Source organism: Muscardinus avellanarius (genome assembly GCF_963383645.1).
Source record: "Muscardinus avellanarius genome assembly, chromosome: 6".
Lineage (NCBI taxonomy): Eukaryota > Metazoa > Chordata > Mammalia > Rodentia > Gliridae > Muscardinus > Muscardinus avellanarius.
The window spans coordinates 66273275-66345363 of NC_137791.1; the positions used below are offsets into that span (position 1 = coordinate 66273275).

The 72089-nt window shown below is 38.5% G+C and overlaps 1 protein-coding gene across 1 annotated transcript; it reads right to left on the reverse strand.

Moving 5' to 3' along the window:
* Positions 1-17217: 17217 nt before the first annotated feature.
* Positions 17218-49771, reverse strand: NUDT9 (nudix hydrolase 9; the record flags this gene model as incomplete). The annotated part of the gene is made up of 8 exons (XM_080697841.1): positions 17218-17396; positions 21389-21473; positions 22940-23086; positions 24897-25008; positions 28754-28840; positions 31910-32005; positions 36785-37024; positions 49665-49771. 8 exons carry the CDS (start codon positions 49769-49771, stop codon positions 17218-17220), a joined length of 1053 nt encoding a protein of 350 aa, XP_080553967.1.
* Between the last annotated feature and the right edge of the window lie 22318 nt (positions 49772-72089).

The window sequence follows — 72089 nt, forward strand, 5'->3', positions numbered from 1 at the left end:
GTATTCTGCAGTGACCCAGGTCTAAATTAAGAAATTTAGTGGGCTTCATTTATAGCATTCTTGCCTGAACCATCTGGGTTCTTTGGGGAATTTCTTTGAGGGAGGTTGTTTGTTTTTTTTGCAGGTCGGGAACTCAGAGGCATTTGATCTCCGAGCTACACCCCCTGCCCAATTTTTTTATTCTTTATTTTGAAACGGGGTCTCACTGAGTTGCAGAGGGCTTCACTAAGTAGCTGAGGCTGTCGGCGAACCGCGATCCTCCAGTCTCAGCCTCCCGAATGCTGGGATTACAAGCGTGTGCCACCACCCCTGGCCCCATCTATTTTTTTTTTTTTTAATGTGCTTTTATTAGTATGTTGTAATCTGAAATCATAGTTAAGTTCAGAGTGACAGGGACACACCTGCACACAGCACTTGGTGACACTTCAGGTTTTCTTTTCTTTCTTTCTTCCTTTTCTTTTATTCTTTTCTTTTCTTTTCTTTTCTTTTCTTTTTGTGGTACTGGGGATAGAACCCAGGAGCATTCTACTTCCAAGCTACACCCCAGTCCTATTTTTTATTCTTTATTTTTGAAACAGTCTCACAGAGTTGCAAAGGGCCTTACTACATAGCTGAGGCTGTCTGCGAACTGCAATCCTCCTGTATCAGCCTCCTGAATGCTGAGATTATAAGCATGCACCACCATGCCCAGCTATCAGGTTTTTTCTTTCTTTTCTTTTTTTCTTTCTTTTTTTTTTTTTTTTTTTTTTTGCGGTACTGGTAATAGAACCCAGGGCATTCTACCTCTGAGCTACATTCCCCACCCTATTTTTTATTATTTATTTTGAAACAAGGTCTCACTGAGTTGCAAAGGGCCTCACTAAGTAGCTGAGGCTGTCCATGATCCTCCTGTTTCAACCTTCCAAATGCTGGGATTACAAGTGTGCCACCACACCCGGCTTCAGGTTTTCTTCAGGTAGAAATGCTCTGATAACAAGCATATCTACTTCCTTTAGATTTGACTTCACAGAAAATAATATTTATTTATTTATTTGTTTGTTTGTTTATTTATTTATTTATTTTGGTGGTGCTGGGATTCCTAGAAACCTTTCTACCTCCGGGCTACAATCCCAGACCTATTTTATATTTTTTAAATTTGGAAACAGGGTCTCTTAAACCAGTGGGGCTGGCTTCAAACCTGCGTGATCCTCCTGTCTCGGCCTGCCAAGAACAAGGATTACAAGTGTGTGCCACCACGCCCAGCAGAAAGTAACACTTAAAACTACCTTCTCTGGTTACTAAGTTATGAATATAAAAATTTATGCCTGGATTATAGTTGAGTCCAGTGCACAGATAAGTCCTCAAATATCCAATTTTTGGAAACCAATTTGGATAAAATATTACATTCATTCACAGTACCCCTGGATGACAAAATTAATTTGTTTCACTAGACCACAATCCTTTTTGCCAAGGTTATCAAATATTGTTGGTTGTTTTGGCTTGTTTGGGAGGAGTTTGTTGTTGTTATTGTTTTGTTTTTGCAGTGCTGGGAACCAAAGCCCTGGCCTCTCACTTGCCAAGCAAGCAATCTTCCACTGAGCTCCGCCCCCAGTCCTGACAAGGATTAATTGTCTAAAGCTCCCAAGAATTTACATTGCCTGTTTCTTTAAGGGTATTATGCTCCTGAAAATGTTGCAGTATACCTCTCTCATTAATTCTAATATGTACTTTTTTCATATTTTAGCATCTCTGAGATTGATGTATGTCTTACAAGCATGATGTGATAAAGTGTTATGTTAGTTTAACAGCATTCTCTTTTTGAGATATGAAGTCATGATGCATTTTGTAATGATGTATCTTAGAATAAATGATATATGGTAATCCCAGAACACATCAACTTCACCTTTGCAGACCATTTGCCACCAATTGACAACAGGCATCCCTTCCACCTCTATATAAATGAGATCTCTAAGTCCATCCTGTATTTACTGTGCTCTCACTATATAGCACACCTGCACATTTTATAACAAATAAGCTTTCAAAGGAGTGAAGGGTCTTTCAAAATTTGTGTTTAGGGGCATAAAATTTAAATCTACATTCCCATCCTCCCTTTACTTTGAATGCATAAATACTGGAAACTATTAGGCTATTGATTTCATAGCTTATAAAGGCATGCGATACGTAATTAATTTTTAAGAAAAGCATATAAAAGTATTCTTTGGATATAAGTTTAAAGGCAAAAAGTACTCAGTGTCCTAAATTGTTGGACAAAATTAATTCAGCCTATTATATATCCAACTGTTTTTTTTTCAGAGGTGAAGGTTCATCACTGATAGATACAATGCTCACTAGATAGATGCTCAATTGCTGCCATTTAAAACAAAATATCTTGCCAGGCGTGGTGGAGCACGCTTGTAATCCCCGCGCTTGGGAGGCGGAGACAGGAGAATCGCGCAGGTTCGTAGTCAGCCTTGCTGGCTTAAGAGACCCCGTTTCCAAATAAAAAATATAAAATAGGTCTGGGAGTGTAGCCCGGAGGTAGAAGGGCTTCCAGGAACCCCAGTACCACCAATAAAAAATAAAAATAAAAATAAATAAAATATCTTGCTGGGCGTGGTGGCTCACGCTTGTAATATCCTCGCTTGGAAGGCAGAGACAGGAGAATCACGTGGGTTCGAAGCCAGCCGCGCTGACTTAAGAGGCCCGGTTTCCAAATAAAAAAAGCATAAAATAGGTCTGGGAGTGTAGCCCGGAGGTAGGAGGGCTTCCAGGAACCCCAGCAACACCAAAAATAAATAAATAAAATAAAACAAAATATCTTTTTAATGAATAATGTATTGCACTATGTTGTTTTACCTTGTTGCTGTTATTTTTACAAGCTTGAACAGTCTGGAGGAAGTTCCAGTGCACAGGTAAGCTTCTAGTTGTATTTTCAAATGACACGTTCATCAGTTAAGTTTACACTGGTCTGAATCACTGACATCATGTTTCTTTCTGTAGAGATTTAACTTCTACCCACCGCAAGTACCACCGTTCCCACCATTTTTCCCTCAGATTCCATTTCCTCAGATCCCATTTCCCCAGGTGCCTCCACAACTGCCTCCGGTAAGCATGGGTCTGGGGGATTACAGATGGATTCATTGGATAATGGTTATGCAATTTCCCAAATTTTGAATAAAAAATATGAGGCTTTAGGAGGTTCCCAGGCCTTGACTAGTCACATTCGTCTCTTGGCACAGCACAGGTCGGGTGTGAGAAGGGACTAGCAACTTTCTCCCGAATATCAGTGACCCCTTCCAACCATCAAAAATGTGTCTGTGCTGAACTGATTACTTTGCCTCTAAGCCTAGTTACTCTTCATGAAGAGGACTCAGTACCAGTTCTCATGAAGAGAACACTAACCTCCTTCAATCACATCTGTTCTTTTGTTTTTATTAAATCACCCTGCTGCTTTCTTCTCTCCCTCTCTCTCTCTCTCTCTCTCTCTCTCTCTCTCTCTCTCTCTCTCTCTCTCTCTCTCAAAAAAAAAGTTTTTATAGTATTCTGTAACTCTTTCTCAAAGCTCAAACCATAAGATTATTTTTCTCCTCTCTAATTCCTTCTAATATCTAGCCTTTTATAACATTTCTTCGATAAAGGTTAGAACAACTCTAAATACATTATAGAGTTCCCTTTAGACTATAGTTCAAGTACTTGCATTTACAATTAATTGTTATTTTGGTGTGAGTCAAGGCTAGGTGAATTAATTCCTTCTTTCATTTCTTTTTTTCTTAAATGCATTAAGATTTGTTTTAAATTAGTGTAAAACCCTAAAGCGTGCGCGTGTGTGTGTGTGTGTGTGTGTGTGTGTGTGTGTGTGTCTATCTAGGAACTGAACTCAAGGGCCTGCTACCTCCAAGCTACATCCCCAGCCCATTTTTATTTATTTGGAAACAGGGTCTCACTAAGTTGTTGAGAGGCTCTGAACCCTCCTGCCTCAGCCTCCCAAGTACTGAGATAACAGGTATGTACCACCATGCCTGGTTAAGTCTTGATTTATAATTTTAATTTACGTATCTTTATTATCATCCTGTTTTTTAATGTGTATCATCAAATAGGATTTATTCCCAGAACTGTTCAATGTTAAAGAACAGTATATCTAGGACATAAACAAATCAAAATAGACTTGCTACCAAATGGGCGTGGTGATGCACACTTGTAACCCCAGTACTTGGGAGACTGAGACAAAAGGATCTCAGGTTTGGGACCAGCTTCACTACTTAGTGAAGCCCTTTGCAACTCAGTGAGATTCTGTTTCAAAAATAAAGAATAAAAAATAGGGCTGGGGTTGTAGCTCAGTGGTAGAATGCTCTTGGGTCCAATCCCCAGTACCAAAAAAAAAAAAAAAAAAAAAAAAGATTTACTATTAATACTGAAAATGGAATGATAAATTCACTATTATTTACCATTCTTGTCCATTAATATCTTTTTTGTGGTGCTGGGGATTGAACCCGGGGGCATTTTAGCTCTGAGCTACACGCCCAGCCTGATTTTTTTATTCTTTATTTTGAAACTGGGTCTCACTAAGTTGCAGAGGGCCTCACTAAGTAGTTGATCCTGGCTGCGAACCGAGATCCTCCTGTCTCAGCCTCCCAAGTACTGGGATTACAAGTGTGTGCCACCACGCCTGGCAGACATCCTGTATTTTAAAGTATATAAATTTATGTGGCAATAAAAAAAAACAATAGGTTCTTCAAAGTTTCTGTTTGAAATAGAAACTCTTCCTACCACCAGATGGCAGAATAGTATTTAAAAGCAAGCAAAGAAAGCAATCCTATTGTAGAGAAACTAGTGGATTTGCACGATTTGTCAGCATTGATATATAAGACTCCTAATCTTTATTTTTGGCTAAATAAGCAACATAGCCAGATTTTTTTTTATTGCAGTACTGATGATTGAACCCAGGTATATTCGATCTCTGAGAAAAACACTCCCAGCCCTATTTTTTATTCTTTATTTTGGAACAGGGTCTCACTAAGTTGCAGAAGGCCTTACTAAGTAGCTGAGGCTGGCTGTGAACCCCAATCCTCCTGTCTCAACCTCCCAAGTACTAGGATTACAAGCCACACCTGGCTAGCCAGACCTCTTGGAGAGAAAAAAAAACAAGGAGCCCCCGGATGTGGTGGCATACACTTGTAATACCAGCATTCGGGAGGCTGAGACGAGGATCGCAGTTCGTGGACAGCCTCAGCTACTTAGTGAGGCCCTCGGCAACTTTGTGAATAAAAAATAGGGCAGAGGGTGTAGTCGGAGGTCAAATGCCCCTGTGTTCCATTCCCAAACCTGCAAAACAAACAAGCAAACAAACAAACTCTATACTCCTGAGCTTCTTAAGGGCAGTGTCCCAGGTATATAGTAACTGCACAATTCATAATGCATGGATGGAGGATAGATGGCTGCCAGGTGAGAGAATGAATACAAGAGAAAAGAGCCAAAAGGAAATGTTCATGGTTTGTTCTGTTCACAATTCACTTTTTTTCTTTTTTGTAGATTCCAATTCCTTTTCCTTTTCCTTATGACCCAACTCAGGTAATTATACTTAAAACTTCTTTTTAAAGCCAGGCGTGATGTCACACGCTTTGTAATCCCAGCATTTGGGAGAGTGAGACAAGAGGATCACAGTTCGCAGTCAGCCTCAGCTACTTTGCAACTGTAAAGTAGGGGGTTGTTGTAGGGAGGCCCTTTGCAACTCAGTGAGACCTTGTTTCATAATAAAAAGAATAAGAAAATAGGGCTGGGGGTGTAGCTTGGAGGTAGAATGCCCCTGGGTTCCATCCCCAGTACTGAAAAAAAAAAAAAAAAACTTCCTTTAAAAAATATTTAAGTGAATACAAACCAAAAACTTAAAAATTCTTTAGATCTTAATTGGAAGAATTTAGAATTTGATACCAAAAAGCAAATGGTCTGAAGTTCAAGCTCCAGGTCTGCTCTTTCGTACTTTGAAGTAATCAGACTCCACTGAGCCTTATCTTCTTCTAGACGACAAAAGAGTGTAAGTGGATAATTTATAGAGTTCATTCCACCTCTAAAATGCTATGCTTACAATATGTGATTAATGGGGAACATGTATTTTTACTGAAATGTAATCTATCCTAAGAACCTCTGAATTGGTTCTAAATTTATGATCATAGATAAAAGATATATTTAAGCCGGGCATGGTGGTGCACGCTTGTAATTCCAGCATTCCGGAGGCTGAAACCAGAGGATCGCTGTTCATGGACAGCCTCAGCTACTTAGTGAGACCCTGTTTCAAAATAAAGAATAAAAATAGGGCAGGGGATGTGGCTCGGAGGTCAAATGCCCCCTGGGTTCCATCCCCAGACCCGCAAAAAAAAAAAGATATATTTAAATATTACTTTTGATAGGATTTTACTGAATTAGTAATGATTACAGATGATATTGATGCAGTCACAAACCAAAAAGTTATGTAACATATTTTCAAATTTTAAAATTTGCTTATTAAAATTATAAGAAATTACATTAAAAAGTCTCCATTCATAGTTATCTTAAAATATAGTATTTTTTCAATCTAGTAAGCATAGGTTTAATGATCTTCACAAGAAGTCCCTGCTATGTTTGGAACCAACAAAATATGGGACTACACATTTCTAGAAATAGGTTTGAAAGAGGAATTCCCAGGGAGGTACTTAAAATATTAGTGAATATAAATCTTAATGATAGGATTTTAGAAATGTTAAGAATTCTGAAAAGCATGTTTTCATTTATCAAGCTAATATAAATTATAACAGAAAATAGTTAAAATGCTGAATTATAGTTTATTTTGTATCTTTTTATTCTAGGGCCTGACACTTAATGATTTTATAACGGTAAGTATATTTTAACCTGTTAAACTATAGCCTAGAGAAATATTACATTCCATACCTCACATAAAATGAGCCAGTTGGTTCTGAAAATTACTATCCCATAGTTTATTCATTTGGACTCAAAATAATGCATGACTATTCAGTTCAAAGCCAAAAGGAAAAAGAAAAATAATTCCAGTGCATGAGAATAGTTCCATATTGATTTAACCAATTCATTTCAACTCTAGATTAATAGAATAATTTCCTCTCTTTTTGGTGAGAGTAAGAGTAAAGAGTCAGACAATATAAGGAATTAGAAAAAAACTGCTTCAGGAAAGACACATCTGTTTGATTATTTTTAACTAATGAATTAGCATTAACACACAGTACATTAAATATTACCAAATCTAAATCCCAACAGATGTTTTTAATGAACCGTACGTAATTCAGCTTTTTAATGAGGCCTTTTATTGGTACAACAAATTACTCGGCATCTTAGTTTATAAAAATATAAGAGATATACCTGAATGGAGTTCCAAGGGATAACATGAAAAAATTTCCAGTTCTCTAAGATACACTTCTCACATGTAAACATCCAGGACAATATCTCACAATGGACTAAATACATTTAATCTAGGGTTTTGTTTTTCTTTAAAATGCTATTATTGACGAGAACAACATTTTATAGTTGCTATATCTTATCAGGGACACACAGCACTTACTCTTTTGTTAAAGGTCAGAATGTTAGGCTTTAATCATTTATGTGCCAGAGATAAAACTTTTCAGAATTTTTGAATACATATTGGTTAAAGATATCTTGAAGAATATTTCCAAGTACCAGAAGGCTTCAGATCAAACAGGGAGCTTCTGAACTTAAAACCTAATATGTTTGAGTACAAATAGCTAGTGCTCTTTCTCCAACCCACCCTTCTTTGTAAACATTAGAGTCCATTTCCAAATGGCAAATCATAACGCTTCTAGTATATATCTACCTAAGCATATTTTAGGACTTAAATTATCAACTATTGGCAATTTAAAAGTCAGCAAGTCCATATTTATGTCCAAATGTGGTTAAAGAAGCAGTGATTGGCTGGTCGTGGTGGTGCACGCTTGTAATCCCAGCATTCGGGAGGCTGAGACCTGAGGATCACAGTTCGTGAACAGCCTAAGCTACTTAGCGAGGCGCTCTGCAACTTAGTGAGACCCTATTTGAAAATAAAGAATAAAAAACAGGGCAGGGGCGTAGCTCGGAGGTTGAATGCCCCTGGGTTCTATCCCCAGACCCACAAAGAAAGAAAAGAAGAAAAACAAAAAAAAAGCAGTGACTAGCCTGTAGTTGGAAAGTCTAGATCTTAATCAATATAATCTGTCCAATTTAATTACTTGTGTGGCCACAGTGAATTTACCTGAAAGGTCCAGTCCCTTCAGGTGAAAATATTGACTCTTCAGAGATAGTTGCCGCATTTGTATTACCAAAGCTTTTGAAAAGCACTGTTGACCACAACCCATCCTGGGAAAGCATCCTGACAGAATAACCTGGCCCTGTCTACCTGGTGATAGGAATTGTTTTCTTTCAGTGGTCTTAGCTAAGGCAGAGAGCAGGAAAAGACACCTTGGAAAACAAACTCTACTCCAGAGCATTGTTCCTACCTAAACACTGCCAAAGTTGGGACAGTGTTTACCTTAAATATTCTTACATGTGTTTTGGGGTGGCTCTGCAAGTAGAGGGATTCACCATTTAGACACAGAGTGGTCAATTTCTTAAGCAAACTGCTGGATTCTTAAAACAGAAGAACCATGTGAAAACTACAGAGCAATGATTTTCCGGTGAAATGGCTTGAATAGGCAAATTGTGGAAACAAAGCAGGCATTCAAAGTTGTATTAGAATTTTGGTTCAAGTATTATTCAACAGGAATTTTGCATCCTCGATGAAAGATAGTATTTGCGTGAAGTGTACACAGTGTGTTTCTTAAACTTTCAAATCACTTTTCAATTATAGTGAGAGTTATCAGAGAAAAGTATGTTTCTGTGAATTAAGGGATCTAAATCTAGATATTGCATCTTCATTTTAAAATCTTACATCATGTACATAAAATCCTAGGCAATAAAAGGAATTAATTTTTTTACAAAAATAATTTTCATACATAAAACATTTTAACTTACACATGTACTAAGTTAAATATAAGTTAAAAATAAACCCATTGATAGAACTGAACTTTGATTTTTCTTTTTTTCATAGTTAATCACTTCTATTTTGAACCAACTGGGGGTAAGATTCTATTTATTTTGCTATTCCAAACAACGAACTTACTGAATGGACTGATGATAATAGCTTTTTGTTTTTTGCTTTTTTTTTTTAGGGATTCATTGGGGTAAGATTTTATTCCTGTGATTATATTTATAAAAGTAAGTGACACTCAATATCAGGAAAGGTAAGAATATCACCTCTGAACTATAAAAACATAGGATAGAATCAACCCAGCTCATCTAGTCAATTAAAACTCATGAGTTATAAACTCAATTCCCTCCAAGACTTTTAGATCAAATTTTCTGCACATCTAAAAAGGTATTCTTTTCATTATGCCCATGGGATTTTCCCAAACTTAAGTTTATAGAAATATATACAATATCAGTTTAAGAAATTTCAAATAATAAAGTTTAACTTATCCTTTGAAGTTTAACTTATTGTTATTATCAAGTAAGCCTTATTACTTGATAATAACAATAAGTTAAACTTCAATAAGTTAACTTTATTAAGGCTTACTTAATAAGAAAAGTCTCTTGTAAAATTACCAAACCTAGTTACAGCCAGTGCTCCAGGCAAAGTAAACAAGTGCATTGCTTGCCTGTGGAAAAACTACAAACGTTGGAAGTTTTGCTTTGACTCTCACTCAAGTCTGCCTTTATTTAAAATATATACCAGACAGGCGTGGTGGCACATACTATAATCCCAGTTCTTGGGAGGCTGAGACAGGGGGATCACAGGTTCAAGGCCAGTCTCAGGCAACTTAGTGAGGCTCTCAGTAACCTAGCAAGACCTTGTTTCAAAACAAAAACTTAAAATGGGTTGGGGGTATAGCTCAGAGACAGAATATCTCTAGGTTCAATCCCAGTACCACAAAATAAACAAAAAACAAACAATGTAGAGACTAAAAACATATATTTCTTTTTAAAAAATAACTGACTAAATAACTAATTGTATACTGTATGTATTTGTTTTAATCTACCTTGAGAGAAGCCAGTGCATCAAAATATTTTCAACTCCAATTCTGAGAAAGACATTGGATTTTTCACCCAACAGCTTCCCTTCCAACAAGTTTCATTGTATTGTAACACTTGTTTAGTACTTTTTACTACATTAAATGCTTGTATCAAGCTACCAAGGAACAAGTGGTTTCCCACTAAGACAGTTGAGGATTCTATTTATCAGCATTCAAGTATAAACAAAGCCATATATATTATGTTTACCCTCAGCCATACAATCTTAACATTAGTAATAAAATGACCATGAAATGGAAGAGATGGTGGAGGTAAAGAAGGAATTATGGTAAAAATATCTTCACATAATAATTATAACCTGTATTGTCTATTTCAACAGAAATAATTCTCTCACTATTACGCCAAAAGTTACATACGGTTAGTAAAGCCTCCAAATGTCTTTTAAGCATTATTATATTTTAAATGTTTTTATCTTAAGAATTTTATTGCCTCAGATTGTATTCATGCTGGTAAATTAGCATTATAATGAAAGTAAGTGTAAACAAGATCAACCTAATTAAAAAGGGTTTCTTTAAGGGATATATTATAAAATCATTTTATTTATTACTCCAGAAATATCTGAGTAAACAAGTATTAAAAAAACTTACATTTCTAAACAAGAGTAGCCTCTAAAAGTGCTAGAATTTTCAAATTTTTTCTTTAGCTACTGAATATTTAGCTTTTAAGATAATTATGAAGCCGGACGTGGTGGTGCATGCTTGTAATCCCAGAAATCAGGAGGCTGAGACCAGAGGATTGCAGTTCATGGACAGCGTCAGCTACTTAGTGAGGCCCTTCGCAACTCAGTGAGACCCTGTTTCAAAAATAAAAAGACTTAAAAATAGGGCTGGGGGTGTAGCTTGGAAGTACAATGCCCCTAAGTTCCACCCCCAGTACCGCAAAAAAAAAAAAAAGATAATTATTACCCTAGGGTCATAATTTCTATTTGACTTTGAAATTCTTTCAAATGCTCAAGAATGTTGCCAAGACAAATTGTGTTCATTTATCCTAGATTAAGGTATTATCAAATAAATTGTCTTTGGGCCAAAATTATGCAAACAATTTCAACAATGCTAGCCAACTCATGAGTGGCCCTTAAATTTTAAGTTACATATCCTAACTGCATTATTTTGGCTAACACACAACTTCTGTTTATGTAATACATAATCTTCCAAACTGCATCCTTAAAGTAATGAATCATAAGATGCATATCCCGAGTAGGGTTATTGAATAATAGAGAATAGAAAATCAAATCTAGAACTAGGTACCTCAAAATTCAAATCTAAGCTCTGTTCCTTACTGAATAAAACCTTGGGCAATCTTTTGAAATATCAATTTCTTCATCTATAAAATGGAAGTAATATCACAAGACTTCATAGGATTATTGTAGGAATTAAGTAATAAAAATGTATTCAATAAGTAGGATGATTATTGCTACTGTTTTCTTTTTGCAGTGCTAGGTACTGAACCCAGGGGTGTGTGTGTGTGTGTGTGTGTGTGTGTGTGTGTGTGGTACTGGGGTGGAACCCAGAGGCTCTTCTACCTCTGGGCTATACTCCCAGACCTATTTTATATTTTATTTGGAAACAGGGTCTCACTAAGTTGCTGAGAGCCTCACTAAGTAGCTGAGACTGGCTTCTACCTGTGCGATCCTCCTGTCTCAGCCTCCCAAGCGCAGGGATTACAAATTGCGCCACCACATCCGGCTGAACCCAGGGGCATTCTACCTCTGAGCTACACCCTCAGCCCTATTTTTTTATTCTTTTTTTTTTTTAATTTTTTTTTTTATAATTTTATTTTATTGGTGCACTGTATTCATACATCATAGTGGGATACAAACTTTTGTAGACATACATGCACACATCGCCCAGTCAACCCCCACCCGATCCCCACCCCATTCTCTCCCCATCCCTCCCTCCCATGCTTGGCTTAGTGGTTGACATCTAGTATTATAGCAATTTATCCAAAATTAACAATGATAATCTCACATCACAGTTTCATTTGTCTGATACCAAGCTTTTGATGACTTAAAGATAACATTTCAATATTTCTTTTTGCTTTCTTTCTTACCAGAGAATATTTTTTTCTTTTTTTTAGGTGAAACTATCATATATTTATTTTTCAGAAAAAAATCTATCCTGATATGGAATATGGACTCTAGATACCCAAAACAATCTCGAAGCAAAAACAAAGCTAGAAGATGTATATTTTCTGATTTCAAACCATATAAAGCTACAATAATTGAAACAGTGTAGTACTGTTCTAAAGGCAGATATATAGACCATTGGAGTTAAATACAAGCCTAGAGCTAACTTCTTCCCTATATTGTCAAGTTATTTTTGACAAGGTTTCCACGAAGATTTGGTGATGGAAATAATAATCTTTTAACTAAATATTGTTGAAACATAATAATTACATGGAAAAGAATAAAATTGGACCCTTACCTAATCCCACATACAAGTATTAACTCAAACTAGATAAAAGACCTAAATATAAATCTTAAGACTATAAACTTTTAGGAGAAAATCTGGGTGATAAAACCTCACAACATTGAAATTGGCAGTGATTTCTTGGATATGATTTCAGTGGCACAGGCAACAGAAGAATATACAAACTCCCTAAAAAATAAAAAAAAATATTGTATATCCAAAGACAATGTAAACAGAGTTAAAAGTTACTAATAGAATTGGATAAAATATTTCCAAATGCTATATCTGAAGGTATATTAATATTCCAACTAGAAATCCTAAAAATTAACAACAATAAAGTACAATTTAGAGATAGGTAAAAGACTAACATAAATAATGAATCTCCACAGATAACCAATCTTAGTTGTCTGTTGGATGGAAACTCTTGTTTCTCTGGTTCTGGTGAGTGTTACCTATTTTTTCTTTGTAGTTAATCTCTTTGAGTATTTTCTCTAGCGCTGGTTTTGAAGACATAAATTCCTTCAGTTTCTGTTTGTCATGGAAGCTTCTTATTTCTCCATCTAATTTGATAGAAAGTTTTGCTGGATAGGAAATTTTTGGCTGGAAGTTGTTTTCTTTCAGAGTTTGGAATATGTTACTCCAAGCCCTTCTGGCTCTCATGACTTGGTTTGGGAAGTCTGGAGTGATTCTAATTGGTTTGCCTCTGAATGTCACTTGGCCCTTTGCTTTTGTTGCCTTTAAGATTCTCTGCTTGGCTTCCACATTGGTCATTTTGACAATTATATGGCGTGGGGATCCTCTTCTCGGATCCTGTCTAAAGGGAGTTCTATACGTTTCCTGGATCTGTGTATCAACCTCTTGCTCTATATTTGGAAAATTTTCTGCTATTACTTCCTTGAAGAGATTGTTGATCCCTTTGGTATCACTTTCTTTTCCCTCCTCTATTCCAATTATTCTTAGGTTAGGTCTCTTAAGATGGGCCCATATTTCTTCAATGTCAGATTCCTGCTGTTGGATATCTTTTTCTAGATTAGAAACTATGCATTCATTTTTGGATTGCTCATCTTCTAAGAGCAAGATTCTGTTCTCCATGTGGTCTAATCGGTTGTTTGTGCTTTGAATTGAGGCCTTTACTTCATTAATTGCATCCTTTATCTCTTTTTGGCTCTCTCTGAGTTCTTTTCGAAGCACCTCTATTATTTCTACAGTTATTTTCCTGATTTGATCTTCTAGAAATCTCTGATTTTCTGTTTTATCAGGTTCTGATGTTGTGGGGTTGTGCACATTCATTACTTCAGTGTTATTCCTCTTTCCCATGATTTCGGAGGTTTGTGCCTTCTCTGGGTTCTTCCCTTGGGTCACTATGGCTTCACTTAAGGTGCTCTGGATCTCGAGTCTGTATTATCTCAGACCCTACTACTCCTTTACTGGGTTGTATCACAGAGTCTCCGACCCAGGGAGTCGATAGAGGCTGCTTTAAACTATGGGGGGTGCCAGGTTGCACGCTCTCCTATGGTGTGATATCTCTGCCACCACCACTCCCTCACTGGGTCAAGTCCCAGGAGGCACAATACTGGGATTTCTCCTCTGTGGCCCGCAATTTGACTCACTGTTCTTGAGTACGTAGATGTAGCTGTACTGGACTCGGTGAATTCACTGCTGCTGCCGCCGCCGGTGGCAATATGGCGCCTCTGCCACGCCCTCGGCCATGAGGCTGGCGTATTTTTTCTTCTCTGGTTTTGGTTTCCACTCTGAATCCCTGCAGCGTGTGCTGAGCTCCGCCACTGGGAGCTTTAAATGCTGTCTGCGCCGAAAGATCCCGCCTGGCTGTTCCGCATCGGCTCACCTCGGCTTGCTGTAGCCGTCCGCTGAGTTCGCCGCTGCCGCCGGCAGTATGGCGCTGCTGCCGCGTCCTCGGGCGCGTGTGTCTCCTCTGTGGCCCTGAGCTCTGTTCTCAATCCGCTTTCTCTCTGGAGCCTGGTGGTTTTTTTGTTTTTCTGGTGATGGTGTTTTCTGGCTATGAAAGGCGCTCTTTTTGTGGTAATGGAGATTGGTTGTTAGGGGGACTCTTAAGCCCCGCTCTTCTCGGTCGCCATCTTCCCGGAAGTCTATTCTTTATTTTTTTTAAACAGGGTCTCACTAAGTTGCAGAGGGCCTAAGTAGCTGAAGCTGGCCATGAACCTGGGATTCCCCTGTCTCAGCTTCCCAAGTACTAGGATTACAATCATGCACCAACGTGCCTGACGTGAAATTTTTTTTTTCTTTTAGAGATATTTATTAAAATAAGTTAACAGAAGCTGGGTGCGGTGAGACCCTGTTTCAAGATAAAGAATAAAAAAGAGGGCTGGGGGTGTAGCTCAAAGGTAGAATGCCCCTGGGTTCAAGCCCTAGTACCACCACACACAAAAAATTATCTCTAAGATATAAGAAAAACAAATGCAAAAGGAATATTACCTAGTGATAAAGGACCTTATGTTCCTTCAGGAAGGTCTTATACTAAACATCTTAATCTGGTTTTTTCCTATTACAGATGGTGCTGGATATTTACAGTTATCAGAATATTATTTGCTTCGATGTTATCTATGGCTGGTGGAGGCTTCATCACTTTGCAAACTCTCTAGAAGTTACAGTGGAAATTCTAAAATGCCACAAAGAATCTATGATCAACAATGTGCTTTACTCATATTTTAAATAAAAATTTAATAGAATCTAATGTCTTTATTAATTTCAGTTCAAGCATATCAAAACTATTAAAGATAAAGAAATGTCACTTTTCATAAAATTGCTCCAACTTTGAGAGCTTTTATAAATAGTTTCAGTTTTGAAGGTTTCTAGTCAATGCCAGAAAGAAGCAATTTCTTCCTGCCAAACAGAAAAAGTGTAAGTCAGCTCCTTCATGCTGGAAGGTTACCCAGCATGAGAGAATCAATGAGCAGTTCCTCATGACATATCATTGCCACCAAGGATTTTTCAATTTTAAAAATTATCAAGATAGGCACAGTGGTGCATTCCTGTAATCCCAGTATTTGGGAGGATGAGATAGGAGGATCACGGGTTCAAGGTCAGCCTCCATAAGTAAGTGAAACCCTCAGTAAGACTCTGTTTCAAAATAAAAAATGAAATAGGGCTGGGGGAACAGCTCAGAGGTAGAATACCCCTGGGTTTAATCCCCAGTAACACACACACACACACACACACACACACACACACACACACACAAAAAGATTAACATCATACATAAGCCTCATAATGTAACTCTTCCAAAAGGATCCAAGTTATCCTTAAATCAAATATTCCACTATTTTCAGCAAAACTTGGTTACACTAAGGGCAAAAGAGCCACCTCTCAGTTCAGTTCAGGCTTACTACCAAAAAAAGTTTTGACATCAAATCAACAAAGATCAAAACAAACAAAAAGAACACTTTTATAGTCCCTTAATCCTAGTTCTGCTCTCCAGCTGCAGAGGTTGTTTAGGGAAACTAAACCTTTTCTTTAGAGGTTCTATTTTTAGTCCAACTGGAATGGAGGGTTGAGCCCATTCGTCACTCTGACAGGAGTTAATACAATGGGACTTTGCAATGGTTGCCCTCAGCCAGAACGTGATATACATGTAGTGCTGTCAAAATAGTGTTACTTCTCTTTCCTCATCCTTGCTTCCAAGAAACCCTAAGACCAACCTCTATTTTCCTCTATGACATATATTTGTCATGCATCTCTCAAAAATCTACTTCAATCCTTAACATTCGCTTCCTAAAAGGGGGTTCCTCACAGTGACCCCCCTCTGTTCCTGCCTGATTTCAATTCCTTTCTACATCTATTTTTAATTGACTTATGACATATAATAGTTACTGCAGAGTGAAACTCCATTAATTACTGATTTCCTGGACACTTTTTTTTTTTTTTTGGCACTGGGGATTAAGCCCAGGGGCATTCTACCTCTGAGCCCAGTCGTTTTTTTAAATTTTGAAACAAGGCCTAAGTTGCTGAGGGTCTGGAAGCTGGCCGTGAACCTGTGATTACAGTTGTGCATCACCACACCCATCTTCCTGTATGTATTTTTTTAAATCCAGAATTCTGAAAATGAAAATATGATCTTATTTGTTTATACTGACTTTTATTGACTAAAATAACTGAAATTTCCCCATGAGACAGATGACTCAAAGTCAAAAATACAAAGTTTTCACTTTTGAAATCAGTTTCAACAAGATCATTTAAAGCAAAAATGTCAAGCGAACAGTTTAAAGAAAACCCAGATTAGACATTATATATATCCAGTGGTGGCACTCCTCAAAAAGGAGTCTGCTATAGGAACATCCTTCAGGCCCAAGATGATCAGTGGGAGGGAAAGAACAACAGACAAGAACTAGATAGAAAGCAGAAGTTACAGCCAGTCAGCGATTTATTTTTATTCTAATTACAATTCTTCAAAGAGTGTCACTTATTTAAATTTGGTTTAAGTCATGCTTTAATAGAATACATACAAAATATAACTATTTCTAATCCCTCTGACCAGAAAGCTAAAAGTTCTGTGTTCTATTCAATGATATTTACTCATTTTATTCTGGAATTCCAAACATTTGGAGTGAAAAAACCCACTTCCACCCGACCCACCCTGCCGCCCTGTTAGAGTGGGAGTTCTGTGCCACTGCCTTCTTCTCAGCACATGTTCCTTGCCTGGCTGGCCTCTGGCTGGCGTGGAGACCACAAGCTATGACCCATGGCAGCCAGCTTCAGAGTCCTCACTCCAGTGCGCGTCTCGCTTCTCTGTCACAAGCTTGATGAATTGAGAATGGCTGGCATAAAGCTTGAGTTTATCACTGATGTCCACCCATTTCACTTTTCCAGCATCATCTCCAGCTTCCAGGGTAAGACTGTCCATTATTTCACCTGGTCACCAAAAATGTAAAACACCATCAAAAAAAGAAATTCACTTTTTTATCTTTTTCAGCATAACTACATCTTCAAGTACTCTTACTAAAAGTAATCTTAAATCATTAATGTATTAGGTAACAAGCTGAATTAAAAACCAAAATATTCTAAAATACCCAATTTTTAATAAATTCCTAAATTTTAGGTGGTAGCACCAATAAGAAAGCTTTTCTCGAATATTGTCTTTAAAAGAGAAATTATGTTAAATGAGTGTAATCTCTTACATCAAAATAAATTTCAGCGGGATTACACACACACACACACACACACACACACACACACACACACACACATATATATTTTTGGTGGTACTGGAGGTAGAACCCAGGGGCTTTTCTAGGCTATACTCCCAGACCTATTTTATACTTTATTTGGAAACAGGGTCTCACTAAGTTGCTGAGAGCCTCACTCAGCAGCTGAGGTTAGCTTGGAACCTGTGTGATCCTCCTGTGTCAAACTCCCAAGTGCTGGGATTACAAGTGTGTGCCACTACACACAGAATTTTCAGCAGAATTAAAGACTAAAATTTTTTTTTAAATACAAATAGCCGGGCATGGTGGTGTACGCTTATAATCCCCACACTTGGGAGGCGGAGATAGGAGGATCGTGCAGGTTCGAAGCCAGCCGCACTGGCTTAAGAGACCCTGTTTCCAAATAAAAAGTATAAAATAGGTCTGGGAGTGTAGCCCAGAGGTAGAAGGGCTTCCAGGAACTCCAGTACCACCAAAAGAATAAAAATTTAAAAAAAAATACAAATAAAGCTGGGCGTGGTGGTGCATGCTTATAATACCTGCGCTTGGGAGGCTGAGGCAGGAGGATCATACAGGTTCAAAGCCAGCTTCAGCTACTTAGTGAGGCTTTCAGCAACTTAGTGAGACCCTGCTTCCAAATAAAATATAATATAGATCTGGGAGTATAGCCCAGAGGTAAAACACCTCTGGGTTCCACCACCAGTACCACCAAAAAAATAAATAAATATAAATAATTGGTGACAAAAGGTAAGTGGACTTTTCTAAGTATAATACCAAACCTGAAACCATAACTTTGTATATTTTAGTTATAATTATTAAAAATAAAAAACAAGTACTTTCCATCACTGTTAGAAATGTAAAGGGCATATTTCTATAGGACAATGTGACAGTATTCATCAGGTGCTTTTAGGAAGTAATCCTTGCTAAACATGGTGGTGCACACTTGTAATCCCAGTACAAGTATCTGGGATTCTCTCTTGGGAAGCTAAAACAGAAGGATCACAGGTTCGTGGCCAGCCTCAGCTATTTAGTGAGGTCCTCCACAACTTAGTGAGGCCCTGTTTCAAAATAAAGAATAAAAAGATAGGGCTGGGGGTTTAGCTCAGAGATAAAATGCCCCTAAATTCCATCCCCAGTATTGAAAAATATAAAAGTAAATGCGCCTCAATAAGCATTCATTCAATATATATCAGAGTGCCTCTTGTACATCAGACTCCATCCTAGGCACTAAAAAAATAATAACAATCCAGCAATTTGAAGAATTTCTCCAAAGGAAATAGAGGCAAACCTGCTTTCTTCTTTAAATCATCTATTTTCTAAGTAATTTCTAGTTACAGTTACCTGTGTAATAATTATCTTTATAATGAGATAATAAAACTACTGCATAAGAGAAAAGAACAAATCCAGTATTTTAGCATTAGGTTTCTAAATTCCAATGCTAAATCGATCCTCAATACAACATCCAACTCTCTTCAGAAAAACAATTAAAAAGTGATCCTAAAACCAAAAGTTAAACTCAAGTACCAGATTATCTATCTATGTAAGTTCCTATAAAATCAAGGTTTTTTTTTTTTTTTTCCAGAACTAATAATGTCTAGAAAGTTTTTTATTCACCCCTCTGGTCACTTAATAAACTAGACAAAATAAAACTTTAAAAAATTTAAAGAGGAATTGGTATGTTGGCGCATACTACTCTCATTAACCTACTTGAGACCCTGTTTGAAAATAAAAATAAAATAGGGCTGGCAGTGAAGCTTGGAGGTTGAATCCTCCTTGGTTTAATCCCCAGGACCACAGATACACATACAATAAAAAACTTAAAAGAAAAATGTTCTGATTTTGAGAGTTCAGGAGTCATCACTCCATCCACAAGAAAAAAGCTGACTGAAAATTAACAATTCTTCTATTCAACAGAGAAATGAGGCCACAGAGCTTTCAGTAGGGAAAAGGGGAAAGTAAGCACTCTGAAGACTGCCCAGAGCACACTGCCTTCATAGAAATTTATTTTACCAAGGCCAAACCAACCTGGGGGGGGGGGGGGATGGAAATACCAATTCCAGGCCCCTCTGGCCTTCCTATCTTCTAAGGATGGGAGGAAGAGGAAGAGAAGCTGAGATGTATCTGTGGAGGTTGCATCCCCGAGGGCACAGGCTATGAAAGACTAAGACCCAATCACAGGATTCTCCTAAAACTCCCCTATCCCTAATGCTTACCATAACAGAGGATATGTCCAAAGGATATATCTCAGAGTTTATGAAGTCTCTGGAGAAGCCCAAAGGTAATGGGAGATAAAAACAAGGACACTAGAGAAAATTATAGTCTGATTCCTATAGCTAGCCCAACTCCTAGGAAATCAAACATAAAACCTCACGCTAAAAGCCCATTTGCTGTAATTCCTTTTACCAAATAAACCATGTCCAGCTTTCATAATGCACCGCAAGGTAAGCTAGAAGGTCAAAAATAGGAAAAGGAGCTGAGCATGGTGGTGCACGCTTGTAATCCCAGCATTTGGGAGGCTGAGACAGGAGGATCTCAGTTTGCGTACAGCCTGAGCTACTTAGTGAGGTCCTTGGAAACTCAGTGAGACCCTGTTTCAAAATAAAGAATAAAAAGTAGGGCTGGGGGTTAGGGGTGTAGCTCAGAGGGAGAATGCCCCTGGGTTCCATCCCCAGTACTACAAAAATAAAAAAAGAGAGAAAGGTCTGAAGGTAGGCTAAAAAACCTAAAGCACAAAGCAAGCATTAGAACCAGACTCAGAACTGAATCAGAATGGAAACTTAGCCAGACTGGGTGTAGCTCAGTAGTAAAAGTAGTAAAGTAACCCTGGGTTCAATCCATAGTACCACACAGACAGACAGACAGACAGACAGACACACACACACACACACACACACACACACACACACACACACGATAGCTGATTTCCCCTTTCTTTTTATAATAATAGATTTGACTCCAATAAAGTAAATTCCACAAACCAGAAAAAAACAATAATTTAAAATTTTTTTATTACTTGGAATGTTTTTGTTATTGTTTTGTGCTTTCATATCATATGTTTATTATAAAAATTTCAGATTGTAAGATAAATCTAAATCATATTTCCTTTATTACTGCCATACTTTCCAATCCAAATTCCTAGTTGTTTTTGTTTTTGTTTTACATAAATAGAATTATACTATATAATATGAAAATTATCACACTATTTTAGACTATAAACCAAACCTTCATTTCATATGCTACCAATGGATTAGAGAAATTTTAGTCACTAGTAATAACACTTTTGAGATTTCATTCTATGTATTCTTTTAATATCAACAACTTTGCATTTATAAAACTGGAATGCAGCCAGGCATGGTGGTGCACGTTTGTAATCCCAGCATTTGGGAGGCTGAGACAGTAGGATCGTGGTTCGCGGCCAGCCTCAGCTACTCAGTGAGGCCCTTTGCAACCCAGTGAGACCCTGTTTCAAAATAAAGAACAAAAAGTAGGGCTGAAGGTATAGCTCAGAGGTAGAATGTCCCCGGGGTTCCAACCCCAGTACCCCCAAAATAAATAAATAAATAAAGAAAGAATGCTAAAAATCCATACCTAATGGATTAAAATGCTACAATAGTCCAGATAAAATTGTGCCCTAGAAGGCTGTTAGGCTTAAACTGATCCTTCAATTTCAGCCAGTAATAAATAGAAGTATAAAATTACCTGTCTCGTCATGGTAGTTCACAGCTTCTGTCTCCATCCATGCATTATCTGTGTTTCGAGGATCATCAACATACCCCTTATATATCTATTTTTAAAAGGAGGCAGATAAAAAAAGATCAGTGTGAAATGGAAATAGGTAAAACAGTTTAAAGCATATTATTTTCACTAGATTCAGAAATGTAAAACCTGTAAAACAGTTTCTGAACATACTTAATACTGCTAAACCTTATGCTTAAAAATTAACAGTAAATGTGTTTTCTTACAATTTTTTTTTCAGTAATGAAGGTTGAACCTAGGGGCATTCTACCTCCAAGCTACACCCCCAGCCCTATTTTTAATTTTTTATTTTGAAAAAGGGTCTCATTATGTTGCAGAGGGCCTCATTAAGTAGCTGAGGCTGGCTGAGAACCTGTGATGCTCCTGTCTCAGCCTCCCAAGTACTGGGATTACAAGTGTGTACCACCACATCCAGCTAAGAAATTCTAATTCTGGAAAGAAAAAACAATTGAAATGAAAGGTAACCAAAAAAAAAAAGAAGAAGAAGGAGAAGGAGAAGGAGAAGAGAAGGAGGAGAGGGAGAAGAGACGAAAAAGAAAGAAAGAAAAGAAAACATTCCTTTCCTTATTAGTAGTGCACATATGCCTTCTAAGTAAGGTATTTTGTTAAAATACACAGAGTATATGGACAAAATAATCATGCCACTTAAGTGATCATCAACCAGAAAAACTCTGTAAAACAATTTAAAATGTAAATGGCCTTTTAGAGAGAGCTGCCTTTTCACATTCATGCCAAAAAAAAGGCTTTCTGTTGGAGCTTATTCATCACACAAGCTCATAGTAAGTCTAAAGAAAAACTAAGAAGAAAAGAAATAAATGACAAAATAGAAATCTATTAACAGTGAATATCTACAACTTGTTTTCATGAATAATATAGTCCATATATGTAAGAAAAATACTTTATGTAGAGAAGATTCTACCAGATTTCCAGATAACCTTTCAGTCATTTTTCATTAACCCACAGGACTAAATTTCTAATTAGGACCACCATTTCTTTCTTTTCTTTTCTCTCTCTCTCTCTTTTTTTTTTTTTTTTGTTGTTGTTGTTTGTTTTTTTGTTTTTTGGTGGTAGTGGGAATTGAACCCAGGAGCTTTCTTTTTAAAATTTAATTTTTATTTTTTTATTTTTTTATTTATTTATTTATTTATTTTTTTTGTGTGTGTGTGTGTGTGTGGTACTGGGGTTCCTGGAAGCCCTTCTACCTCCGGGCTACACTCCCAGACCTATTTTATATTTTTGAAACAGGGTCTCTTACGCCAGCGTGGCTGGCTTCGAACCTGCGCGATCCTCCTGTCTCTGCCTCCCAAGCGCGGGGATTACAAGCGTGCGCCCCCATGCCCGGCTTAAAATTTAATTTTGAAACAGGATCTCACTAGGTTGCTAAGAGTCTCACTACTTGCAAAGACTGTTCTTGAACCTGTGATCCTCCTGTCTCAGCCTCCCAGGTACTAGGATTACAGGCGTGCGCCACACTCAGCTAGGACCATTTCTTACCACTAGATGTTCTTGACTGAAGAGCTTGTGCAACTGTTGCTCTATTTCTCTCTTTTCAGCACTAGATTTCTGTAAGGAGTTAAGAGCTTCCTCACCAAATTCTCTTTTCAGTGTGGCACTGATTTTCTCTCCTGGATCTACCATCCCCTAAATGTCAAATTAAAAAAAGAGAGAGAGAGACAGTAATAAGCTTTTCTTCAACAAATATTTATTGTGAGATACAGTGGACATTTATTATTCTATCTGCCCACAATCGTGGTCCCCATTCCTCTGTGATAACCATTTCTCTAAGCCTCTGTTTCTTGTAGAAGCAGCCAATAAATATTCTCCTATATTGGGCCAAAATGATCAGTCCAAAGTTAACTTACGGCAAACTGAACCAATCAAATTCATTTCCTGATACTTTCCAAACTCAACTAAAGAAAGAATACTTGGGGCAAGAAAGAACACATCAAATTGATTCTTTCCCTATTCTTCCTTCCATTCCAGCCACACAGACATCCTCAATGTTCCCAGAAAAAACCAGGCCTTTCCCCCTGGACAACTACTTGTGTCCAGTTGGGTTTCCTTCAGATGTCCACATGGTTCACTCATTCACTTCCTTTGAATCTTTACTCAAACGTCTCCTGCTCTAAATCTATAATTGTGAACTTTCAAATACTTCCTGGTCCCCTACCTTGCTTCAGTTTTTTCTTAATACTTATGCCCTTCTAACAAAAAATATATTTAACTTATTTATCTTATCTGTATATCCCATTGGAAATGTGAGCACCAAAAGACAGGGATGTTTCTTTGTTGCTCTGTTGAATCCTCAATGCTTAAAATATTAGCCAATAAAAGGAAGACACTAGGTGAATAGCTTTCAAAATTATACCAAAGACAACAGGTGCCTTGTTGATCAGAATATCAGATGACAGCAATGATACAAAATCCTATGATAAAACTAGACATTTTAGTGTTATACTTAGCATGAAGTCTCATCATTTAAATTACAGTAACTGACCTAACCTTTCACCTGTCAGCTAAGATCTGTAAGTCCATTCTGTTTTTATTCTAAAAATTATTTTTGCAGATAGTATACGTCCGAAGAATTATCCTCACATCAAACAATCTTCATTTTATAATAAGGCATAAAATATAAAACTTTCTACCATATACACTATACATATTTTTAAAAGTCACTCCAAATATCTCATTGGCATTATGTTCAAACTACTATTAAGGTTTTTTTAAACTATAAGGAAAGGTAAATAGTAAATGTATTCTTTTTGTTATGTCTAAAGTAATCAGAATTCAACAAATAATGCTAAAAATGTTACCTGGGGCTCAGAATAGTGGTTGAGATGGGACCCCACATTAATAAGTGCCTACTATCTATCAGCTATTGATATGCTAGCAAAAGCATCTGAGGAGGTAGAGATGATTCCATTTATTTTAAAGATGAGGGCTTGACATACATATCATCCAGCTGCAAGGAGAAAGGCCAGAACACATCTATATCCAAAATCCATTTTTCCCCCAAAGATGTTAGAATTAGACTCAGACTCTTTTTTTTTTTTTTTCCCTTTTTCCTTTTGCTTTTCTGGGGATGGAACCCAGGAGCATTCTACCTCCAAGCTACACCCCCAGCCCTAATTTTCCAGTCTTTTTTTATTTTTGAAACAGGGTCTCACTGAATTGGGAAGAGTCTTGCTAAGTAGCTGATTCTCCGGTCTCCGCCTCCTGAACACTGGGATTACAAGCATGAGCCACCATGCCTGGCCTGCTCAGACAGACTCTTAGTAACCTTGTTTCCTATACTTGTTAGTGACAATGATACTTCATTTCAGTGATGAAAGATAATTAGAATGGGAAGAAACTGAAGCAAAATAGAGTAGCAAAGATCCACACACAATAACCTGTAATAAAGCAACTAAAAAGAACATAGTTATTAACTTGATTTCATTGTAATGCTCACCCCTGGAATTGCCCACTCTCCGCAGTCTTTCCTTTTTATTGCAACAAACTGTAAGATATGTTTCCCAGAAACAGGGTGGGTGATTTTGTTTCCACTGCCATCCCTTTTCCACCTGTGAACAATAATGTAAGATCATAAATGATTTAGAACAAAGACCAAGGTTCTATTTCAAGCCTAAGACAAATTTTAAAAATTATTCTTTATAACAGGATATATATATATATATATGAAGAGGATTGCAGTTCGCAGACAGCCTCGGCTACTTAGTGAGGCCCTCTGCAATTCAGTGAGACTGTTTCAAGATAAAGAATAAAAATCAGGGCTGGGGCTGTAGCTCCTAGGTAGAAGGCCCCTGGGTTTGACATCTAGTACCGCAAAAATAAATAAATAAATAAATAATAAAAATTATAAAAAAGAAAAGACCTGGAAATATATTTAACAAAATATAAACATTCAAAAAATCATGTGATATAGTTTCAACTGATGTCTAAAAGCAGTTTTTTTCCATCTTCATGTCCTTCCCTCTGCATTTAAAAAAACCCTCCATCCTTTAAGTTTATGTTTTCAATTGATTTACATGGTTCAAAAAGTATCAAGGCAACATTAATTTCAAAATACACTTTTTCTGGCCAGGCGCACGCTTGTAATCCCCGCGGTTGGGAGGCGGAGACAGGAGGATCATGCAGGTTCAAAGCCAGCCTCGCTGGCTTAAGAGACCGTTTCCAAATAAAAAATACATAAATGGGTCTGGGAGTGTAGCCTAGAGGTAGCAGGGTTCCATCCCCAGTAACACCAAAAAATAAAATAATAATAATAATAATAATAATAATAATAATAATAATAAATAATACTTTTTCTAACCACATCTTCTTTCCCAGAGATGTTGATAAATCTCCCTTCTTCCCCTCTCTAACCTCTACCCTATCAACCTTCACCCCAAATTTTAAGTACTCTTCAAATGACCTCTTAGGTAAAGATTTTGAAATCCCAATAATAAATCAAAAAGAAACTTGATGATCTAATCATCACTCTGGATGGGACCCAATAAATTATACTCATTTGGATATGAGTCCAAATTTCTTTATACAGTAGTTGACTATCATATCTAACCCCAAATTCTTTCCCTGAAAGAGCTCACAGACTAGAAGTAGAGCTCAGTGAACAAATTATAAGATAGAGTGACAGTGTGACGAGTAGAATAAATAGCTTAAGTCAAAATCTGTGTCTAAGATGGCAGACAGAAAAATAACATTAAAAAAAGCAATAACATGTTCAAGAAACTGAGTATCTATGAGAGGTCTGGTACTGCGGGCATCGAAGAAAAACATGGGGATGCGAAGTAGGCAAAGGGTTGGTTGGTTGGTTGATTGATTGATTGTGGTACTGAGAATTAAACTCAGGGGCATGCTACCTCCAACCTATGCTATAAGCCCTATTTTTTTATTTTGAGACAGGGTCTCACTAAGTTGCAGAGGACTCACTAAATAGCTGAGGTTGTCTACAAACCTGCGATCCTCCTGTCTCAGATCCCAAGTGTGCATCACCACACTCAGCTAAGGCCAAGGGTGTATATGACAGAATTTATCTATTTTATCTGCTTTAGAGATTCAGAGAATATGTTTAAGAAAGATAAAGCAATAGTAAATTTGGATTTTATAAGCTCACTCATTTGACACAGGTAGAGGTTGATTTGAAGGGAAGCAAGACTAGAGGCAAGACCAGCTAAAAGGCTATTACCATAATCTGGGTAAAAGAGCAAAAAGGTCAGGAATAAAAGCAGCAAAACCGTGACAATGAAGTGAGGACAGGTATTTTTAAATCCATTTATATAGGACTTACTACATACCTACAGTAAGGTATTCTAAGTGCTATTAAGTGCTTTAATGTATGCATCCATTTAAGCTTCAAAACAACAGTATGAAGTAACTGTATTATCTTTATTTTACAGATATGAAAAACATCAGATAAACCGCCCAAAACTGCAGTGTTAATAAGGGTGTAAACTAAGATATGAACCCAGGCAATCTGGTCCCAAAATCTACGCCCTTAACCAGTATTGCTATATAATGAAATAAAAATGCAGGATGATTATGATTAAAATAAGAGGAGAGGCAAGAAGGCAAATGATGGCTCTGTTCACTCATAAACATCCACTGGCACCTACTAAACATCACATGTAAGGAACTGGGGATGAATGGATGGATGGACAGATGGACAGATGAATGTACAGATAAGGTAAAACTTCAGGTGAGATAAAGATTCTTTTTGGTAGGAAATTGAGACAGCTAGTAAGAGAGTAAGTCAGATTCTTTACTCTGATTCATGATTAACAAAGGGCGTTCTAAACATGATTTGGCTTACCAGATAAGCCTGCTGTTCTGAAACCTTCAATGGTTCCAGTTTATACTTCTTAACCTTGCCATTTAATATCTTCCACAGTAGAACTGCACAAAAATCAATTTCAAGTTCCTTATAAAACTATAACACATATAATTATGTAAAGTACATAATATTTTGTAATGATAATAAATTACCATGTTACTGGACTACATATTTACTATAGTATACTTTTATCACTAAGAGTATATTCCTTCTATGTATTAAGAAAATTTTTCTGTAGAATAATAAGCCATGTTATACCAGCAGCAGTCTCATAAATCTTATGTTTACTATGTTTCTTGAGTGCATCAAGAAGCCATGTCAAATAATTGACTTTGAACTCACACTTTTTTTTTTTTTTTTTTTTACGGTAATGGGGATGGAACCTAGGGGCATTCTACCTCCAAGCTACACCCCCAGCCCTATTTTTTATTCTTTATTTTGAAACAGGGTCTCACTGAATTGCAAAGGGCCTCATTAAGTAACTGAGGCTGTCTTTGAACCACGATCATCCTGTCTCAGCCTCCCAAATGCTGGGATTACAAGCATGTGCCACTATGCCCGGCTAGAGTTCACATTTTTTAGTATGCTCTAAAGTACCTATTCAATGCTGAAAACAAATAATCAACAAATATCCAGTGAATTAACTTTACTCAGATGTTTACTCATATAATATATAGCTACAGCTTTATACTTACATTGTATCATTTTAATTCTACATAAATTGCCTTTAAAATACAAATTACATTTATGTGTATGTATATGTATATATACATGTGCATATGAATATACATACTCAAATTCCCTTTAAAGCCAGACGTGGTGGCTCATACTTGTAATCTCAGTACTTGAGAAGCTTAGACAGGAGGATTGCAGGTTCATAGCCAACTTCAGCAATTTGGTGAAGCCCTATGCAACTAAGTGAGATACTATTTCCAAATAAAATAATAAAATAGGTCTGGGGGTATAGCTCAAAAGTAGAGCACTCCTGGGTTACATCCCAGCACCACACAAAAAAAATTCCCTTTAAAATACAAATTATAGCCAGGCATGGCGGTGCACACTTGTAATCTCAGTACTTGGGAGGATGAGACAAGAGGATCACAGGTTCGTGGCCAGCCTCAGCTACTTAGTAAGGCCCTCTGCAACTTAGTAAGACCCTGTTTCAAAATAAAGTATGAAAAATAGGACTGGGAGTTTAGCTTAGAAGTAGAATGCTCTAGGTTTAATCCCTAGTACTACAAAAAATAAAATACAGATTATGTTTGTGTGTGCATATGTATAAATACATGCATATGTAAGTATATATACATATGAACAACCAATATTCATGCAGAAATATACAAATACATAGGTATACATATATACATACATGTATGTGAATTCACACACACACACACACACACACACACACACACACACACACTTATTGTCTGTATTTTTCTCTTTTCTCCTGAAAAGTTTCATTTGATTCTTACCTGGTAATAATGGGATCGGCAGCATGATTTGGGCCCCATCGCCCTAAAAGCCCCCGGCCAACCAGTCCTGTCCGCCCTGCAGGATTTCTTAGGGGAAAAAACAAAGTCAATTGAATGTATTCATCTTTTTTTAGCCCAACTTGATACAGCCCAAAAGAAAGTACTACAAGCAATAAGAGAGAAATCATATTTCTTTCAAATAATCAAAAATCTAACAGCCTTATCATACCTGGCACTGAAATCACATCTCATTAGACTATTACATAGTTTTCTTTGGCACACATCTTAAACTTTGGACTTGATCCATAGAGAGGATCTCAGTTCCAAAGTGGATCTATAATATAAGAATTTGTCTCCAGAGGCTTTCTACCTCTGGGCTATACTCCCAGACCTTTTTTTTTTTTAATATTTTATTTGGAAACAGGATCTCACTAAGTAGCTGAGGCTGGCTTCGAACTTGTGTGATCCTCCTGTCTCAGCCTCCCAAGCGCAGGGATTACAAGCGTGCGCCACCACGCCCGGCAGTTCCCACCTATTCTAAATTCAAAATAGAATCCTACTAGATTCCTAAATGCTGTGTACCTAATCATCTCTCTCTACAATGGTTCATCATTAAGGATACCATATTTCTCTTCACTCTCTTATTAGCCTTTTCCCACTCCACTCTCTTATAACCCTCCCCACTAAAGTACTTTATAGAAGTATACATATGGGGGGGTACTGGGGATTGAACTCAGAGGTACACTACCTCTGAGGTACACCCCAGTCCCTTATGATTTTTGTTTGAAACAAAGTCTTACTAAGTTGCTGAGGGTCTTGCTAAATTGCTGAGGCTGGCCTCAAACGTGTGATCCTCCCAAGTACTGAGAATATAGGTGTGCACCACCATACCTGACTTTTATGTTATATTTTTAAGTCTACTTTTCCTCAGTGGGTTCTGGGTTTTTATTATCACTACAATATATTGTAACATATAGCTTGATATCAGTATTACTTACTAGTTCATAGATTTCAGGTATACTAAAATCCAATGTAATAAAAACTGCCAATTTCTTTTAACATGTCATAATCCAATGTTAAGAAAATAAATCTGTCAGATAAACTTATCAACATATTTGTGCCTGGGTCACTGTATCCCAGTCAACATTCTCTAAATGTTAAATTTCTATTATGTACCAACAAAAGGTCCTCATCTGTAGTTTTGCCTATTTAAATACTTTTTGTTCTCTCACTATATGAAAGTAAATAAACAGCTAACTTAACTTCCCCTTTAGCCATCTCTTTTCATCTGTTCTTCCCTATGACTATAATTAAAACTGAAATTCCTGTGTGTGCATGCGTGCGTACTTGCGTGTGTGTGTGTGTTACTGGGGTTTGAGCCCAGGAACACTAGACCACTGAGCTATTCCTTAAGCCCTTTTTTTTTTTTTTAGTGGTACTGGGGGTGGAACCCTGAGGCTTTCAACCTCCAGGCTATACTCCCAAATGTATTTTTATATTTTATTTGGAAACAGAGTCTCACTAAGTTGCTGAGAGCCTCACTAAGTAGCTGAGGCTGGCTTCGAACCTGTGTGATCCTCCTGTCTCAGCCTTCCAAGTGCAGGGATTGATTACAAGCGTGTGCCACCATGCCCAGCTCATTTTTTATTTGAGACAAGGTCTAAGTTGCTGAGGCTGGCCTTGAATTCGCATTCCTCCCATCTCAGGCTCCAGAGTTGCTGAGATTACTGGTGTTTTATATTGTTTTATACTAGTCCCAGAAATATTTCAGTAAGACTTTAGATATAAGAAGACAAGATGGCTGGCCAGCTAATGATAATTCTTTTCAAATTTACAGAAGAAGGGGCAGGAAAGGCAACAGCCATATTTTATTCCATAAAATAGAACCTCTGAATACAAATGATCAAAGCCAAAATTAAGAAAGAGTATTAGCTTTTATAGATGACCAGGCTTATAACCTGTGAACTGGAAACTATGGAATAGACATATAGAGACTATCCTGTGGCCCAAGAAGCAGAAAAAATTTTTTGTAGAGAGGAGAACGAATCTAACGCATAGAAAAGCAGAGAAGAGGCAGAAGGTCCTGGTGGAGTCCCAACTTCACCTTCCTAGAGCTAGGTACTCTGGGTTCCCCAGGAAAACATTGTAGCCTTAAAATAAATTTTACCTATCGATCAGACAAATTAGAATGAACTAGTTTTGGTTACAATCTTAAGTAAAACAATCTTTTTTGGCTCTGCTGCCTTTTACGTGTGTACCTATCCTTTCATATATCATATGTAAAATAAAAGGAACAAGTCCAATCTAAGAGTCTTATTGAAAAGGCTCAATAACATAAAAAAGTGAGTAAGTTATAAGAAAGAGTTTAGCAAAACTGACTGACCAGTTTAGAATGAGAGGAACATTATCACCATTTTCTTGTCCTAAAGAAACTAATAACAATAATTGCAATATTTCTATAAAGTGATAACCATAATTGTAATTCTTTTTATTTTATTTGGACATGCTACTTTTATTTTTTAAGAAAAATTTTAGAGTTGTACAGAAAAATAATTTTTAAAAGTACAAAAAGAGCCAGGCATGGTGGCACATGCCTGTAATCTCATTACTTGGGAGTCTGAGAGAGGATGGCAAGTTCATGGCCACCCTCAACAACTTAGCAAGACTCTGTTTTAAAATAAAAAATAAAAAGTATTGGGGGTGTAGCTTGGAGGTAGAACACCCCTGAGCTTAATTCCCAATACTAAATAAGAGAACAACAAAGTCTAAAAGTATAAAAAGAACCTTAATGTTAAAATGATTGGGTTAATTTTATTCTTAGTTTTATGTTTAGATAAATTCTTACTTTGAAGCATTATACCACTTAGTAAGCAACTACAAAAAATATAATTTTCAATCTTTTCACCTGTTCATTTATTCAATTATTTCTACCATCTAGATAAAATTACAAAAAGATGGGTTTGAATCCTGCTCTGCCATGTACTAGCTGTATACAAATTGCTCATATTCTTTCCTAGCTGTAAAATGTAAAAGCATCTACCCTCACAGTTTTATAAAGATTTAGATTGCATTCATATGATCATACAATAAATGTTAACTTTCTTTTCTACTTTTTGAAGACCCATTATTGTACAATGCTCCATTCCCAATACCTACCTAGGTCTTCCATTTTCAATTTCATACAGGCCATTCTGACTTTTTCTCTCAACGTGTCCATCCTTTTCATTAAATTTAGGAGAAAAGTTACTTTCACTGTAATGAGAACACCAATGCAAAACAAGAAATAATGATTCAGTACTACCAATAGCTTAATAATATAAGCCAATCTGTTATTCATAAGCAATATTCCTGAAAAAGTACATGTTAAAGGGTCTTTTTTTTTTTTACTTACAAATGCACCTTATTCCTTAAAAAATAGAGAGCTAAGGGTGGGAAAACGTTTTAACTAAAGCATTACAAGAATGTGTATTATTAATAGACTTACTCAGTTCTCTCAGAGGGACTACTGGCAGAACTACTGAAACGTCTCTCACATGCTATACAAAATGTCTACATTGCTATCAGCAATAAAGAATTATCTGTGGGCACATTATTACTTATTTCAATGTAGTTTCAAAAGTAAGATTCATTCTGATAATCTTGGTGTTTCTACTACTTCAAAGTAATTTTAACTTCTCCAAATGTATTCTGATTAGTATTATCAAAGTAAACTCAAAATAATAAAGTCACCCCAAAATTAGAAAATAACTATGATGTAGATTAAAAATAGACTTTTGCTGGAAATGTTCTAAATCTTGGCCTGGGTTATGGTTATATAGAAAAACAAATCAAATTTTACTGAGCTGCATTTGCACACTTGAGAAATGTGTATTTTACTGCACTGATATCATGTCTCATCAAAAGTGTGTTTAAAATGGATATATAAGTATACTTTCTTCACCCCATAAAATCATTGATATAATTGTGCTGATGGTGAATAAAAAGAGTTGCCTGGCACTGGATAGTTATTGGGCAAGTTACCATCACTTTCATTTTTTTTTCTTGCTTAAAAATTCCAATAAGTACAGAAATATTTGTGCTCTGTTTTGAAATTAATGTTCAATTTGGATGATTTAGACATTGTCTCAAGATTTCTAACCAATCTACCACCTAATACATAAATATTAAAATATAAAATGATAAAAAACATGAAATTATAAAATATTCTTTTTATTTCTGTGGTACTAGAGATTGAACCCAGGGGTATTCTACCTCTGAGCTATACCCCCAGCCCTGTTTTCATTCTTTATTTTGTTCTTATTCCTTATTTTGAAACAGGGTCTCACTAAATTGCTAAGGCTGGTTGGGAATCTGCAATCCTTCTGTCTCAGCCTCCCAAGTACTGGGATCACAGGGTGTGCCACCACGCCCAGCTAAAATATTCTTTTTTGTTTGTCTTAGCATTCTTTAATGAGCCTTATCCATAGTAATTAAATATTGCTAGGATCATTGCAAAACAGTAATTTCTAACTGTATTTTTCTTTCTACATTCAATGGTTGACATTCTGCTATCAAGAAAAGTTTCAAGCCAGGCATGGTGGCACACACCTGTATTATCAGTTCTTGGAAGGCTGAGTCAGAAAGATCACAGATATAAGACAAGCCTCAGCAATTTAGCAAAACTCTTAGTAAATCCTCAGTAAAATAAGAAAGACCTTATTTCAAAATAAAAAATAAAAGACTGAGCAGAGTTACAATATTCTTGAGACTCTAAGAATTCACCATTAAAAATATGAATAGAGCTGCAAATGAAGAATTAGCATTAGTAATAAAGCTTAATTTTGATGAAATAAATTGAAAGAAAATATGTTCAATCTTCCTCTATTTCCAAAGTTACAAACATTATATTTAAATAAAAACATTATATTTAAATAAAGTAAGAAAATCTTAAGTCAAAATTAAATAAGAATGGCCGGGCGTGGTGGCGCACGCTTGTAATCCCTGCGCTTGGGAGGCGGAGACAGCAGGTTCGAAGCCAGCCGCAATGGCTTTGGAGACCGTTTCCAAAAAATTTTTAAAAATTAAAAAGTATAAAATAGGTCTGGGAGGGTAGCCCGAAAGCAGAAGGGCTTCCCGGAACCCCAGTACCACAAAAAAAAAAAAAAAAAAAAATTAAATAAGAATAAATCCATGAAGTTTAACAACCTAATAAACTAATACTGGATCTATCCAATTAACATTTTTTTCTCTTTAACTGACCTTGAAAGACAACTATTTGTGAGGAAAAAAGTTTAACCAATGAACAAAAATTTTTAAATTTCTGAAACTAGGATGGCAGTTCAGCAAAGTAGTTAAGAGAATGAATTCTGGAGTTACTATCTTCAGTACAAACTATACCATCTACTAGCTTTGTGAACATAAAAGGATGAACATTTTATGCTTCCTTTTTTTTTTTTTTTTTTTTTTTTTGTGTGTGTGTGTGTGTGTGTGTGTTACTACTGGGGATGGAACCCAGGGACATTCTAACTCTGAACTTCATCCCCAGGCTGATTTATTGTTCTTTATTTTGAAACAAGGCTTCACTCAGTTGTGAAGGGCCTCACAAATTGCTGAGGCTAGCCATGAACCTGTGATCCTCCTGTTTCAGGCTCCCAAGTACTGAGATTACAAGCGTGTGCCACCACACCTGGCTTTTTTTTTTTTACATGCAATCATTGCGCATATTTATGAGGTACATGTGATAATCCAATATATAGAACTGTAATGATCAAATTAGAGCAATTAACATTTTCATTTCCTTAAACAGCTATCATTTCTTTGTGTTGGGAACCTTCAAATTCCTCTCTTCTAGTTTTTTATAAAATATATAATAAATTATTGTGAACTATAGTCACCTTACCATGATATATAACATTAGAACTTATTCCCTTTATGTAATTGCATTTGATACCAGTTGCCCAATCTCCCCACTAACCCTTCCTAACTTCTAGAAACCACTATTTTAACCCCTACTTCTATGAAATCTTTTGTTGTTGTTGTTGTTGTTGTTGTTTAGTTTCCACATGAGAGAGAACACGCAGTGTTTGCTTACTGCATTTTTTTTATGTACAGAGATGACTCTGCCTTCCAGAATGGTTACTAGAATAAAACAATGCTTATATAAAACATATAGTACAGTGCCTGGCTCACAGTTAATACATTAAAAAAGAAACTATTATTACCATTACCAAATGCTCTCATTCATGTAGAATCTAACAAAGTTATCTCATAGAAGTTAAGAGTACAATGGAAGTTACCAGAGGATGGAAAAAATAGAGGAAAGAAGGGATGGGGAAAGGTTGGCCAATGGGCGCTTATATTACAGTTAGATAACAGTAAGCTCTGGTGCACTATTGCACAGTAAAGTGACTATACACATCAATACATACTACATATTTTAAAAAGCTGGAAGAAAATCTTTTGAATGTTTTCACCATAAAGAGGATAAATTTTTAAGAAGCTAGATATGTTTGACCTAGTTTAAACATAATTATATACATGGATCAAAATATCACATGGTACCCAGTTTTTATGTTTTATGTGTAAATTAAAAAGTAAATCTAGCTAGGGATGTAGCTTAGCAGTAGAGCACATTCTTAACAATTCCCAACACCATGGTAATAATAATTATTATATAGCTAATATAATTAACATAATAATTATTATAAGTATAAATTGAATTATATAATTAAATTGGTGTCATTATTACTTTTTTTTTTTTTATCTAGGTATGGTGGCACACACCTATACTTCTAGCTATTCCAGAGGCTGAGAGAGGAGGACTGTATGCTAAAGGAAGCCTGGCAACTTACAAAGACCCTATCTCAAATTGAAAAATTTTTTTAAAAAGAGCTGGGAGCCAGGCATGGTGGCGCACGCTTGTAATCTCCGTGCTTGGGAGGCGGGGACAGGAGGATTGCACAGGTTCGAAGCCAGCCACTCTGGCTTAAGAGACCCTGTTTCCAAATTTAAAAAAAGTATGAAAATAGGTCTGGGAGTGTAGCCCCGAGGTAGAAGGGTTTCCAGGAACCCCAGTACTACCAAAAAAAAAAAAAAAAAAAGAGCTGGGAATGTAGCTCATTCTTGCCTAACATATGTGAGACCCTGAATTCAATCCTCAGTACTACAAAATAATAACTATTTTCATAATGAAAAAACTCTATCATTATATTATTAAAAGAAACACAGCACAGTAGATAAAAATAGAGATGTTGATCAAAGGATATAAAGTTTCAGTTACAAAGGATGAATAAATTAGAAAGATCTAAGGTATATAGATTACTGACCATTACTAATAATACTGTACTTAAAATTTTCTGAAAGACAATAGCAAATATTCTTAACCACACCAAAAAAGAAAAGGTAACAATGTTAGATGATAAATATGACAATTGATTTTATGGTGGTAATCAATACACAATGTATACATATGTCAAAACCTTAAGTTGTGTACCTGAAATATGTATAATTTTCATTTGTCAATTATACCTTGAACAAAAGGAACGTAAAAATGTGAATCAATACAGCACTTCTAAGAATTCAGTCAAAATATTTTTGCAAGTCTCAGTCTCTCTTTCTCTCTATCCCTTTCCTATTTTTTCACACTGATTTAATTTCTCATCATTCTTTTCTTAATAATCTGGAAAAAAAAAGCCTGAGAAATATTTTTAGTACTTCAAATATAAATCTGGCTGTGTTGGAAAATAACCACAAAAGATTGACAACCCAAACAGAACACAGGAAAACATACTACCAGCTGTTATTTCATAACAAATACCTGTTATTTCATATCAAAATAGATTTACCTATTGGGAAAAATCCTCAAAAACCACCAAAAGAATAAATAAATATGAACTGTTTAGCTCTGGCAAAAATTGCAGCAAATACAGAATGAGTTATAACAAAGTCAAGAATAGATAAAAATGATTTTTCTAATGTCAAAAAATATTAGAAATACAACCACCACCTTCACTAAAACTCTTACATCCACCTAGTGACCAGTTATTTGCTCACCTGATCTGAGGATCTGCCCACCTGGGGCCAGCCAGGACAGAAACTGCAGTATATTCCACAGGGTTATAGTCTTGCCACTCAACAAGCCAGCCCACTTTCTCATTAGGAACCTGACTTCGTTCAACTTTTGAACCTGGGTAAGGAGATGTCCGAGCCTTGTTGTGGGAATTCTCTTTGGCACCATTAGAACCAGACATGATGTTGGAGTTACGGTGAAACCAGCAGGATAAAAGTGAGTTTCTAGCATGAAAAGAAATACAATTTACAGAAATACCAAAAGTATATTATGAAAGAACCTAGTTCAAAGACCCCAAAACATATTTTTTATTTTTAAATATCATAAAATTCAATATGAAGCATATTCATATAATAGACCATCTGTGAGAGGTTTTCAATTATGAGAACTTTTTAAATGTAGTTCAATCTTATTAATTGAAGCCTGCTCACTAAATTTATTTTAGCTGAGAAAAAAGCACACAAGTTTAGTTTTATGTTATCATTTTGGGAAAAGAAAGTTTGCTATGAGAACACAACTATAAAAACAAATTAAAGAGAATCTCTATGAAGGAATACTTTTTTTGGTGGTGGTGGTACTAGAGATTGAACTCAGGGACATTCTACCTCTGAGCTAAACTTCCAGCCTTGTTTTATTTCTTGATTTGAAATAAAACTAAGTTGTAGAAGAGGGCCTAAGTTGCTGAGACTGGCCTCAAACCTGTGATCCTCCTGTCTCAGCCTCCCAAGTACTGGGATTACAAACATACACCACCACACCCAGCTAAAGGAATATATTTTTATTGTTATCTTTTATTGATACATTGTAGTCATATATGTAATGAGGTACAAGATGGTATAGGCATACATGTACAATTACTCATTTAGCCCTTCCCCAAAAACTATCAACAGACTAACATACAAGTGGAAAACATATGACAAAAATAGCATACAGGGAGAAGAACAAAATCTACTGTTGTAAAGTTCTTACAATGGACATGAAATAATGTAATACTATTTGAAAACAGATTGTATTATATGTATTTATAAAACAATTTAAAGCAAAATTCAGATTAAGAGGTATCAAATAATTGAATAGTTTATGCAAAAAGGCAACCTTCATTTTCACAGTATATTAAAAAATGTTTCATGTTTCCTCTTGCCTAAAAACTTAAATGGTTTCTTATTATTCTTAACATAAAAATTCCTGATGGCCAAAAATGAGGACATATAAGTGGAAAAGGGAGTTCTAGAACATGGTACACTGATGACCGTTTCTTTACCCTGCTCTCACATGACTAGTCGATTTGCCCTTCTTGAAATAAATGGCTGATAGGGAAACACTAACTAGAGCAGGTGGTGGAATAAGTCAACATCATGCTCTGAGAAGTACACATCATTTCTGAGGTACTCCTGTCACCAAGATGACCTAAATCTGGGCATCAAGAAATACAGAACAGACCCAGGTTAAAGGACATAATATAGAATAAAGGCCAGTCCTCTTTAAATTGGTAAAATCATGAAACAAAAGGAAAGATGAAAGAACTCTTCCAGAAAGAAACTAAAGAGACATGACAACTAAATGTTATCAACAATCCTGGACTGACTCTTCCCTGAACCATAAAGGAAAGCAAAGATGTTATAGGACAGGTTATAAAGTTTGAATGGCCTCTAAACAATTTTAAATGTTGATTTTCCCTCCCTCAGGGGAAAGCGCGAACACAGTCCCCCACTACCACAATTTATGCATTTGGGGAAGTCGCAGGGGTAAGTTGCAGGGGTCAACACAACCGGAGTGCAATGGATGAGCCTCACCCTGGGAAAAACACCTTCATGATCATGGTACCTCCCCTGCCAGGTAAGTATTAAATGGTGATTTTTTTTAAAGTTCCTATTACTCACAACAACAACAAAAAGGTCAGGACTAGATGGCTTCACTGGTGAATTCTACCAAACATTTAAAGAAGAATTAAATCCTTCAAAAGCTCTGCCAAAAAAAGTAAAGAGGAAAGAGTATTTCCAAAATCATTTTATAAGGCCAGCAGCATCTCAATACCAATTAAACAAAGATAAGAAAAAATCACTACAAACCAATACCCATGATGAATACTGATGAAAAATTGTCAACAAAATACTAAAAACAGAATTCTAGAGAACATGAAAAGGATTTTACACTATGACCAAGTGAGACTTATTTCTGAAATGAAGAGTCCATGTACAAAAATCAATAAATATAACATACCACATAAACAGAACAAAAGAAAAAGAACACATGATCATCTTAACTGACACACACAAAAATCTTTGGCAATATACAACACCCTTTAATGATCAAAACATTTAACAACCAGCTGGGTATGGTGGCACATGCTTGTAATCCCAGTACTTGCGAAGCTGAGACACGAGGATCTCAGGTTCTCAGCCAGCCTCAGCTACTTAGTGAGGGCCTTTAGTGAGACCCTGTTTCAAAATAAAGAATACAAAATAGGGCAGGGGGTGTAACTTGGCGGTAGAATGCCCCTTGGTTCCATCCCCAGATCTGAAAAAAAAAAAAAAGAGTTAAAAAATAGGGCTGGGATGTGGCCCGGAGGTAGAACGACCCTGAGTTCAACACTTGGCACCGTAAAAAAAAAAAAAAAAAAAAAAAAATTCAACAATCTTGGAATAGAAGAAAACTACCTCAACATAATAAAGATCATAGCAGTAGGTGGTGATGAAAGAATTAAAGCTTTTCCTCTAAGATTAGAAATAAGGATGTCCATTTTTGCTCTAAGTAAATAAAAGGTATTCAAATTGGAAAAGTAGGAAAATTATCTCTATGTATCTGGATATTCAAATCACATGCTTTTTTTTTTTTTCTGCAGTATTGGGGATGGAACCCAAGGATATTCTACTTTTGATCTACTCCCCCAGCCCTGCTTTTTATTCTTTATTTTGAAACAGGGTCTCACTGAGTTGCAAAGGGCCTCACTAAGTAGTTGAGGCTGTCTGAGAACCGCTATCCTCCTATCTCAGCCTCTCAATTGCTGGGATTATAAGTATGCACCACTACGCCCAGCTCACATGCTCTTTTATGCAGAAATGCAAATGAGCCTGTGGAAAAAAATTGTTAGAATATATGAAGTCAACAACACATAAAAATAGTTACATTCAAAACTCTAACAATAAGCCAGGCGTGGTGGTGGCGCATGCTTGTAATCCCCACACTTGGGAGGCAGAGACAGGAGGATCGCGCAGGTTCGAAGCCAGATGCGTGCGCTGGCTTAGGAGACCCTGTTTCCAAATAAAAATGTAAAAATAGGTCTGGGAGTGTAGCCCGGAGGTAGAAGGGCTCCAGGAACCCCAGTACCACCACCCCCAAAAAAAACCTCTAACAATAACCCAGGCATGGCAGCACATGCCTGTAATTCCAGTACTCTAAGAGGCTGGGGTTCTCAGGTTTGAGGCCAGCCTCAGCAACTTAGTGAGACCCTCAGCAACTTTATGAAATTCTGTTTCAAAACAAAAAATATAAAAGAACTAGAGGCGTAGCTCAGAAATAGAAAGCCTCTGAGTTCAAACCCCAGTACCAAAAAAAAAAAGAAAAAGAAAAAAACCCAATAATAAACAATCCAAAAATTTAAGAAAACAATTCCATTTATAATAACATGGAAAGAATTATTATTATTTGGTAATAGCCTTAACTAAGGAGGATAAACTATTATATACTGAATACTACATAATGTTGATGAGAAAAATTAAATAAGATATCAATAAATGAAAAGACATCTCTTATTCACTGATTAGAGGACTTGATATTATTATGATATCAACACTAACCAAAGCATCTACAAGTTCAATGCAATCCCTATTTCTATTTTTCCAGAAATAGAACACTTAATCCTAAAATTCATATGGAATCCTAAGGGACCCCAAAGGGTCAAAACAATCTTGAAAAAGAAAAACATACCTCAAAGTCTCAACTTCCTGATCAAAAAATTTACTATAAAACTAGTCTGATACTGGCATAAAGACATATAAATCAATGTAACAGAATAGAGAACCCTGAAATAAAGCCTCACATAGATGGCCACATGTTTTTAACAGGTTACCAAGATCATTTTACAGGGAAGAATAGCCTTTCAACAAACATATTTAGAAAACTGATTATTCATACAAAAAGATGAAGTTGGTCTAGTCATGGTAGCACATTACAATCTTAGTACTTGGGAGGCTGAGACAGGAGGCTCACAGGTTCAACATCAGTCTTGGCACTTTGTGAGACTCTCAAGAATCCTAGCAAGATCCTTTTTCAAAATAAAAAATGGAAAGAGTTGGGCGTACAGCTTAAAGGTAGAATGCCCATAGGTTCAATTCAGTATCGCCACCACCAAAAAAAAAAAAAGGTGGACTCTTACCTTATACTGTACACAAACATTAAAACTGGATCAAGCCAGGGAATGCAGCTCAATGGTAAATCGCCTACCTAGCATGTGTGAGGTCTTAGATTTGATCCCCAGCACTGCAAAAAAAAAAAAAAAAAAAAAAAAAATCAAAGACCTAAAACAATAAAAATCTTACAAGAACACATATGCTAAGCCTTTGTGACATAGATTATTGTTTTGGCAATGATTTTTTTTTTTTTTTTTTTTTTTTGCAGTACTGGTGATGGAACCCAGGAGAATTCTACCTCTACACTACACCCTCGGTCCTATTTTTTAGTCTTTATATTTTGGAAACAGGGTCTCACTGAGTTGCAGAGGGCCTCACTAAGTAGCTGAGGCTGTCCGCAAACCATGATCCTCCAGTCTCCGCCTCCCAATGCTGGGATTACATACGTGCACTACCACGTCTGGCCGACAATGATTTTTTTTTTTAACACTGAAAGCACAGGCAACAAAAGAAAAAGTAGATAATCTGGACATCAAAATTTAAAATGTCTATCTATTGGACACTATCAACAGAGTGAAAAAAGAACCTACAGAAGAAAATTGTAAACCATATGTCAAAGTGTTGCTTAAGACCCAGAAGATATAAAGAAATCCTACAACTCAAAGAGAAAACAATACAGTTACAAAATGGGCAAAAAACATGAATACGTATTTCTCAAAAAAAATACACAATCAGCCCATTAGCACATGAAAAGATGCTCAACATTACAAATCACTAAAAAAATGCAAATCAAAAACACATGAGATGTTGCCTCACACCTAAGGTTAGTCATTCTCAAAAAAAAAAGAAAAAAGAACAGAACAAGTACAGGCAAGGATGTGGAGAAATTTAGTTGCTATTAAAAACAATGACATTAAGTGACTTGGCAGTATTTTATAAGGTATTATTCAAAAAGATATAGAAAAGCATATATAATAAATATATATAATATGACCTTATTTTTATAAAATAAGATTATGTGAGAGTATGTATATAATGTATTAGTTTTCTATCTCTGCCATAACAAACTATTATATTATTCATTTAAGACAATAAATAACCCAGATTTATAGCCCTACAATTGTGTTAGAAGTCCAACACAAGGTCTCAGTGGGCTAAAGCCACTGTGTCAGTATGGCTGCATTACTTTCTAGGGGCTCTAGAGGAGACTCCTTGTCTTTCCTGGCTTCTACAGGGCACCCCCATTCTTATGGCTCACAACCATCTTTCATCATCTTCAGTATCAGAATCTCTCTCTCTCTCCTCCCTCTCCCCCCACCCCCCCACACACACACCATTTTTCAGTAGTCATATCTTTTTCTGACCACAATTGGGAACATTTCTCTCTCTCTCTCTTTTTTTTTTGGACTGGGGATGGAACCCCAGGAACATTCTATTTCTGCGCTATACCCCCAGCCCTATTCCCTTTTTATTTTGAAACAGGATCTTGTGAGGTTGATGAGAATCTTACTACGTGTTGAGGTGATCATCAAACCTGTGGTCCTCCTGCCTCAGCCTCCCACATACTGGGATAACAGGCATGTGAGACCATGCCTGGCTCATTTCTCCATTTGTAAGGATCCAATCAGATCAGGTATTCCTGGATAATCCAGGATGGTTACTCATCTCAGAGTCCTTAACCTTAATCATATTTGCAGTCTCTCTTCCTACATAATGCAACATATTCAGAGGTTCCAGGGATTAGGATGTGGACATCTTTGGAGTCAGGGGAACTTTATTCTGCCTAATACAAATGTCTACACTATTCATTATATGTACATGAGAAAAACTAAAGAAAGATCCATATCATCAGGTGTTAAATATGGGTTAGAAAATACAGTGCCACAGTGCGTAAGCACAGGAAAGGGGAATATGAAAAAAAGGAGGAAGAGGGAAGAAGAAAGAGGAAAGAGAAAGTAAGAAGAGAAACCAAAGTGGCAAAGAAGGGGAGACAAAGAAGGGGAGACAAAGAAGGGGAAGAGGTTGGAAGGGATAAAAAAAAATAGAAAAGCTGGGCATGCTGGGGCACACTGTGATTCCAATACTTGAAGGCTGAAACAGGAGGATCACAGGTTTGAGACCTGCCTTAGCAACTTAACAAGACCCTCAGCAACTTAACAAGACCCTCAGCAACTTAATCAGACCCTGTTTCAAAAATAAAAAATAAAAAAGGATGGTCAGAGATAGAATGCCTCTGGGTTCTATTCCCAGTACAAAAGGAAGGAAGGAAGGAAGGAACATAAAAGAAAAATAGGAGAAAAGGGAATAAGCAAAAAAAGAAAGATTATCTAAACATTTCAAATAAAGGAAAAAAGTGATCAAAAGTATGCACTTGGGTCAAATTATATATCTATATTTGCATAAAAATGTATTAAAATTCTTAATCTGGCCTTCAAGGACTGCCTACCACACCTCCTCCTGGCCCCTTCATAATGTACAGTGTAGATAATGAATAATAATGGAAATGTAGTTATGTATTTGTCCAAGGCTACCCAGTAAAATATCAAGAGTGAACCCTAATGTAAATACCGGACTTGGGGTGATGCATGTGACAGGATTGCAGGTTCAAGGCCAGCCTCAGCAACTTAGTGAGATCCTGTTTCAAATTTTAAAGAAATACTTCCTAGCTTACATATTAGAGAAAACATATGACCCTTCACTCTCTGTGCTTGGCTAATGTCACTTAACATGTTCTCCAGGTCCTCCCGTCTTCTTGTAAATGACGTAATTTTGTTCTTTATTGCTGAGTAGAATTCCATTGTGTGTATTTTCCATAATTTTGTAATCCATTCATCTGTTGATAGACACCTATGTTGGTTCCATAGTTTAGCTATTGTGAATTGTGCTGCTCTGAAAATAAGTATGCATATGTTACTGTAGTTCTCTGAAAAAAAAAAAAAAAAGAGGGCTGGGGGTATAATTTGGAGCGTACTGGATTCAATCCCCAGTACTGCCAAAAATAAAAAGAGATTCATCAACTAACAAATGTCCCATTCTGTGGGGAACACTGATAAGGGGGAAGACTATGTGAATATAAGAGTAGGGGATACATAGGAAATGAATGTGCCTTCCATTCAATTTTTCTGTGAACCTAAACTGCTCTAAAAAAAAAATAAAAGAGCTATTAAAAGCCAAGCACACACAGCTATAATTCCAATACTTCAGAGGCTGAAACAAGAGGATCACAGATTCAAAGCCAACCTCAGCCAATTTAGTGAGACCCTGTTTCAAAATAAAAAACAAAATGGACTGGGGTGTAGAGCTCAAAGGCTGAACACCCCTGGGTTCAATCCCTAGTACTACAAATGAAGCATCAGTAATTCAGAAAAACAAAGAAACCCTCTGTGCTACCCTAATTCATCCATACCTTTCCCTACACCTGATTTATTGTCTCCATGGCTTGCCCTCAAAATTGTCATACAGTTGGGCATAGTGGCACATGCTTATAATCCCAGTACTTGGGAGGCTTAAACAAGACTGCATGTTCGATAACAGCCTCTGCTTCACAGTGAGACTCTCAAGAACCTGAGACCCTGCTTTAAAACAAAAAACAAATAAAGTGCTGGGGATGTAGGTCTGGGGTGAAACATCCCTGGTTTAATCCCCAACACCACACCAAAAAAAAAAAATTGTCATACAGTTGGAATCATCAAGCTTTTTCAAGATTGGTTTCTTTAAATTAACAATATTCATGCAAGGTTCCTCCACCACCTTTCATGGCTTGAAAGTTCATTTCCTTTTAGCACTACATAACACTCCATTTTCTGGATATACCATAATTTTTTCCATTTCCCTACAGAAGAGCATCTTGATACCTTCTAAGTTTGGGGAAATATGAAGAGAGATACTAAAAACACCTGTGTATGAGTGTCTGTGTTAATGTAAGTTTTCAATTCACTTGGATAAACAGCAAAAGAATGTGCTGCTGAATCATACAATATGTTTAGTTATATAAGAAACTGTCGAACTGTCTTCCACTTGATTTTTAATTGGTTTCATTCTTTACTGTTCTCGTGTGTCTAGAGATCTATGTTCAATGCAAACTGTCTCTTTCATCCAATGTAAAGACTTTGAAAAAAATGTCATTTCACTTTGCATACCCTCTGCATGAGAGGTATTGTCAAACACCAAAAATTCAGGGAAAGTCTAACCAATAAAAAAGTTCACATCCTGAGAGAGATGGTATTCTCCTACTATATAATGAAGTACACTATTTGACATCTGACTAACTTTATTAACAACAGTAGATTCACTCATTATATTCCTGTTATGATGACTTGCTTGCTTTAGCTGCCAGTTTTGGAAATCTAAATAATGACTTCTCTGAAAATAGATCTTCCTTGCTCATCCTAAACCCATACTCCATAAATATATATATATATATATGATATATATTTATATTTATATGATATATATTTGATATATATATTTGATAAATACACATTTTTCATGTGTATATACATGTGAAAAATGTGTATTTATCAAATTCAGATTTTCATGTGTTTATAAAAGCAAAATATAATGTATGGATCCCTGATCTCTTAACTGAATTCTGTTATAAAATGAGTTATGTTTCATGGTTTGGGAGTAGGGCAAGTTAAAAAAAAAATGTCTACAGTAAACACTGATCTTGTTCTATTCTCTCAATCAGGTATCAAAAATGTTTTCTAAGTACCTTCAAGTCCTCTGTTCCCTGATTTAGCAAGGTTAGGTATGTGGGATTCCACACTGTTCCCTACTCTGACAAAAGAAAACATACGTACCTGATTGTTTACTTTTCCAAATTTTGTGAGAAAAGCAGAAAAAATTCAAACTATGAATCTTACCACATAGATAAGTGCTAATGCTATTTATATATGCTGTTTAATGTGACACAGTGAATGGTATCACAAGAATATTTATCAAATATACAAACACAGCCCGGACCTTTCTTTATTGCATTACTTAATAGGTACAAGATATGTACTTAATGAATGGGAATCAAGAAGCTGATAAACTTTCATCTTAGAGAGCAAAGACAGGAGGGTCACAGGTTGGAAGCCAGCCTCGACAACTTAGTGTGGCCCTCCACAACTTAGTGAGACCCTATTTCCAAATAAGAAATAAAATTGGACTGGGGGTTTATCTCGGAGGTAGAACGCCTCTAGGTTCAACCCCCAGTGTCACAAAAAGAAGGAAGGAAGGAAGGAAGGAAGGAAGGAAGGAAGGAAGGAAGGAAGGAGCTCCTAAGACTGGCAAACTTAAAGAAATGCAATGCTGACAAGGTTCTTTCAACTAAAATATAATTTGCAATATGCAAGACATTGTTCTAAGCACTGAAGTATCATTAACTCATTCGATCCTCACGTAACACTGTTTAGGTACTACTATCCTTCTTTTAGAAATAAGAATATTTAGCTGGGCACAGTGCCACACATTTGTAACCCCAGTATTTGGGAGGCGGAGACAGAAGGATCACAAGTTCAAAGCCAGCCTCAGCTAATCAAGGCTCTCCAAAACTTAGTGAGCTCCTGTTTCAAACTAAAGAATAAAAAATAGGGCTGTGGGTAGAAAGACTCTGGATTTTATTCACAGTACCACAAGAATATGATCAGAATCCAAATCCACACAAACTGGCTCAGAATTTCAGGCCTCTATGTGTGTGTTTTGGGGGGAAGGAAGTATAAGGATTGAACCTAAAAGGCATTCTACCTCCAAACTATACCCCAAGCTATACCCCAATTCCAATTTTATTTTTGTTTTGAAACAGGGTCTTGCCATGTTTCTGAGTGTCGCACTACTTTTCCTAAAAACTGCAATCCTCCTGTCTCAGCCTCTTAAGTACACACCTGTACTGGGATTACAGGTGTGTGCCACCACACCCAGCTGAATTTCAGGCTTTAAAAACTATACTTCATATCTCTATTTTATTTTTAGCTCATACATATTTATGTGATAGAAACAAAATATACAACTTTCTCTACAAATTTATGTCACTGGTAGATTCGGCTTGGAAATTTGAAAAAGTGATTATTCATTTTCTTAATAACAAACTTTTTTTTTTTTTTTTTTTTTTTTTTTGCAGGTATGGGGATGGAATCCGGAGTCATTCAACCTCTGAGCTACAACCCCTGCCCTATTTTTTTTTTTTTTTTTTGGTGGTACTGGGGTTCCTGGAAGCCCTTCTACCTCCGGCTACACTCCCACAGGCTACACTCCCAGACCTATTTTTATACTTTTTTACGTGGAAACAGGGTCTCTTAAGCCAGCGCGGCTGGCTTTGAACCTGCGCGATCCTCCTGTCTGCCTCCCAAGCGCGGGGATTACAAGCGTGCGCCACCATGCCCGGCATCCTATTTTTAATTCTTTATTTTGAAACAGGGTCTCACTAAATTGCAGAAGGCCTCACTAAGTAGCTGAGGCTGTCCACTAACCGTGATCCTCCGGTCTCAGGTTCCTGAATGCTGGGATTACAAGTGTGCGCCACCATGCCCAGCAGTAACAGACATTTAAAACTTTCTAGCCAAATCAAAAAACTAACTGTAAAACTGTCATTTTCTGGATTTTTCCCAATTACTAATGAACAGTAAAATTCTTAATACTTTTTTTGTCTCTCTCAGGATGCTTTGAAGTATTAGAAATGAGTAATTTGACATATACTTGTTGGCTTAACTTTTGGTTTTTTCCTATGAGCCAGTAAGTAATCTTACCTAGTGTTGCCAGATCATAAAAATGAAGGATAACTACCAAATAACTTTCCATTGTTCTGATGACAACAAAAATAGCATTAGTGTTGGGCATGGTCACACATGCTTGTAATCTCAATACTTGGTTGGATGAAACAGGAGAATGACAAGTTTGAGGCCAGCCTCAGCAACTTAGTGAGGCCCTGTTTAAAAAAAAAAAAAAAAAAAAAAAAAAAAAAAGGCCAGGTGAGGTAGCTCAACATAAAATGCCTCTGGGTTCAATCCAGAAGAAGGAGGAAGGGGAGGTAGGAGAAGGAGGAGCACATTTATTTATTCCTTTCCTCCTCAAACTCCACTAAAAGAAGATACAGGTGTATACAAAACCAAATCCACAGTGGCAGAAGAAAGGAACACCACTAGTAAATAAGGGATTTTTAACTAATTTCAGGAAGACGGAAAGTAGATGGAATCAACCAGAGTAGAACAGTTATATTTAGGAATATGCAATATGGTGAAGGAAGACACCATTCCTATGACAGGAGCTCTGAGAGGTTCCAAGCTCAAAGTAGGAACAAAATTCATTAAGTGAGCAGTAGGGCAATAACCATGGGAAGTACCTCCTCTCTCCTCACCCTGGAAACTAAAATGGGTAATTGTTGTTTGCTCTCAAAATGAAGTCAAAAATCTAAGAAAGAGGGGAGGCAGCTAGGACCCCTATTGTGGGTACTGGTGTTAAAAAACAGAGCAGAAATTTAGGGTTAATAACTTTACAAATCACACTAGTAAATTAAGTTGAGGAAACTATACTCAACAGACAAGGCTACTCCAACACTACTGTAAAAGGTCTGAGGCAAAGAGGGGCTCCCAGTCTGCACACACCAGGTACCTGCTCACAGGCTCCCAAATGAAAACTTCCAATCCGGGCAACCTAATACAAAAAGCCAATAGTCACTGAGCAAGCTAACACAGGCTGAAGCAGGAGGATCACAGCTTTAAGACCAACTCAAAAGCCAGGCAAGACCCTGTTTAAGAATTAAAAGGGAAAAAAAAAAAAAAAAGGACTGGGGTGTAGCTCAGAGGTAGAATGCCCATGGGATCACTTTCTAGTACCATTAAAAGGAAGGGGGAAAAGTCAATAATCAATCAGCACTCCTATGGATAGAAATCAATGCCTATTGCTTACATTAATAAAAACATGGCCAGTGTCCATTATATTCTATTAAATATATACTGGAAGCGAAAAATGACACGAGACAACAGCACCTCAACCAAGAGCTAATGTTGCTGACTTATGAAGGACAAAATTTCAAAATCAGAGGTCAAGCTGGGGGGGGGGGGTAGTGCACACCTGGAACCCGTCTTTGGGAGGCTGAGACAAGAGGATTGCAGGTTCCAGGAAAGCCTCAGCAAACAGTGAGACGCTCAATACCCTAGCGAGACCCTGTTTCAAAATAAAACAAGGCTGAAGTTGTAGTTCCCCTGGGTTCGATCCCTAGTCAGTCAGTCTGTCTGTCTGGTCTGTCTGTCTGTCTGTCTGTCTTGTGTCTCTCTCTCTCTCTCTCTCTCTCTCTCTCTCTCTCACACACACACACACACACACACACACACACACACACACACGAGAGTCAGAGTTCAAGAACGGTCCCAGCACTACTCCTCAAAAGGCAACTAATACATTTGAAGCCCTTTAAAGTTTTGTATACGGCTATATAAATCGGGAACAAGCAAAGCCTACAGAATCCTTCGGAAGCGAAGCTGGTTCCCACCCACAACCCACGGTCTCGGGACTGGCGCCGGCAGAGGGGGAATACCTGTAAGCCGGGAGGCTGCCGCAGCCTGAGCACCTGACAGCGACGGAGGCCAAGGCCACCGAGAGCGACACCGCGGCCAGCGCCTTCCCCGGGGGGCGCCCGGCCATCAGCGCCCGCGGCGGCTTCGCGGAGCCGGCAGCGGCCCGGCCTCGGCCTCCGCCCGCCCACCGCCCGCGCGGGGCCGGCAGCACTAGGACCCGGCACCCGTCCGCTCCCCCAAGGGCGTGACCACGTCTATCTGTAAACACACGGAGACCCGGCGCCCTCCCCAAGAACTGTCCTGCGCTTCCCCCAGAGCGATCCGGACACCCACAAGCGCCGGAGCCGCAGGCCACCCCAGCGCCGGGGCCGGGAACGGCGACCCGCGCTCCGTGACGTGCCGGTACGTGGCGACGCTTTACGGCCATGTCGCAAAGCAAACGCCGTGCCGACTCAGTAGCGCTTTCCGCGGTGAGTTTCCGCGCTGCGCAGGCGCAGTGGAGGCGGCCAGAGGGGGACGCGGAAAGAGCGGCGCGGGAAATGAGGAACTGGAGCAGGACCGAGGGTTTAAGAGGACAGGGATTATAGGGAAGTCTGATGCCTTGCCTTTTAACCACAGGAAGGCATTACAGAACGACGTGTGTTTTAACCATATCTGGAACAGTTCGAGATGACGGGAAGAGGTGGAAAAGGAGCGTACAATCCACATATCTTCAGGCGATTCCGGGTTTTTTTTTGTTGTTGTTGTTGGGTTTTGGTGGGGTTTTTTTGTTTTTTGTTTTTGCGGGTCTGGGGATGGAACCCAGAGGCATTTGACCTCTGTGCTACATCCCCTGCCCTATTTTTATTCTTTATTTTGAAACAGGGTCTCACTAAGTTGCGGAGGGCGTCACCAAGTACATGAGGCTGTCCGCGAACCTCAGTCCTCCGGTCTCAGCCTCCCAAATGTGGGATTACAAGCATGTGTCACCACACCCGGCTAGACGATTCAGTTTTTACCAAGTTGTTCGCCGCGATTGCCAAATTTCCCAAGGTTTCCCGGGTGTGGCCCCTGGAAACCCATCATGGAACAAACTAGATGTGAAATGGCATACAGACTAACAGGAACGGAGGACCAACAGGAGCCAGATTGGGAACCCAAGTTGTCCAAAGAAGTTTGGAATCTGGAGAGTGTGTGTGTGTGTGTGTGTGTGTGTGTGTGTGTGTGTGTGTGTGTGTGTGTGAATGTATTAATGTGGCAAGTTTGTAACTTAAAGTACATAATCCACTGTTTCTGGGGTGCAGCTCACACTCAGACATTGTAAAGCTTTGACCATATTAAAAAGCCAGGTGAATCAAATTTTAACACCATTGTCCTGAAAACTGCAAAATTCTTAGACTAAACCTCTGCACTAACATTTGATCATACTCTTGTGTCGCTCCCAGAAGCTTAAGCCCTTTTATGTGGAATGATCCCAGACTCCTTTGAGATGCCTGGGGGGAAAAGCTCAAAGCTAGGATAATTTACTATTTGTTAAAGGGAAAACGTGGTATTAGAAAGATACGCCCCTTAACTCCTCTCAGAGCAATTTATAAAGTTTGCAACTACAAATTCTTTCTCTACCCTTGGAGATGTAAGTCTCTCACCCAAACACTGTTTCCTGGAGCTTTGAGAGCCATCTCTAAGAGATGCAAACCTTCAGGGGCCCCCAGTTAGAGGTGGGTGCATTGCTTCAATTGGCATCACTGCCTCCTATTGTAATGGAGGTACCTGCTTCTGATCTGGCAGCTAAAAGCCTATTTCAAAGCTCACCTTTTTTTTTTTTTTTTTTAGTTCTCCCACTTCACCCACAGTTAGCAAATACCTTGTTCTAATTCCTTATCTGTTTATTGACAGAAGAGCAACTGGCACGTTTGTATCTGAATAAGAACTAGCTTAACCATGAACTGTGCCCCTTCTGATAAATACACCAGCAGCAGCATGACCCTGGCCTGTGGATCTGAATAAGAACTGACTCAAAGAAGACTTAAACATGAATTACATCCTGAAAGATGTTGCGGGTCCCACTGGTGCACAGATACACGCGGAGATCCATAATCGGTATTACGGATGTCTTTATTCGTGGGAGATTGGCCTCCAGCCCCCGCATGCACGCGGGGGCTGGTGGGGAGAGTGTGTCTCTCCGTCTCTCTATCGGGCTCCCCTCTGAACTCTCATCGAGAGGCATGGTCCCCTCTCAAATAGCAGAGCTCCACCTCCTAGCTTCCGGCCCTGCCCCCTGTGGGGCAGGGGCCACTCGAACCTTTCACATCCCTTTGAGGAGGTAGAAAAAGAAGTAGTAGAAAAAGAAGTAGACAGATAGAAAAGAGGCCTCCGTAGAAAAACTTAATTTCTTCCAAGGCTCCTAAAAAGAGACCAGCCCTTCCAAGGTTCAGAGATAAGAATGACCAAAGCTTCACAAAACCATTTGTTTACTAATCAACAAACCCAGGAGACATCCCTGAAGCAAGTCTGAAGTCTGACACCTCTACTTAAAGAAGGAGACCCCTCAAGGACATGCAAATACCCTATGCAAATTTTAGGAACTGCCTCCCAGACTCCAAGTAACAGAGGACTTACAGAGATATATAAACCCCTAGACCAGTCACCAGGACGGTTACCCACTCTGGGAACCCCTCCCCTTTGGGGAGCTTTTCTCTCTTGCAGGTCCCGTTGGCTTTGAGAGAAGGTGGGGTGTAATGAAGGCACTTGGCCCAGGCTACACTCAGGTAGTGACCTGAAGGCCTCCACTGGACATCAAGGCCAACCAGGGCCCCTAGGGGTGACGTGGACTTATTTTCTGGCAGATTGCATGGACTTTGGGAGAAAACAGCTTGCAACTGAAGGCATTGGCTTGGACTACCCTCAAGTATTGTCCTGAAGGCAGATGCTGGGCACCAGAGTCACAACAGCCCTTACGGGTGTTCTGGCACTTTTCCCTATTCCCTGCTGTTTCCAATAAACTTCTTGCTCCTCTTCCTGCCGTCTGCGGGTGTCATTCTTCGCTCACCGCAGACAAGAATCCAGTAAGGAAACGCCGTGTTTCTTCTCAAGAAACCATTTCACCTTCTGATAAAGCATCAGCATAATCCTGACCTGCATATATAGAACTAACTTAAAAAGAACTTGATTCCTTTGAGAGAATCCAAGGCTTGTTCCTAATGCTAGCAGGCACTGGTTTCTATGATTTTCTAGCAATTAATAAATTTCTTTTTCCTTTCCAAAGGCTTGTCCCAATTATTTGATTTGGCAAATCGGGGCAAAAACCAGGACTCAGTAACACTATAATAAAAAGAAGTTTGTTTCTCTTCTAGTTAAGTTCCAATTGAGCCCAGATGGTACAGTCACATGCATTGACATGCCACACATGTTTTAGATCCTGCAGTGTCTTTCCTTTAGTAAACCCCAACCTTAAAAAGTTTCTAGCCAGGTGTAGTGGCCTATAATTCCAGTACTCACTATGTGGGAGAAAGACAGGAAGATCCCAGGTTCCAGACTGATGTAGGATAGAAGAAATACGTAGGTAGAAAGGAGACAGACCGGAAGGGGAAAGTAAAATATAACTTTAATATAAGAACCTGGAGCTGAAGTGCTTCAGCCTCTAATACACAAGCCAGTTCTCTTTCCTAGGCCTGATTCTCCCCAAAATTCCTAGGAAACCTGTAGATCCCTAGATCCTACAGTTAACAATATTTCTGAGAAAGCCTATAATTTAGGATATACCAGCTTATCCATCAATCAGCTAATGAGGACCCCAATTAACCCAAGATCATCCACCCTCAGGCTGACCAGACCACCAGACCAGCAGGAAGCGCCTCGGGACTACCGGACTGAGCTCATCCACCCTAAGGTTGAACAGACCACCTGCCCACTATAAACCGCCTTTGGACTACAGGACTGAGCTCATCATCACATACCTTCTCTAGCCCACCCCTCACAAAAGTCCCCTATAAGAGGAGAACCCTGAACTCCCCAAAATGCCCTTCTCATCTTGAGGTGGCCCGCATTCTCTCTTGAATGTGTATTTCCTTCCATTTTCCCCAAATGAACCTCTGTCCATGTCTCTAACTGGCACGTGCTGAAATTCTTTTCTGTCACATTAGCCAAGGACCCTGCAGATCGTGAGTTCTTTAGCTGAGAGCTCACCCCAACAAGACCAGCTTCAGCAACTTAGCAGTGAGTACTTCAGCAACCTAGTAAGACCCTGTTTCAAAATATAAAAAATAGAAAAGGGCTTAAGGATATAGCCCAGAAGTAGAAAACCCCTGGATTCAATCCTCAGTACCCAAATAAAGTCTCCCTCCAATCTTGTTTCAAGGAAGTGGAGCTCAATTCATACTATACTCTCTTCTTTATGAAAATAGAATTAATAAAATCTTTCTTTACCACTTTAGTGCCAACTTTATCTTTGACAGCTTTTTCAGGTAGCAGAGTACTTTTATTGAAATGTGCTCTTTCAAGATAAATATCAAGCCAGACATGGTAGTATGTACTTCTAGGCTGAAAGGGGAGAGTCACTAAGGCCAGGAGCTCCTGGCCAGCCTGGGCAACATAGCAAGACTCTGTCTTAAATAAATAAATTACAAACACTGGCTTTCTCTTCTAAGATAAACTTTGCTCTTGATGTTCTTGGCAGCACCTAATCACTACTTCAACCAGAAATATGCCAGGCAGGCTCTGTTTGTGACATTCAGCTCATCCGAAGTTTGCTGATAAATTAATCACTAGGGAGAAAGGGGGAAGACAGTCACATCGGTTCTCATCAAAGAAAGGAAGCAACAGAAAGAAGTTTGCATAGGAAGCTCCTTGGGCTCTGGTATTTTAACTCCACATTTCTTGAGAAGAGGCTGGAGTGGACTCAATTTAAAGAACAACACACAATTGCAAACAAAACCAACTCCTTGGAAATGCCACCCAACCAAGATTGGCTCAGACCTCTGCTCTCCTGGGTTCCTCCCTCCAAGCATATGCAGTCCCCGGTCTGCTAGAGCGCAGTGCGTGCACACGCTGCAGCTTGCTCTTGGGCAGAAAATAAACACCTCATCAGCTTACTCGCATCCCAAGTTAGTTAAGGAGATAGCTCCAGAATTTAAGAAAAATGGGAGAATTTTTCAACTTAGAAACTTTATGGTAAGATGACTAAATAGACATCCTACCATAGTTGTTAAGACAGGCAAATGAAGGCCGGGCGTGGTGGTACACGCTTGTAATCCCCGCGCTTGGGAGGCTGAGACAGGAAGATCACGCAGGTTCCAAGCCAGCCGTGCGCGCTGGCTTAGGAGACCCTGTTTCCAAATAAAAATGTAAAAATAGGTCTGGGAGTGTAGCCCAGAGGTAGAAGGGCTCCCAGGAACCCCAGTACCACAAAAAAAAAAAAAAGACAGGCAAATGATGCTGAGGAAAAAAGTGTTTTTAAATGGGAGAGCCATGTATCTGATAATTAGAATTAATAGGTATGTTAAAATGATTAAGAACCCTGTTTCCCCTTTTTGCATTATTTATTGAGTACTTTATTTACTATTTACCATGTACTGCCTTGGGTGCCAGGAATATGGTTGTGAATAAAGTAGACAAATGCCTGCTCCTAGAAACTTACTTTTTTGGGAGAAGGAAATAAACAATAAATAAGTAAATATAGTAGGAAATCAAGACTAGATAAAGTGCTATGAAGTAATAAGTAATTCACCATAGAAAAGCATTACTGAGGAAGAAATGACCACTTTTTCAATCGCAGGGAAGAAGTGTGGGAGGCTTTTCTGAGACTATCAAAGTTGAGCAGAGACCTAATGACATAAAGCTGCCAGTCACTGGAAATGCTAGGGAAAGATCATCCCAGACAGAGAGGAATATAAATTGAATATATCCTTGTGGTACAAAATAACTTAGCTAGGGTTTTAAAAATAAATAAAGAGACCAACATACTAAAGAATAGAAGAACAGGGAAGTAATAATCCACAATGAGGCTGGAGAGGTAGACCACTGTGGTAGAAAGTGCTGGCTGCTTCCCAACACATTTCCTTCCTTTTTCCCTTTCTTTCATGTTACATGTCAAAAGAAAATATCTGGTTAGCCAGATATGGTGGGACATGCCTGTAATCAATCCCTTTCCTGGGGAGGCTGAGGCAGGAGGATTGCAGGTTCATGGCCAGCCTCAGCAACTTTCTAAGACCTTGCTTCCAAATAAAAAAATAATAATGCCCCTGGGTTTAATCCCCAGTATCACAATAATAAAAAATTCTGGCTTAAAATTTAACCTTCCTATGCTTCCTACAACTAAAGGGGCCATATGGCCCTTTCTGATCAATGAGATGAACGTGGAAATCCACTATGGGGTTCTTCTGGGAAGGCTACTGTTTTCCTGGTGAAGAAAGACTGGCTCATTTTACAAGCACCATTTTCCTTCTGCACGTTCACCTCCATCCTTTATTCCAACTTGAAAGAAGGGCAGATTTCCTAGAGGAAGAACAGCTGTCAGGAGACCAAAACGACAAATAGCACACAGTGGGGGTGGCAGAGTAGGACGCAAGAAGGAACCTGAACCTTCTAGTTTCCTCAGGGGGTGCAAGAGCCCTGGACAGCTTGCTTCTGGACTGAGGAAAACAAACTATCTGGCAAAGTCTCTACGGTTGGCTTTATTTTGTATAAAAATCCTGGCACAGAGCCAAACACCTAAGACTTCACAAACAAGGTGAGAAGTTATACCAAGTGCAAAGAGAAGCCATTAAAGCTCCACTGAACTTAATTCTTCACAACATAAAGAAGTAGTATTACAAAATTTGAAACTAGACAGATGACAGCAGCATTGGGGTAGGATATTCCTTAGTTAGCTTTTCCGTTACTGTAAAAAATACCTGGAGCAAATAAACTTATAAGGAAGACAGGTTTCTTTTGGCTCACGGTTTCAGAGGTGATGATCCACAAATGGTTGGTCTTTCTGTTTGGGGCCTGTGGCGAGGCAGTCATCATGACAGGGAGCACATGGCGGAGCAAACTGCTCTCACTTGTCCAGGGTGCAAATGAGAGAGAGGAAGGGACCAGAGTCCCAGTATCCCTTTGAAGACACACCCTCAACGGCCTAACTTCATCAGTGACCTAACTTCCTCCCAGTAGGCCCTACCTCCTAAAGGTCCTACTCCCTCTCCATGGCCCATCAGGTGGGGGATCAAGGCTCCAATGCACGGGCCTTTGGGGGATACTCAAGATCCAAACTTCATTAGGGTGGGGAGTCAGGCTGCTGGCGTCCAAACACTTGCTTCCATGACTATCATCTCTCCCTTTCCCATAATCTACTGGGTCACGAGTAGCTTTCTTTCCCCGCTTTCTCTTCCCTGTGATAAGGATTTTCTTCATCTCATCTGTGTTCCTTAAGCCAGGAAAATCTTCACACCTACTGGTCCTGCTTCTGGATAGTGCATGTTGAAAGCACTTTTAAAACCCTTTCTCATTTGACAAAGCCCGGCTTTCAAAATTAATCCTGTGCTGGAGACAAAAAATTCCCACTTGACAGCCACTTCTTTGTTCTAATTCATATCTGACCTTCCCTCTCAAACACTGAAACCATTATTTTCAATGGATGGGGAGCCTCAGGGAAATAAGATACTCAGAATATTAAAAAACAGATCTAAAAAAATATTTCAAAAATATTATCCTCATGTTATTTTTCATTTTTGCCATGCAATTTGAGCAAATTGCTTAACTTCTCTATTCCTGTTTCCTTTTACTGTACTACATTATAGCACTATGAGAATGAAGGATAATGATTTATAAAATGCCTAACAAAAATTTTAATAATTATCCTTGTCAAACATTTACAGTACAGTACCTACTATTTGCTGTGCCCTTTATACATATTACCACATTTACCAGGACATCTGGTCTGATAGCCCCTACTTTAGAGATGAGAATACAGACTCAGAAAAGTTAAAAGGAACCAGTAGGTAAATTCTTGGTCTGCTGTGTAAAGAGACAAGCGTTTTCTCAATATCCTAGTGCTCTAGGATAGAACTAGGACACATCAAGGACATGCAAAGAGCCCAACAAGTCACCAGTAAAATAATATTTATCTTAAAAAAAAAGAAGGTCTTGTATATTAGATACTAGTTATTTGGAAAGATAAAATTGCACAAGGACAATCTTTGGAATTGTTCCTATGTGTTAAATGAGATTTTGGAAAATGTGTTTTTGTATTGAGAATAAGCACTTTTCCAAGTTTTCACTGATATTTGTGCATGAAAGAAGCAAATGTATCTTATTTAACAGCTAGTTAGAAAACAAAATAACAAATAGTTTCTGTAATTTGTGTGTGTGAGTGTGTGTGTGTGTGTGTGTGTGTGTGTGTGTGTGTGTTACTGAGAATTTAACCCAGGGGCATTCTACTTCTTAGCTACACCCCAGCACACCCCCCCTTTTTTTTGGTGGTACTGGGGTTCCTGGAAGCCCTTCTATATCCGGGCTACACTCCCAGACCTATTTTTTTAGTTTTGGAAACAGGGGCTCTTAAGCCAGCGTGCCTGGCTTCGAATCTGGCTTCGAACCTGCGCGATCCTCCTGTCTCCGCCTCCCAAGCGCGGGGATTACAAGCGTGTGCCACCACGCCCAGCTCACCCCAGCCCTTTATACTCTTTCTTTTGAAACAGAGTCTCACAATTTCATGTTAAACTGAAATCTCCATGTCTCAGCCTTTCCAGGTACTGGGATTATAGGCTTGTACAACCATACCAGCTTCTATTTTATTTTATTTTTATTTTGAAACAGGGTCTCACTACATTGATGAGAGTCTCACTATTTCCTGAGGTTATCCTCAAACTAATGATCTTCCTGCCTCATCTTCCCAAGTACTGGAATTACAGACATATGCCACCATGCCCAGTTTAGTTTCTATATTTTAAGTTAGTAATTATTGTTCTTTGAGTTCCATAAGGGTCCATAAGCAACCCCTCATTCAGTATAGGTAGCAAAAGAACTAGAACTGTGATTTTACATCAAATAAAAACTACTGTGAAGTGGGCGTGGTGGCACACTCTTGTAATCCCAGTATTTGGGAGGCTGAGACAGGAGGATCAAAAGTGTGCGGCCAGCCTCAGCTACTTAGTGAGGCCCTCCACAACTTAGTGAGACCCTGTTTCAAAATATAGAATAAAAAATAGGGCTAGGAGTGTAGCTCGGAGGTGGAATGCTCCTGGGTTCAATCCTCAGAACCTTAAAAAACCTACCGTGTATAGTCAGTGTTACAAGAAGTAAAGAACTGCCTGAACACATGTCCGTGATTATGAGTTCTCATCGCTATCTTTTCATTCATTCTATATATTAGAGTAGATTGCTTTTCATTTGTTGATAATTTGAGTACATCTTCTTCTATACTGGATGTATATATATATATATATATATATATATATATATATATATATTTCTTTTTTTGGTAAAATATACATAACAAAATTTTCCGTTTTAACCATTTTAAGTGTGACATTAAGTATATTCACATTATTGTGCAATCATCACCACTATCCATCTTCAGAACTTATTTATGATCCCACATTGAAACTCTATGACTTTCCATATCCAACAAGAAAGAACTCCTCATTCCTCCCGCCCCTTGGCTCCTAGTAACCAGTAATTTACTTTCTGTCTCCCTGAATTTGACTATTCTAGATATCTAAGTGAAATCAAACAAGGTTTGTCTTTTTGTGTCTGGCTTATTGTCACTTAGCAGAATATCCTCAAGCTTCATTCATGTTGTAGCCTGTATCAGAATGTTCTTTTTTGTTTACAGCTGAATAATAATCCATTGTATATGCAGAAACATTTTTTATCCATTAATCAATCAGTGGACATTTAAATTGTTTCCTCCTTTAGGCTCTTGTGTATAATATTGCTATGATATTGGTATAAAAATATCAGTTGTAGTCGTATTGCTCAGGCTGGTCTCACACTCCTGGGCTCCAGGGATCCCCCTGCCTCCTATTCCTGAGTATCTAGGACTACAGGCACACACCACACCCAGACCAATTCTTTTGAGTCTAGGCTAGCAATGGAATTGCTGGGTCATATGAATACTGTTCCAGTCAGCAGTCTCACTGCAGTGACCAAAAATACCCAACAACCACAAGTTATAGGAAGGAAGATTCATGTGCTCACAGTTCTCAAAGTTTCAGAGGTTTCAGTTCACATTAGGCTGACTCATGTCTGCAGAGTTTAGCGCATGGCAGCAGGAAGGGATGGCTCAGCTGTGCTCCACTCCACATTCTTGTCCCATGTTTGACTCCAGCCATTGCTGCCACAATCAGTTTGGCCCAGGAGTAAACCTACAGTCCCTAACTCAGCTGAACAATTCATCTCTCTTTTGCTTGGGAGCTTTTCTGTGCACATGCCCACAAGATCCCAAACTGCTTGTCCAGAAGGCACTGCCTGGAGTGCAAGGGATTTGTGTCCAGTTGAATGATGGAGAACAGGAACCTATAGATAAGTGTTCTTCTTTTCCATCCTTCAGGTGGAAAATTCCCAAAAAGTGACTAATGCAGATAACAAGGGCAAAAGAGAAGTTGACCCACAGACCATGCCAGTGCCAAGTAGACTAAAGGGTTCCTAAAACTGAAAATACGCACCAGCTCAATGGTTCCATACCAACTGGCAGAGTAGTACAGATACCGCAAAGGTAGAGAAGCTAAGATTGGGGCTGCTGCCTGATTCGTTTATGAAAGTCCATCTACCAGCATCTACTACAGTTGATCTGGTTTTGGAAAGGGTCATAGGAGTGAACTGAATGCAACAATCACCATTCTGTTTTATAAAATCTTTGGTGTGGTGCTAATCTCTGCGATCCTGTGAAGTATGACTTCTGATTTACTTGCTTCTTCATTTCATAATCCCTTATCCATAGTTAAGACAGCTGGTAACAGTTCTGTCAACTGAATATATCTATCCCAATTAGCTAGGGGTCAAGGAAAGGCCATGAAATGGTCTCAGAGATCAAAGGAGCCACCATCAGCTGGACTTGGCTCAAGATACCATTTATCAACTAGTCTTCATAAGCTTCTAACTGAGGGACCATGAGAATGTTTCTGTTTTCCTGGTATCAGATCAAATACTATATCTAATAGCCCTCAAAATAATCTGGGTGTTACCTTTTACCTGGTATACAATTACTCATAGGGTCATAGGTCTCTTTGGGAAAGAAAGAAATATCAGATATTGAATGCAGTGCACTTGCTGCACTTTCCTTTAATCAGTGACCCCAGGCCAAGAAATTGGCTGCAGTTTGCAAAATGGGTAAGGGACCATAATTTTCCACTGTGGCTGCTGATATCAAGCTCATGCTCACCAGGTCGAGTTATATCTAAAGTACTTTAGGTCAAGTCCGGGCTGTGTTGAAAGTTACTTGCTTCTTGGACCATGTAACACAACCCTTCAGGAGTGTGTCTCTCATGACCGAGAACTCTTTGCTGTTTAAAAATCAGCTCCTGGTATGTTACTCAGCCATAGTAAACACAGAGTGATTAGCCATGGAAAATCAGCAGACTACAGCCCCAGGGAGGCGGCATGGGCTCTATTATGTTATAAAAATGGCATTTAATGCCCTCAAGGAAGAAATTTCAAATGATCTCCCAAATTTAATGAGATTAGCAAATCATTTTCGCTTAGTTCCTTTTCTCTTCTTACACATTTTGCCAAGGAGATATCATTTACGCCCAGCATTCAAACACCTCAAAGGAATTGTATTCTGTGCTCAGTTTTTATGGGAGGCACAGTACTGATGAGAGCTGGATTAAATAGGAGCAGGAAGAGATCACATTACACAAAACTTTGCAAAAGACAGAAAGACATTTGTAGTTTGTATAATGAGAAGTTTGGAGTGATATAAAAAGGAAACTGAGAGGATCTGATGTTTACTTTTACAATATCCCTCTAGCTACTCCGAAGGGGCTTGAGCCACAGAGTGGTAGAGAAAGGGTTGGTGATTGAGGCAGTGTTTGTTGTTATTTAAGACTGGCAGTAGAGTACTTCTATGCCAGTGAGAACTATGCAGCAGAGTGTTCAAATGGAGTTCCAAAGGGCCACTGAGGCATAAAAATTATTTTAAGCTGAAGGCATTTAAGCATAGGTCTGTTTTTTCTGCCTGTTATCTGACTAAAAGCAGAGCTTCCCAGAGGCAATTGAAATAAATCTTCTCCCAAAGAATTGTTCAACCAGGGATGACTCTTACCACTGGAGAGGACTCAGCACCATCCCTGTATCTATTTTCTGCTTCTATAACATAATACGCACAGGTTGACTAATTTATATATTATTTATTTACTTATTTATTTTAGTACTAGAGTTTGAGCCCAGAGATGTTCTATCACTGAGCTCTATCTCTAGCCTTTTTTCTATTTTCTATTTTAGGGTCTCCCTAAATTGCACAAGCTGGCCTCAAACTTGCAATGCTCCTGCCTCAGACTCTCACTTCAGCCTTCCAAGTAGCTGGGATTATAAGCTGTAGGTGTGCACCACCACACCGAGCTCACGCTGAGTAATTTATAAAGGGAGAATATTTGTTTCTTATAGTATGAACCTGGGAAGTCCAAGTCCAAGAGCATGGTGCTGCATCTGGTAAGGGCCTTCCTGCTGTGTCATTTCATGGCAAAGGACATCACATGGTGAGACGAAGAGTGTGTTAGCTAAGGTCTCTCTTTCTTTGCTTGTAAAGCCACTAAATCCTATCTTGGGGCCCCAACCTCATGACCTCTTCTAACAGGTAACTACCTCTCATGGCCCCATCTTCAAACGCCATCAGCAGGAATTGGGGAGTTAAACTTCCAACACAAGGATTTGGTTGGGGGTGGGGGAGATACATTCAGACCACAGCAACATCTAAATAAACATTGTCACAAAACTACTATATCTCTCATCTGTTTTCCTAAGGGCCCACCCTCACTCCTAAAAGTTATTTGCTATCCCATAAATGTCCTTCTCTTCCTTCCCTTCCCCAGATTCTAACTCCTTCCTTGAGTCACAATTTTTCTGTGAAATTTCATACACACATAAATAAAAACTTATCTTTTCTCTTGACAATCTTTGGTCTGTTTAATTAATAGCCCCCCAAAATGCTAGACATTAAGAGGATAGAGGAAGCCGAGAAAGGTGATACACACTTGTAATCCCAGTACTTGAGAGACTGAGATAAGAGGATACCACGTTCGAAGACAGCCTCAGCAATTTAGCGAGGCCCTCAGCAATTTAGCAAGATCCTGTTTCAAAAATAAAAAAGAAGAGGCTGTGAGTGTAGTACAAAAAAAAAAGTGGAGGGATATATTTCTTCCTCTATAGCTAGAAAATGGTTCGGTAAGGGTGTTACAGAGCCAAGTCCTTGGGCTCAGGAGGAAGACTTACCTTCCAGGGCAGAGAATTACTTGCTTATTAAAAATCAAGTCCACTCCAAAGGAAAGGGAATAAAGGCAAAAGGCCGAAGGGACAGAAGGCAACGCAGCCCACAGCCCAGGAGGAGTCCTCCTGCGGGAAGCTTCCACAGGAAGGAACAGTAAAGGAGACAGAGAGCCTGGGACTAGGTACAGGGGGCTTGATAGATCTGGTGGTTAGAAAATGAGGACATTTCTCACAACTGCTTCATGTGTGCGCTTCATGTGTTCTACTGGGGATTGAACCCAAGGGCATTCTCCCTCTAAGCCACACCTCCCGCCTTATTTTATTTATTTATTTATTTATTTATTTATTTATTGGTGCCTAGAATTGAACTCAGGGGAATTCTGCCTCTGAGCTACACCCCCAGATCAATTTTAATTTTTATTTTGCAACATGTTCTCATAATTTGCAGAAGGCCTTACTAAGGTTTTAAGGCTCGCCTCAAACCTACAATCCTCCTGTCTCAGCCTCTCAAGTACTGGGGTTACAGCCATGGGCCACCACACCTGGATGCTGCTGCTTTTATTAGTGGCCATGAGGCCATCACCTGAGAATGAAGATAGTAAAGGAGTCCAGGCAGTTTGAAAAAGAGAAGACAACTGTCTTTTAGAGAATGGGAAAGCAGATATCATAAAAAAATTCTCTCCCAGGAAGTATTTAACACCCATTTGAGAGTTGTGCATGTGGATTCAGTCAGCACAGTGAAGTGGTTTGTTTGTTTTAGGAGTGCTCAGCTTCTTGATACAAGCACAATGCTAAAAAAGGCGGGGGTGAGGTACAGCTGTATCATTGCCAGGAGAGTCTGTGGAAGTAGCGAGCATCAGGAGGGTGGTTATAATGGAGACAGGGGATGTCAGTTGAGAAGAGAGAAATCTGTAGTGGGAAGTGGAAGAGTCCACTAACTGGAGGACCCTGGTCAGTGGCTCCAGCAGGCTCCCTGGCAGCCCAGCCCCGGGGCTAGTAGTTACAGAAGGGAGGCTCCAAACTCAGCCTGTGAGGAAGTGCAGTAACTAGGGGTGTCAAGGTCATGGAAACACCCACAGGAATTTGTGATAAAGAAAGTTGAGCAAAAGGGAAGCCAGTCTACCACTTCTCTTCTTGCCCTCGCTGGACTCTTCTCTGCACATAGATTTCTACCTTGTAACTATTAGCCATTACACAACAGTGATAGAGCTTGTGTTATTTTTCCTTACTGGGGATTGAACCCAAGGGCATTCTACCTCTGAGCTACAACCCCAGCCCTATTTTTTATTCTTTTGAAACAGGGTCTCACTAAGTTTCAGAGGAGCTCACTAAGTAGCTGAGGCTGGCTATGAACCTGCGACCCTCCTGTCTCAGTGTCCCAAGTACTGGGATTACAAGTATGTGCCATCATGCCCATCTTAGCTTCAATATTTAAGAAAGAGCAGTGAAGCTGGGCATGGTGGTCCATCCTTGTAATCCCAGTACTTGGGAGGGTGAGACAGTTCCCTCATCAATTTAGCAAGACTGTTTAAAAAATAAATAAAATAAAATCAGGCTGGGGGTGTAGCTCATAGGTAGAATGTCCCTGCATATGAGCCCCAGTAACTCAAAAACAAAGAAAAAAATACAGTGAACTAAGTGTTTAAGGTTATTGCCAGTAGGCAGACAGCATCTAGTAAACAGACTTCTAATTCACGCAGCAGAGATCATCAGACAAAGGGCGCTGCCAGCTTCCTAAAGCTCCAGGGAAATTAAGGGGAAAAAACTCCTTTGAGACTTAGAAAGCTGCAAACAATAAAGGTGGCTAAAAAAAAAAGAAAGAAATTATGGGGTGATTTCTGCTTATGACAAGATAAATTCAACAGTAGGAAAGAAGAAATAGATTGAGCAAATTTACTCTAATTTCTGGGGTTACAAGTCAGAGAAAAAATAATCCTGCAGAGACTACTATTTTCTCCCTCATCTACATGTGTGCTTGTGTGTGTGTGTGTGTGTGTTGGGGATGGGGGAACGGGACCATGACCGGGGATTAAGCCTAGGGGCTTTCTACCTCCGAGTCACCCTTCCAACCCTATTTTGTTTTGAAACAGGGTCTTGCTAAGCTGCTGAGGCTAGGCTCCAACCTGAGATCCTCCCTCAGCCTCCCAAGCACTGATATTACAGGCTTATGCCACTATAGCCGGCTCATATGGGAATATTTTCATATGTATGATATAAACTCTAATGACTATCCACAGTAGCCTTGCAAAGGAAAACAAAGACAACAAAACAAGCCGGGCATGCTGGCACACGCTTGTAATCCCAGTACTGGGGAGGCTGAGACAGGAGGGTCGCAGCTACTTAGTGAGGCCCTGTTTCAAAATAAAGAATAAAAAATCGGGCTGGGGGTGGAGATCAGAGGTAGAATTCCCCTGAGTTCAAAACCCAGTGCCAATAAATAAATAAATAAATAAATAAATAAATAAATAAATAAATAGCAAAGGTGGAGATAATAGGGATGGTTCTGAACCTCTTTCTCCAGTAGAAGACTTAGCCTGGAGAGAGAAAGGCAAAAATAAATGTCTCAGGCCTCCTCTGCCTGCTTTCAAACCTACAACCTCTTGGATGCTAGGTAAGGCAAGACATGTACCACTCAGTTACTTCTTGCAGCTCCAGCACCTTTTGGTTGAACTCGCCTGCAGTATTACAGCTGTTGCTGCTTCTCAGTCTCCCTCCTATCTGTCCTCTTTAGGCCAAGGTTGTTGGGTTGTCATTGGCTCTAACCTATTTTCAACAGTTGCCTTTACTCAGCATAATGAGGTGGGGGTGAGATGGATCCTAGTTTTTATTTTATTTTATTTTATTTTATTTTATTTTATTTTATTTTATTTTTTGTGGTACCAGGAATGAAACCCAGGGGTTTTATACCTCTGGGCTACACTCCCAGGCCTATTTTAAATTTTATTTGGAAACAAGGTCACACTGAATTGCTGAGAGCCTCACTTAGTAGCTGAGACTGGTTTCAAACCTGTGCGATCCTCCTGTCTCAGCCTCCCAAGTGCTGGGATTACAAGCATGTACCACCACGCCTAACAGATCCTAGTTTTTATGAAGTTGAACTGTAGCTTTATTTGGTAATGCATGCCATCACTACTTTATGTCCTACAGTGTATTATATTTCAAATATACCATAGTGTACCAACGAATTAAAACTCGTAAGTCAGTGATATAGTCATACCAGGGTGTATCTTCTTTATTTGAAACAGGATTAGTCTATCTTTAATACAATTTAATTTTATACACTTCCTACAATTCAAGTTTTTTATTGGTGCATTATAATTACACATACTAGTGGGATTCACTGTGTCATACTCATACATGCACATCATGGAATTAGGTAGATTTCCTCCTCTTTTACTCTTCTGGTGGTTCAGTTACTAGTCTTTTAAGGAACCTCCGCACTGATCTCCATAGTGGCTACACTGATAACTAATCTCACCAACAGTGTCTACAAATGTCTTTTTTTCCCCCATATCCTCACCAGGATTTATTATTCTTTGTAGTGTGTGTGTGTGTGTGTGTGTGTGTGTGTGTGTGTGTGTGGCACGGAGGTTCCTGGAAACCCTTCTACCTCCAGGCTACACTCCCAGACCTATTTTTATATTTTTTATTTTAAAAAAGTGTCTCTTAAGCCAGCGCGGCTGGCTTCGAACCTGGTGATCCTCCTGTCTCCACCTCCCAAGCGTGGGGATTACAAGCTGTGCCACCACAGCCCCACAATTATCCTTTGTACTTTTTTTTTTTTTTTTGCGGGTCTGGGGATGGAACCCAGGGGCATTTGACCTCCGGGCTACACCCCCTGCCCTATTTTTTATTCTTTATTTTGAAACCGGGTCTCACTGAGTTGCAGAGGGCCTCACTAAGTAGCTGAGGCTGTCCGCGAACCGCGATCCTCCAGGTCTCAGCCTCCTGAATGCTGGGATTACAAGCGTGCGCCACCACGCCCGGCTCTCCTTTGTACTCTTGATGACTGCCATTCTAACTGGAGTGAGATGAAATCTCAGTGTAGTTTTATTATCTCCCTGATTGTTAAGGATGTGGAACATTTTATTCATATATTTGTTGGTCATTTGTATTTCTTCTTTTGAGAAATGTTTTTAGTTCTTTACCCACTTCTTGATTGGGCTATTCTTTTTTTTTTTCTTGGTGTTTAACTTTTTGAGTTCTTTATATATGGATATTAGTCCTTTGTCAGAGGAATAGCTAGCAAACATTTCCCCCAATTGTAAACAAACAATAATAATAATAATCAAAAGGGTCACAAGTTTGAAAAAATTTAAGTCTAGAAACAAATATTTAGTTCTTAGTCCTAGACCACCTGGCTGATAAGAGCAGGGTCAGGAAACCCAGTCATTCAATATGATTTTGATGTGCCTCTCAAACATGCCAGGCACAAGCTGCTTTGGGACCTATGAACTTGCAGGTAAGCATTAGCTCAAAGCATAAAACATACTGTTTTCTATGGATCCTGATATAAAGTATCTGAATGTCAGGACACTTTATCAAGCTGTCTCTACTTTTCTATTCTCTCTTACTTGAGGCCTCCTAGGACTGAGAATATGTGTATTATAATTTTATATAATGAAGTTAACTCTTTCATTATAGAAACCCCAAGAAATAACATGTATTTCCTGCCTAGTTCCTCCCCCAACCCCCCACCATGGTCAAGTGGACTTTCTTATTAGGCTACTGTAATAATAAAACCAGAGCACTGAGCCAGATGTGGTGGCACACACTTATAATCTCAGTACTTGGGAGGCTGAGACAGGAGGAACACAGGTTCACAACTAGCCTCGGCTGCTTAGTGAGGCCCTCTGCAACTTACTGAGACCCTGTTTCAAAATAAAGAATAAATAAATAGGGCTGGGAGTGTAGCTTGGAGTTAGAATGCCCCTGGGTTCAATCCCCAGTGAGACACACACACACACACACACACACACACACACACACACACAGCATAAAAAATAGATAAATTAGACATCACTGAAATTTAAAAGTGTTGTGCACCCAAAGACACTATCAACAACGTAAAAAGAATTCAATCTAAAGGATAGAAAAAAATATTCACAAAGCAAATATCTGGTAAGTATCTGGAATATGTAAAAAGAACTCTTGACCATTCAACAATTAAGTGGGAAGAGAAACAGATGACCAATAACCACATGAAAAGATGCTCAAGTTTGTCACTAAGAAGATGCAAATCAAAATCACAATGACATACCACTTTATACCTTTAGGATGAACAAAATAATTTTTAAACGGGAAATAATAATTATTGATGATGATATTGAAAAATTAAAACCCTCATATATTAGCTGATGGGAACATTAAATGGTGAAGTAATTATGTAAACAATTTGGCAATTCCTCAAAAATTTAAACATAAGGTATCATGTGACCTGCAATTTAACTCCTAGGTTTATATTCAAGAGAATATGTTCACATAAAAACTTATACACAGATGTTCATAGCAGCATTATTATAAGAGAAAAAAAGATGAAACAACCCAAATGTCCCTCAGTGAGTGGATAAACAACATATGGTTATCAAAATGAAATATTATTTGATGATAAAAAGAATGATATATACTACAACTTGGGAGTAGCTATCCAAGTTCTTAAAAGCATTATGTTAAGTAAAAGAAGCCAGTTACAAAAGATAACATACAGTGTGATTACTGTATGTCCAGAATAAACAAATCTATAGAGAAAGTAGATTAGCGTTTGTTTTAGGCTGGGCAAGAGAGTGGGATAGAATAGGGAATGACTGCTAATGTCTATGAGGTTTCTTTGTCCTTTTTTTTTTTTTTGCCATACTGGAGATGGAACCCAGGGGCATTCTACCTCCGAGTGACACCCCCAGTCCTATATTTTATTATTTATCTTGAAACAGGGTCTCACTGAGTTGCAAAGGGCCTCACTAAGTAGCGGAGGCTGGCTGCCTACTGCGATCCTCCTGTCTCAGCCTCCCAAATGCTGGGATTACAAGCATGCACCACCACACCCGGTTTATGAGGTTTCTTTCTAAGGTGATGAAATGTTCTAATACTGTTTTAAGGTGATGATTATACAAATCAGAGAACATTCTACAAACCATCAAATTGTACATTTTATACATGCCAATATTATGGTATGTTAATTATATTTGAATAAAACTTTAAAAATGTGTCATGGATCTAAATATCATGTATTGTCAATATCTTCTTGGATAAGTTACTTACCCTCCCTGAATCATCCCACCTTTAGAAATTTATTATTTAATTTTTGATCCCTAAAAATATTTCTCATTTCTCATTTATTCCAATATTTGCACAAATTATCTCTCTCAAAGGGCAACCAAAAAGTGAAAGACATCACAGACTATGCCTTCAACAAAATTATAACTGATAAATGATCAAGCACTTCTTCTGAAAGTTTGAAATACTGGGATTGATTCATTTCTTTTCTTTCCTATATGAAAATCTTTATTATAATATTTTTTAAAAATCACATATTCATGCCAATAGCTCTCCCCATGATTTGGCCACTCAGTGAGTTACACATGCACTCAAGGTACTAGAGGTGACTCTATGTTGCTGGCTGAAACAGGGCCAAGTGGTCCCTTCCCCATCACCAGACTCCCTGTATGTCTGCTGTAAGGACACCTTTCCTGGCACAACTGTGTGGACTGCTGCAGCTGCACCTTGGTTCTGGAATACTGGAGTTAATTCAGATTCCACTAGAGCAATGACTTTCTAAGTTTTTGTTTTAGACTCTTGATCATATGTATACAACTTACCCTATCACAAGCCCTATTCTGAGCATTTTATAAACATCATAAGCAAACACTATAATGGTCTTTCTTCATCTTTGAAGAAGTTGAAACCAAATAGTTACATAACTTGCCCAAGGTCACAGATAGTACAAATAGTTGATCTAAGATTAGCCATCCTCAGGCAACAGGCTTCAGGATCTGTTCTCAACACTGCTTTATGGTCTCCCAGGTAAACAGTACCAATAGATTCTCTCTCTCACACCTTTTCCATCTACCTATATGAAACAAAAATAAAACCTTCACAAAAACATGCCTAGAGCTGGGCCGGCGTGGTGGCGCACGCTTGTAATCCCAGCATTCGGGAGGCTGAGACGGGAGGATCGTGGTTCGCGGACAGCCTCGGCTACTTAGGCCCTCTGCAACTTAGTGAGACCCTGTTTCAAAATTAAAAAAAAAAAAAAAAGAATTAAAAGTACGGCTGGAGATGTAGCTCAGAGGTCCAGTGCCTCTGGATTCCATCCCCAAATACACACACACACACATACACACACACATACACACACACATACACACACATACACACACATACACACACATACACACACACATACACATACACACACACATACACACACACATACACACACATACACACATACACACACACATACACACACATACACACATACACACACACATACACACACATACACACACATACACACACATACACATCACACACACACACACTGCCTAGAGCAATACCCCATGATACTTTTTACAAATATTTATTTTATTTTATTTATTTTTTTTTTTTTTTGGTAGTATTGGGGGTGGAGCCCAGGGGCTTTCTACCTCTGAGCTATACTCCCAGACCTATTTTATACTTTATTTGGAAACAGGGTCTCACTAAGTTGCTGAGAGCCTCACTAAGTAGCTGAGGCTGGCTTCGAACCTGTGCGATCCTCCTGTCTCAGCCTCCCAAGTGCTGGGAATACAAACATGTGCCACCATGCCCGGCAATATATTTTATTTTTTAAATTGCTAGTATAACCCTTTAAATGAATCTCACAACAACATTGATTCCTGGACTTACTAATAGCTAAGGACACGTAATTTTTAAATGCCATACTGAAATATGAATATGCTCTCTGGTTGCTTTGTTCGTTTTGTTTTGCTTTGTACTGGTGATTAAACCCTGAGGTATTCTACCTCTGTGCTTCTCTCACCCAGCCCCTTTTACTTTTTCATTTTGAAACACAGTCTACCTAAATTGCTGAGGCTAGCCTTGAGCCTGCAATCCTCCTGTCTCAGCCTCCCAAATACTAGGACTGAAGGCATGCATCACTGTGCTCAGCTTTCTTTGTCTGCTTCAATCAGGCAGGAGTCTCATTAGTTAGCCTTAACTGTAGATGAAACAATAATCTTAATAGCATCTAGTGGATTAAAGAGTATAATGATCTTGAACAAATTTGAAGGTGCTATTGGAAAATGAAACTTCTACTTCCACAGACCAACATAATTTTTTCTATCTCTTAGTTGGACTTAGGAGCAGAATTGACATGTTCTGTCTTATCACTACCTTGTAGAGTTCTGTCTACCTTCAGGACTCAGTTTAAATCTAATCCTGTAGGAAGCCACTCCTAACACTAGCCATTGGAATTCATCTCTTTCCCTGCCATTGCTTCAGTTTTTATTAAAATATTTGGGTTTCTTCTTTTTTTTTTTTCATGGTACCATATTGGTCTGTCTTTACTCTTAGACTATAGACTTCTAAAGAGATATAATTTTCTTTACTTGCATAAAGAATTTACATTAACACAGTTGGATTGGGCTAGACATAATTGACATAATCCCTTAAAAGTTTTTTTTGTTTTCTGAAAGAATAAATAAGAGGAAAAATTCCTCTCATCTTTTCCTGTGGTTAATAATGTCATTTTCTTTGATTCTTTGGATTCACAAAAGGCCTATGATAACAGAGAATAAAAGCAGCTTTTGTTAAAAGCACTGACTCTTCATTTGGGTCTACAGATACCCTGCGAGTATCTGTAGGATAAAGCTTGGCATCTCTGCCTATATATTGTATCTGTCTACTTCATTACCTTTCACTTTGGGTCAGCTCCGTATGTGACCTGTTAATCACTCAAGGAGTGTTCAACTAAAAACTAGTAAGGAGCCAGGCATGGTGGCACACTCTTGTAATCCCTGCGCTTGGAAGGTGAAGACAGGAGGATTGCACTGGTTCGAAGGAGCCTCACTGGCTTAAGAGACCAT